The 72,089-nt window shown below is 41.3% G+C and overlaps 1 protein-coding gene and 1 long non-coding RNA gene across 2 annotated transcripts; one reads left to right on the forward strand and one right to left on the reverse strand.

Moving 5' to 3' along the window:
* Positions 1 to 435: 435 nt before the first annotated feature.
* tns3.2 (tensin 3, tandem duplicate 2) lies at positions 436 to 48,367 on the forward strand. Its single transcript, XM_067512469.1, has 27 exons — positions 436 to 579; positions 2,237 to 2,410; positions 3,829 to 3,879; positions 3,963 to 4,085; positions 4,183 to 4,247; positions 7,007 to 7,090; positions 7,255 to 7,367; positions 8,400 to 8,460; positions 8,551 to 8,626; positions 8,927 to 9,056; positions 9,262 to 9,327; positions 11,837 to 11,941; positions 16,039 to 16,929; positions 24,667 to 24,800; positions 26,663 to 26,771; positions 26,864 to 26,932; positions 41,038 to 41,167; positions 42,125 to 42,567; positions 42,994 to 43,077; positions 43,213 to 43,344; positions 43,677 to 43,769; positions 44,642 to 44,719; positions 44,952 to 45,029; positions 45,214 to 45,382; positions 45,461 to 45,529; positions 46,042 to 46,071; positions 47,408 to 48,367. Exons 2-27 carry the CDS (start codon positions 2,261 to 2,263, stop codon positions 47,547 to 47,549), a joined length of 3,675 nt encoding a protein of 1,224 aa, XP_067368570.1. The 5' UTR covers positions 436 to 579; positions 2,237 to 2,260; the 3' UTR covers positions 47,550 to 48,367.
* On the reverse strand, positions 12,840 to 14,142 carry LOC137131351 (uncharacterized). The gene is made up of 2 exons (XR_010914986.1): positions 13,634 to 14,142; positions 12,840 to 13,539 (listed from the first exon to the last, which is right to left on the reverse strand). It is a non-coding gene; the product is annotated as an uncharacterized lncRNA (long non-coding RNA).
* Positions 48,368 to 72,089: the final 23,722 nt, after the last annotated feature.

The raw sequence follows: 72,089 nt of genomic DNA on the forward strand, positions 1-72,089 counted from the left end.
TTGAGACGACTTTGTTGTGAATTGGCGCTATATAAATAAAGTTGAATTGGATTGTTTTCTGTGCACTGAGGCAGGAAAATAAAGCAACAGAAAATGCAGCTACTTTGAATTTTTGCCTAAGCTCAGTAAATGAGTACATGCTCTTTTATTTCATCACAGCTGCAACTTAATGCCAGCGTGACATAATGAGTCATTTACACGATGTAACATTTTATCTGGGATATAAAACTGTGTGTCCTTGACACTGAAAAACTTTGGGACACTGTAGAATCCACTACACTGCTCCAGTTTAAAGACCCTGCAGCACAAATGTCACACACTTAAACAGCTCTTTATGTGGTAATGAGGGTTTGGACAGCGAGGAATCAGTGTGTTTTAGTCCATTACACACACTCAGAGTCCAAAAGAGGGCAAAGTTCAGGCTGTAACAGTACAGTTTATCATCATGCTCCCTCGTCGGCTTCCTCCCTCCCCCTGTCAAGTCTCCACCTTGTTTTCCACAGCAGTCACACTCGAACGTCCACTCATCAGACTTCATTTTGTCATTTTGACTTCTTGTTCAGTGCAGCAGCAGCCAAGGTAAGAACCTCTCTACTGCACATTGAGTGTTTTCTCCAGTGACGCGTGACTCTCAGCACTGAGTTCATTCTCAAACTGCACATAAAGTGTGTGTGTGTGTTCCGCCTGCATGCTCAGTAGTTGCTGGTTTGGGCTCAGATTTAGCAGCTCTTTTAGTAAACAGAGGGGCATGTGATGGATGGCAAATATCTGGGGTTTTACCACTGCAAAACGTCAGTGTGTGTGTGGTGGGAGGGGGATTAGCCTACTGACACATCAAGGCTGTGAACCCCAGGAGACATGTTTCCACTGGGATTCAGTCCATCTGAAGAGCTCATTGAAGCTGGCTCTGAGTCTTTAAAGCCTGTTTTTATTAGGACAAGTGAAAAACCTCCCAGTGGGGGTGTGATAATGACACTTCTTACCAATGCCAATGAGCTTCTTGCAAAAATTCCTCGGAATCAAACTAGATACATTTTACTCTAATTGAATAGAAGAGAAATTGATCGAAATTTTCTTGACACATGACAGAGAAAACGAAAAGACTTTGTCCTGGTTGCAGATTTAACTCAATGTATTGATGAAAAAAGACAGTGTAACTCAATAAAGAGCCTGTGTGGAGATTAGTTCACTGCTCTGAGAAAAAGTAGTGCAGGAAAAGAGACGTGGATCTAAACGGGCATGGGGACAGACAGTCACAGGGACTTTTTGTTGCTGTTCATTTCAGTTCTGTTGCACTTTGGAAAACGATCTGTCAGATGAATTCCTCACCAAACGGTGTCTCTGTTCCTGCTGCACTGAAGCTGCCAGACGATGGTTTTCACTGCCAAACTAAAGCGGAGAGAAGAAAGGGATGATGGCCAATTCATTGTGGAAAGCTTTCCCTTAAAATGGGAAGTAGAGACTATAATTAGATGTGGAGCGTTTGAGCTCAAGGACTTCGCTAAGCACTAAGCAGCTCTCCCCATAGCAACGTGTGAGTGTGTGTGTGGTTAAGTCACTCACTTCGGTTTGTTTTGCTTCCTCAGGCCGAGCACTGACAAATTTAGATCGCAGCATTCTACAAGATCCTGAAAAATCAGCCCAGAAATAATAATTAAAAATCAGTTTCTTGTGAAGTTTGAACACAAAGTGAAGATTTTTTTAAATACTTTACTACATGTTGATGTACCACTGGAAACACTTTACTCAGCTGGATGTACTTTATTACAAAAGTAATTTTTGCTTTCAAATCAAATCTGTCTCTAAAATCATAGAACATAAAACATAAAGTCAGAGGGTCATGTGATAAACTCTCTCTTCTAAGTTTGTGGTTTTCTGTTGTCAGAATTAGTGGTTCTGTGCTGATGACTAATGAGGTCTGAGCAGCACCTTTCATCATCCTCATTCCTTCTCCGGTCACAAGATCACTGAGGGGTTTCAGTGACTCAGCTTTTGAATCAGTTCCTCATAGCTATTTTATAGCTGAGCTTTTAGCCTCACATCCAGTAAAACGATTTTTCCAATTAACGTGGCCGAACACATCTGAACTCAAAGAGCTTTGTTTCCAGCTGATGTGGCACGAGCTCAGTCAAACACTCCACAAACATCTGCTGACCCCGGGCTCAGATTCACACTTCTCTAAATGTTCCATGACTTGGTTTGTAACACCCAGATTTCACTTCCTGTTTTATCACAGTTGTCCATGTGAGCCAAATCAGTCATGGAGGAAACACGGCAAATCGACCTGACCTACATCACTCAACGCATCATCACCATTTTGTGCCCCCCTGAGTGCAGCGAGCAGACCTACCTGCAGAATCTGCAGGAGCTTCTGGTCATGCTGCAGTCTAAACATGGACACAACCACCTGGTGAGATGAAAATATTTACCTGAAATATAAAGTTTCCAAATATATTCTCCCACTTCAGACTAGTAAACCTTGAATTATTGGACATAACTATTCCTCATCTGTTACCACATCACTTTGCTAGTGGGAGTTATTTAGTTTCACCTGAACTGGAACTGCTCTTTTCTTCTGATGTGGTGCAAAACTAGTTCTAATACACAAAAGTACTGTACCATTATCATTTGTACACAAAAGTACTGTACCATTATCATTTGTTTATAACTGAGATATTAGCAAACTTACTAGTTTCTAAGACTTAAAAATAATTATACTGGATAGAAAATGCATTACAACACTAGCTACTACTACTACTATTACTACTACACTCACAGAATTATAAATTAGCATAAAACTAAGTAATTGGCGACAAGGAACTGATTACATGGACAGTTCTTGAGTACATGTACACTGAGGTTAATATATATTTTTAATGGATTGTTTTATTTTGATCCATATATAACTGAACAAAGCAAAACAACAATAGTATAAAACATTTGATGATGTTCTGCACCTTGTTTCTATATGTTCATGTAGGGATGACTTTTATTTTGAAGGCCAACCTGGAACTTAGCATCTTCCTGGTTCCTTTCACCAAAAAGCCAGTGGGATTTTTCCTGTGGGTCCTGCATTACTGCTGCCCTTCACTGCTCCTTGACAAACAGAAGTTTGTGATAATTAAGCATTTCGATGGCCAACATTACGTTACAAATGAACAAGCTCACATGACTTCAGCATCAACACCACTAAACCTTCGGTGTGGCCTCTTCTACAGAAGCCTCTCCTTCTGTAGCTGAACTCAGAGATGGGAAATGTTATAGGACGGATCAGGTAGTAGATGGGTCTCATTCAGCTACTTGTTAGAAACTGTCTTTTTAAAAACATGTAACAGTATTTTCTGATATCTTCACCCCATGTTAACCTCAGAACTGTTTCAGGTATCTAAGCAAAAACCCACTGACTTCAGGATAAGTGCAATTTCTGGGTTTTAGACAGACACGTATGGGACAGATACCTGTTTTTATGAGACTGCTCATTAGATTGGTGTCTCAGCTCAGATTAAACCGATAAAAACCACAAATATTAGAACAGAAAATAACATGGAATGAAATCTGGTATCAAAAATAAGCAGCTTGTAAAACAAGTGAGATTTGGGGAGACTGTGGTTCAAGAGGTAGATCCGTGGTCCAACGACTCGAGGGTTGTTGGTTCGATTCCTAGCTACTCCTGTCACATGTGTGAGTGTCTTTGAGCAACACACTGAATCCCAAATTAGTTGCTCCTGGTGGGTGCAGGCCAGCCCCCATCAGTGTGAATGAGAAGTAGTGTGAAGCACTGGTGGAAAAGTGCTGTTTTTATTTGTGCTTTTCCTGTTTCTTCTCCAGCTCATCAACCTGTCACAGAAGACTGACGCTCTCTCTCAAAGCAACAGTAAGGTAACGTTAACGCAGCTTCACGCAGCCTATTCACAGCCAAATGTTGCAGCGCACCGAGTCCATCAGTGTCCTTCATCTGTCAGGTGTTGGACACAGGCTGGGCAGAGCTGTTAGCTCCTAACCTGGATCAGATCTTCAGCGTGTGCACCACCATGGAAAACTGGCTGCAGGCGAACCAGAAGCACGTCCTGGTGCTACACTGCAGGGTAAGCTCTGATTTCTCTGCACAAACTCACTGGGACGTGTCCTTTACATCAGCCTGCTTCCCCTAACACACGTTTGTCCTCACTCTGCCCTCAACAGGGAGGCAAAGGCCGGCTTGGAGTTCTGGTGGCTTCCTACATCCACTTCACCAACATGTCAGCCAGGTAACACCGGACTCACAGAGACTTTGTTCAAACTTTAAATGAGAATATTAAGATTAAGTTTTAAAAGTTCTGTACGTGGCTTTAGTGGCCGAACCAGCAAACGCATTTCCTCCATTTTTATATTTGACATTTGCACATTAACATTCACAAAGAAAACATGCCCTCAGTCTGTCAGACTCACGATAAAAGTCTAATTTGACTAAGTTAACATGTTTTAACCACTTAAAGTCCTCCTCCACTCCAAAATATGTTTTGCTTATCTTTGTTTCCTGGACAAAAAAACAAATGATGTAGATGCTTGAGTTTGAAAGTAGAGGAGAAGTTTGACAATATTATGTTAAACCTGTGTAACATCACATATTTTGGATGCGGCTCCCATTCTAAGGAGCTGTTTAAAGCAGGATTATAACATCCAACACATGAGAATGACCATCTGTGAGACAGACACAAGGTTCATGTGCTTTAAAGATTTTAAGAGGTTTTCTGTAGTAAAACCATATCAGCTGACATCTTCAGATAACCTTCATATTCTATGTGAATATTATTAGAACATTAGTGGATTAAACATCTTAATCAGTTAGTGATGATTATTGCAAATTATTATTAAAAAGTTAAATCATTTGTGCACATATCCAGGCAACAGGAACATTTCTGCTCATACCATTAAGTACCTTGGTATTTACTGCAAAACGTGCTCTCAGTATTCTCAGTATCCAGCAGTGAACAGAACAGGCTGTTAATGTCCAGAATCTCACGACACGCCTGCTTTCGTATCTGTGCAAATACAGCCTCAATAACACGTTATCACTCTTATCACACACACACACTCCCTAACTTTCTCTCCCTCTGGATAGAAGTTCTGTTCCTCATATTTGTTCAGTAAAACTTACTGCCTGTGCACTTGTTTGGATTCGCCTTTAGCTCAGTGTCAGTGGTAAATGACTTCTTTTCCTCCTGAATTCTGTTATTTTCAGGGAGCATCTGAGGACAGTTTGTACCAAAACAGATTCAGATTAGAGGAACAAAGCTGGACGTCATGCCGTGAATTCTTGGTTTTGTACAAATTACACAGTTTAACTTTGTTTTAATCTGTAGAAAAAACAAGCAGCACATATTGGATCATGTGCTTCACTCAGCCAAGAAACAGTCCAGACATAAACGAGTTAATTAATGAGACAAATAACAAGATTTCTCAAGTGTGGAACCTGGAATAATGTCCTTCAGGTTGGTTTTCAGAGGTCATGTTGTTGTCTTCATTGTTGCTGAAGTGTCCAGTGTCTTCTCTTCTTGGAAACTATAACTACCTGCTTATTGCAGCTCAGTTCGCTCAGGATGGTTAACGACTAATAGGCACTGGGTTATTTTTAAATTCTACTCAGATTAATAGTAGTAGGTAGTAGTAAAAGTATCAATAAATCACTTGCTGGGGAAAACAATCAGCTCCAGTCTTCATTGGCTATTTAACTGTCCTTATGGTGATTTGCTGAGTGATACTAATACTGATTTCAACTTATTACCCAGGAAAAAAATAAGTGAGCTGCCAGTGCTCACGAACCGTCCTGATGGAGTCAAACATGGATGTTTTCTGAGAACTGGGCACCAGATGGAAACGCGGCACCAAATCTCACCTGTATGACATATGCTCAAAAAAATTCCTTGTTCTTCCAGATTCCAGCCTTTAAAATTGATCAGAAGATCTTCAGGCCCAAACCACACACACGTACACACACACACAAACACACACACGGGGATAAAAAAAATATACTAAAGCTTTTCCACACTTTCCAAACACTATGGGACCAAATGGATCAAACTATGATAATAGAAAGAATCAATCACAAGAAAAGCTTTAGTTAGGTTTAAAGAATGAATGGCATTTTTGACCTGAGCTCAAATTTAATTACTACTGCTTCTTCTTATGTTTGCTTCTCTTTTCTTTACTTACTGTCCTCAGAGATGTGTAACCAGTCTGTTTTACTAATTATGTGCAATACCGAATCCTCAGGGAGGAGTTTTTCTTCTCTTCACACAGTAATAATAATATGTCAGACGTTCAGGTAAAACTGCAAGTGTAGACTAACACCACAGTTGTGACGGTGACAGAAAGTGATCCACTACAACTCTACAGGCGAAGGGCAGGAAGTCCCACCGAAGAGACTTTGAACCAGAGTTTTATTTGATTTTCAGGCTGGGTTTCTATAGAGGAATTTACCTGCATGCCAGAGTGTGGACCTGGCATGCAGGTAAGACACTAGAACACCATAAGACACAAAACACCGTTCATGCCTTTTAGAGGCACTGATAAAGTAAACCACATGTTTGTTCTGTGGTCTTGTTCCTGTTGTGTGGGAGCTTCAAGAAGCACGTTGTTGGCATTTGTCTAATGATTGGATGAAGTGAAAGGTCGGTCAGAGAAAGTCAATGACCACAGGAAGATTTCCACACTTCTGCAGTGCACGTGTGTGTGTGTGTGTGTGTGTGTGTGTGTGTGTGTGTGTGTGTTGTACGTGACTGAACAGCTGACTCACTGTGGACAAATCCTCATCGCTCTGACAATGATTTACTGTTTGTGTCTGTTGGACTGAGTGCACGTATGTGAGGAAACAAAGCAGCATTTACTCTACAGATACTGTACTTTTTTTAGTTGGAGATGTGTCTGTGTCTCTGTTACTCTGCATAATCCACACACATCCATGATGAATGTTTGTATTTTACAGTCAGATAATAATGGTTTCTCTGAACGCACGCCTCTCTCTCAGTGCAGACCTTTCTCTCGACCACTTTGCCATGAGGAGGTTCTACAACGACAAACTTTCAGCTCGCATGACCCCCTCACAGAAACGGTAAGACAGAGCAGGACTGCTGCAGGTCAAAGGTCAACCCTGACCTCAGGTTGTAAAATCACGAACCACCTGATTTATGCTCGTGTGAACTAGTTACTATGAGGCTGTAAAACAACTGCACCCTCATCCAATGCAAAACGAATGCATTTCTTTCTGCTCTGCAGGTGTGTGTGGATGCTGGGGAGTATGTTAAAAGGAGGTGTGAGGATGTGTCCGTCTCCATCTTTCCTCCTCTGTGTTGTTCTTCACGGTCTTCCCAAAATGAGACCAGATGGAGGTAAGCAAAGGAACTAAGTCAATAACACCAGTGGCCATTGTTGGAGCTGGAGTCAGCACCTCCTTCCACAGGTGTCAAAAACTGAGCCTTACTGACACTACAGGAATGAGAATTTCTCTGAATAGGATGGACATGGATGTCAGTCAAGTTCAAAGACACAGGACTTTCCCACAGCAGACAGAGGTTTGACTCAGTGTGAGGCCACTGTGTGTTTTAATCATGGACGTACATGCAAACCATCAATTTTCTATAACTGGAACAGAGCACTTCATGCTAAGGGGACGAACACACAGACGTCAAACGGGGGCACTCCTGGAGCGTCCAACAGTGACGCCAAACGCCCCCTGTAGTGTGTATATGAGATGCTGAAGGATATAGTCATTGTCTGATGACACCTCCAACAACGTCCAGTGCGGAACAACATCCACGCTCATATTAATAAATACACACTGACACACACACGCACACACACACAATCTCTGCTTATCTTACAGTAAATAGAGCAGTAATGCAGCACATAAGACTGACTTTAGATTCATTAGGTCCAAATTCATTGCCTGTACATCTGAGTCTTTTTGAAAGAGATGATTTCAGAGCTGCTCAGATGGGGAATCTGATACGGGACATTCAGTGATGCTGTCTTCCCACACACACTTAGACCAGGCTTGTCGAAATCTGGGCCTCAAGGGTTGTGCAGGGATAGTAGGAAAACAACAGGTCTGCAGCCCTTGAGACTGTGCTGTGCATGTCCTTTGGTGACAGTCTGACTAAATTAAACAGCAGCTTAATCACAGTAGTCTTTAATGACATGTGCATCATTATTTTCCCCTCAATCCACTTTCCAACATGTGTCTGATTTTCAGATCTTTGGTCTGTAAAGGTCTGAAGTGGCTGCAGGTGGACGTCTCTCACAGAGTAATATAGGACACAGTTGTGGACAGACCTGCTGTCTGACTTACTTCTTCAGCAGTTTTGAATGTTTCTCTTCCATTGAAGTGCTTTTCTAATCATTTGCGCTCTCTCTCTTCTTAGGGGCCAGTCTGTTCCTCAGGGTCTATCAGAGTCTCCAAGCTGTTTGTACATCAGCAGTCTAGTAAGAAAGACGTCACACGTGATCATAAATTGTAAAGATATGATAAATGAGAGAAAACAGCAGGTGATGTGGTGTTTGTCTCTCTTTCAGCCATGTTGCTGCAGGACACACAGAGCGGCTGCACTTTGTGCTGCAGCCAGCTCAGCTGCTGAAGGGGGACATCATGGTGAGCAACACTCAGCTGAATATGAAGTGTTCATTATTGGACCCCAGAACAATTGAATTAGAAACCAATGCTGCATTACTTTGGATGAACGGTTTCCCTTTCATTTTAGTAGGACTTTCAGTTTTGGGAGACACTTTTTCTCTTGTCAGTCTGATATTTCCGATGAGATTTGTTAAAAAGATGGGATTTGTAGCACTAAGGGTTTACTAATGATCTGATGATGTGCACTAACTCAACTACATCTCAGGGACTAACTACAATGAATTAACTGGAAGTGTATCAATGTGCATTTGATTTCAGATGGTTTGTTATGATAAAAACAGCATCTCAGCCACCCGTCAGGTTGTCTTCCGCCTCCAGTTTCACACGGGCCTGGTGCACGGACACAGCCTCACTTTCTCAAAGGTGGACCTGGACTGTGCCAGTGAAGGTGGGATTCATGTCTGCGCACTGGCAAACTGCTCTTTTAATTCCTAAGAGATAAATTCCTGAGCCTCTCTGCTCTCGTCCCTCGTCCAATGTAAATACCTGAACTAACCTTGGACGTGGTATCAGCACAGCAGGTGTGAGGCAAATGTCAGAACAGTAAACTCAGCTGTCCAGCTGTCTGATCTCTCTCTTATATAATATTCCAGATCCTCGGTTCCCGGAAGATGGAAAAGTGGAGCTGTTACTATCTGAACACCCTGAAAAAATGACAGGTACCTTTCCATAAGAAGATTTGTTTTTTTGTCCTAAACAGATGAGTTTAAAAAATATTACAATTGTGACAATTTAATTTTAGAATAAATTAGAGAATAAAACTCCTGAAACTAAACTAAACTAAAACTAAACTCCTGAACTAAACTGAAAACACAATTATTTTGTAAGAAATCTGGATAACACTGACTCTGTTCTCCGTTGGTGTAGTGAGGATTTTGATAATTAGCTTTAATGACCAATGAGTTGATAGTGAACAAATTAAAACAACTTTCCTATATATCTTTGTTTTCCACCTCTGTACCACATCCACTTTGTTGGTCGGGGTCAGACAAACACTGTGGTCCGGTTCAATAGAGAGAAACGTAACAACAAACCCCATCTTTCTCTCTCTGGAAACAAAGGGATTGTGTTGCCTAAACTTGACCAAGTGACTGTGGTGTGTCAGAGGTGGTACAAGTACACAAACTCAATACTCAAATAGCAAGTTTTGACATTAGAAAATCTCCACTAAAGTAAAAGTACTAAGCAGATGGCCTACATTTTACTTAAAGCATAAAAAGTAAAAGTACAACAACATATTTTAAACAATATACAACAAGTATATTAAGTCCAAAGTTAATTAAGTAATTAAATAAAACCAGCAGTTATTGTACTAGTTTTATGTGTAATGTTTAAAACCAGTAGGTGGTGTTAATGTAGCTTCTCAGCTACATAAAAGCAGCCACACACAAACAATTAATAGATACATGAAAAACATACTTTAGTGCAGTAATGTGTGCAGTTTAGTTTATTGTGGATGTCATTTAAAGGAGACTGCTTTAAACTGAAGAGGTGCAGTTCAAAGTATTTTCTCCATTCCCTGTAAATATTGTACATGTACACACAACTACACTTAGTTTACCAAAGTACAGCTGAAGTGGTGACTTTGGGTATAAAGGGGGGGGGGGTCATCCATGGATCTGAAGGGGTGTCCCCTTTCATAGGCAGACTACCCTGTCATAACTGAAACACCCCCAGGACTCTGTTTAGAGGGGAAGTCGACAATGAGGAATAAAAAATATAAAATGAGATTAGGCCAAAATAAAGGTGAGTTTCTGACTAAGTGAAATTCTGACCTGATCACGAGAGAGAGAGAGAGACATCCAGTAGCTGAGTCCTGGTGCCATGAGTCCACTACACTTAGAAGGATTCAGTGTAGGAATGAATGTGTGATTCATACATATTTAGCATGGTGAGCAACAGAGGTTTAAATATTCAGCGGGTGTCATGTGTTGGGTCAGTATCCATTGGTCATCAGTTCACCTCCCACGAGTCCAAACCACAGGTAAATGGATTCAGAGCAACATTTGGCCCCCACACATTACTTTATTGTTCTTATTCCAACAGAAATGTTGACAGAAATGTCTTCCTGCATTAACTGAATAACCAAAAAAGGTTTTCACTTAAAGGGCGACTTCACTAATTTTCAACTTGCTTTCTACAGCTTTAGTTTAGGGTGTAAATGAACAATGTTTTTAAACTTTCCCATATAAAAATATTTCTTTGATTCTAGGTAAAAAACTTTAGCTGACTTTAGCCAGATGACATCATCCGCAGGACTTTTTCATCATTAGGAGTTCAGACAATGTCATCTGGAGGAGCTCTGAAAAGACAGGTTGACCATGATTACAATTGATAGTATGAGCAATAATATGACATAATCTGAACTAAAGGTTCCTCCACGTGATGTCATCTGGAGGCATTTTTCAGCTAGAAGTAGAGATATTTTAATATAGGGAAGTCAGAGGGAAGTTTATTGCTATTTACCCAAACTAGAACCACAAGAAGCTAATTCAAAAGCTGGTCCTTTAAATTACTTTTGGTCCTAAAGAGGTTCAATAATAAAACATTACTAGAAGAACATTTCTGGCAGAATCCCGGATTTGTCTGTCATTTCAGCGGTGAACCCTCTGTAGGCCTGCAAAGGCCTGAACTCCCACAGTTGCTCATGCACACACACACACATTATAAGTCCATACAAAGATTGCACCAAGCTACATTGTGTCTCTCAACCCAAGCAGAAGAGACAGACGTGACTCAGTTAGTGGCACAACACCTACACAGACAGACACAATCCTCAGGAATGAACAGGCTCTTCATCATTGAGTTCATCAAGGAGTCACTCAGGTGGGGGCAGTGTTGGACACCAGAAGGTGGGCGCAGCAGCCAGACCAGCCTTCAGCACGTACGATCTCAGTCCTCGCCTCCCAACAGGAAGCAATATTAGTGGCTATCACATACACACATCTGACAGGAATTCAGATTACAGACACACGGCAGGCAGCGAAAACTGGGGCAGAAACACGCGCTCGGACACACACACACGACAAACAGGCAGAAGCCAAACCGAATTGAAGACATTTAAATCAAACCGTGGAATCAGTTATTGTGCGTTCACGTGTGGTTTTTGCAAGTGTGTTTTGTTGTTTAACGGAGCAGAACTGGACTTTCTGTCACTTTCACGTGCAGGCAAAGAGCTGTGGTACAATGGACCCTCGGTGACCGTGGACTATGACACCTTTGACCCGTTAGTTAGACGAGACTCCTATCAAGACATGTCCTCTCTTGAAACAGGTAAGCGGTTCCTGAAGTTTCCCTTTCTGTTTGCTGTCCCTGAACTAACCTTTAGATCATTTTAGACAGGATTTGAAGACACAGTGAACTCTAAGACCTCACATGGACTTTTGCAGTTTGCAGCTGAGTATTTTTGCAGAGCCGTTTGCTCAAAATCCAAATGATCTGTCAGAGTGATAAACTGGGCACAGATATTTAATCGAGAACATGAACTTTATTCTGTGCTCTGTTTTTCTTCCTGTTTTGTTAAAGCAGTGGTTCCAGAAGTGTTTTTTTATACTTAGATATTATTCTTACTGATTGATTGTTGCCACAGCAGCAAAGCAAAAGCCACATGAAATAAACAGAATAAATGAAGTGAAATTATCTTACATTTCCCAAATTTAAAGAAGGCAGACAAGTGTTGTAATGTCTCAGCTTTTTCTCAATGTTCCCTCCAGCTCTGTACCTGGTGCATTTCAGGATTCTCTCCTGACAGACAGGTGTAAACGGTGAATTTGTGGTTACACACTCCGTTCAGAGAAAGAATGAAAAGCGGATGAAGGTGAACATGACACTACTTTGTGTGAGCCACATTTCTCCAGTCATTTCTATCCATGTTCAATACTTTATTCACCTTTGTCATTGAATCGTGCCTCATCATCATCTTATGTGAGAGTAGACGGGAAAGCTGCACTTGTGCTCTGTCTTAGTGATCTGAGCAAATCAAGTCATGAGTTCAATAACAGAGAAACTTATTTTGTATTCAGCACCTGGACTTCAGGTCCCTCACCATGACACCATAGCTCACCTGTCTGTGTTGGTCAGGCTGCTGCTGCTGACGACAGGATTTTTATAACAAAATTATGCCCAAAAATAATGACACATATGTGGGTTATTAACTGCTTTTCTTCTGATATGGGAGAGTTATCTCATTCATTTTGAGTGTTTATTTTCAGTCAAGGTGTTTCCGATACTTTGAGTCTTCTGTAAAACAACCTGAGGTCTTCACACTAGGAAAGTAACAGCATCAAACTAAATTTATACAAATTCACATCACGTTGGACATTGGTTTGAAACTGTCTCACCATTAACTGTACTAAACGGGACATCACAAACTGCACTAAGGTTACAGCCCTGCAGTCAGTCCAGATTAGTTGCCAGATTAGAGTCAAGCATCCCCCCATCTCTCAGTCATGTTGTGTGATTTCTTCTGTCCCCAGTGGTTAAAAACATCAGTTCATGTGTCTCTGGCTACAACTACTGTCCCTGTGTGGGTGCAGATCCTGTCCTTTTGGACTCTGGCCTGCACTGCGGTTAGCCTGGGTAATCTTCTGCTCATCAGTGTGACAACTGTTGTGGTTACAAAGGCCACTTTGACGTTCCTGGAAATGGTCATGTAGACAGCAGTCAGGCCAGATCCGTGTGTTTGGAGGTTTTCATCTCTTCAGAAGAACAGTTCACACACACACAGACACACACACACACACAAACACCAACACAAAAACATACAGCAGACAACTGAGCAGTCGCTCTTAACCTGTGCTTGAGGCTTCAGTTCCAGCTGTTTTATGCCATTGTTAATCTGCTCCAGCCATGTAATTTACCCACACTGATCACTGGGGAAGAAATGCAAACAACAGGTTAACACACACACACATACACACACACACACACACACTCGTTCACATGCTCAAATGAAGGCAAACACACATGGCCATTACGTTGAACCAGCAGCACTCACGCCTGCACATGAGCATAATGCGGGTGGAGAACAGTCACAACAATGTTGTTTTCATCCACGGGTGGTTCTACTTTGTCCTCTCTGCACACTCACAGCACCTTCCCTGCTTTCTATTGCTCCATCTCCATGTCCTCCTGTCCCTGTCTCTTCTCCGTTATCTTGTCCCTCTCCTTCCAGCTCCCAGCGTTGATTTCAGGTTCTACTTGCAGGTTGCAGTTTGTCCAGTATGTCCCCATCCCCCTTCTGCACAAAAGTCCCTCCACAGCCCGCCCCCATGTTTACATTGCCCTCTCCATATTTGGTAAGCTCAAGGTCCTTGTGCTTTGTGTTTTTCTTTTCCTTGAAAGTTCATTATGTTTGCTGCACAACCTCCGCCACCTGAGCATAGTGAATGATCCACCCTTCAGTTTCCTTCTAACACTTCCCTCTGTACATAAAAGTGCATGAGTGCACACTCTCTCCACAGCCTTACCTGCCTGTGTCAGCTGGGACAGGACGCAGGGGGAGGAGAGAAAAGGGAGAAGGGAGGAGAGGAGGGAGGGAGGCAAAGCGAGGGCTACTCTCGTGGTGGTAATGAAGGCGGGGATTCACAGTGCAGGGACGGAGCAGGCGAGAGAGGAGTGACATGACAGAGGGGAAAGAGAGAGTAGGAGGCGGTGGGGAGGATGTGGGGGGGCTGTTTGCACCTTAGGAGAAAGAATGTTCTTTGCTTGTCTTCCTGTGGCAGCCTGAGACACAGAGAGGACGGCAGCACAGGAGGAAACACAGAAAGACTTCTACGGAGCTGGTCTGGACCTTTTTAGTCTCCCCTCTACTTTCTCCTCATCTTTTTCATTCTGTCCTCGTCGTTGCCCCCCGCTTCCCTTCCTGCTTGTCATCCGTTTCTGTTTTCTTCGTCCTCTCACTGAAAACTAAAGCTTCAGCTCACGTTTACATCCTGTTTCTAGTCTGCAGTGGCAACAGTGACAGACAGTACGGGGAAAGTTACACAGTGTGTTTACCAGTTTGTGCATCTTTCATTGTCTGAGACCAATTAGACCAGCTGTGAGCTTTTACCATGCGTGTCTGGTATTTGAGATTTATTGCCTCTCTGGACTTCAGAGCTTGTGCTCATGTTGCGCTGGTATGTGCTGTATTTATTGTTGCACTCACTGTACAAGATAGTCTTATGTGAAGAGACGTCATCTGACAAAAACTTGTTCTTTTCGTTACAACCTTTGTGTTTTTTTAAGAGAATATTTTCATGATGAATACTTAGTAGTTTTAATTTCCTAAAGCCTGAGGTGACAGATTCAAGTTCAGTTTTTGTCCAAGTGTCAAATTAAACTCGCAGAAAGTAAATACTCATTTTTAAGGGAACAGAAAAACAGGAATGTTTGAAATATTTGGTGTAACAAATGTGTGGTTGTATTTTACGTGCAGTCACTCTACCTGACCTCAGGTGGACATCTGTGACTGATGCTTTCTTTGCATGAGACATTTATGCATCTACCAGTGCTACACAAAGAGCCTCTGTCTAGTTGTGTGTGTGTGTGTGTGTGTCACAGTGAATCAGGTCGTGCTGCAGATATGGTTTCATGTGCACCAACAATATGTTCAGTTCAGGATGACATATCCTGTTTTAGTACAACTTACACCTTCTTTCTGATTCATTCACTGAAGTCTGTCTCTACGCTGTGACCCTGTGCAGCTGCACAGATGATGAATTGAGATACACTGACCTGATAAAGAAACATGTAAGATTTTGAAGATTAATATTACTGTGGGGTTTTCCCCTCAGGACACACACAGGCTGCCCCACAGCTGCTGGCTGCTGACAATTCTCTATGTTTTTTTGGGGGAATGGTTGAGTTTTTATTCAAGCTGAAATGAGTCAAATAACAATGATCACTGGTCATTGATAGTGATTAATCCTTTAGTTTACAGTTTTCTTCCATTTTGTAGAGCAAATAAAATCAAACCTTAAATATTAGTTGAATATTAGATGAAACAGAGCTTCAGTGTTTGCCCTGGGCTTTGCCTCTCAGCACACAGACATAAGCTGCTGAATGTTGCAGCTGGAGAAAAACTGTTTAAATAGTTAGAGGTTTTTCTTTTTTCTTTTTGTATTTTGTAAATGAAATGACTCCTCTTTGATGACGAAATCATGCTGCGTTTTGAATTTTATTCATTTACAATGTTTAATTACAAAATGATGTTAGAATTGAATGAAAAACCTCTTTTATTGCTACAATGTATTTTGTTCTTTGCAATTATTCCACCACCCTGGGGGGGTGAGAGCGACCATAGAGGGTCCAGATAATTTGTGCACCTACTTTCACTCTTCTGTCAACATGCAAACCTTTTACTGACCACAGTGACTCTGTCCTCACAGCTCCAGCTCATGTTCTGGACCCTGGGAACGAAAGTTTCTGCACCAGAGTGAGGAAGAAGAGCAGCGAGGAAGGATCTTATTGTGACCGAGCTCCGTCTGCCAGCAGTGATTCAGGCCTGTCTGTCGCCTCGCAGGGCCTCTCTGCAGCCAGGCAGAGGACAAGGGCTGCACAGGACAACTGTAGTGAGGCAGGGAGGCTGCTCTCTGGGGTGGATTTTGAGATTATTCAGCCTCTTCTGGACGTCATGACAGAGCTTGCTACGTGCAGTGGAGGGGTTGGGGTGAGACCTGGAGATGAGTCTGGATTGGGACACACTCTAAATGGAGAGGCATCGTTCAGCGAGAGGGAGACCGACATACTGGATGATGAGGATGATGTGGCTCCTCTGGCTTTAGAAATGCAGAGCTCAAATAGCATCGGCTCTCTATCCTCTGAGAATTTGCCGGACACTCAGAGATCCGCCCAAACTGAGTACTCCACACACTCCTGGGTACAGCAGCAGCGGATGGTGGATGACACCACTTATACCTACGCTGCAGTGGATGGGGAGCAGGGGCCCAAAAGGTTGAGAAAAGAGCGGCCGCCACCTCTGGTTGCTCCTGATACCCCACTACGAGGACTGAGCAGCAGGGAAGCAGTGCAGAGAGGGCTGATTGGCGAGGACGGAACAAACAGTGCCACAAAAAACCCTACACACACTTCATCCTGCCAACAAGACGAACTGACATCACTAACCACGGACATTGATGAATCCATAGAGCAGCTGAACCAGTTGATCTTGGATTTGGACCCCACCTTTGTTCCTGTTCCTACGCGCTGTGCCCCCCTGTCCAGGTCTGCCTCCCTCCACACCAATGGCCTCAGCCACAAGGGCAACCCACATCTGTCAGGTAAGACTAATAGGACTCATAAGAAAATAAATAGTGTGAAAAGGTCCAATACCACAGACTAATTTGTCGGGTTTAAAGTAGAAAACATAAACAGGACGTCTGTAAAGGCAGAATTTAACTTGATTAAATGCAAAACAAATGAAATTCCCATTTGCCTCAGCTGTATTTTAGGTTCAGCACTAATTATCAGATGAAACTAAGACAGTGAACGTGACAAACGTGTTAACATTTAAAGTTTAAATCACTGCAGGGCCTGGGACACTCCCACAGATCTTCTAGCATAGCTGTAGCACACAAACCTGCACAGTACCTTTACATAACAGTCCTCTTACTGAGACACACAAAAGTCCACTGCCAGTAGTTAATGGCGCACTAAGAAAAATACACCTGTGCCAACAAGCTGGCAGCGCATGAAGCTTGTAGTCTGGCTCCCAGAGAACCATTTAAAGGCCAGACTGAAGGACTGAAGCAGTAGCCACTGGTGGAAATATCCACCTGAGAGCCGGGAATACGTCTCCCTTTGTCCCAGATGGTGTGTTTGCAAGTGTGCATGGTATTTGCTGAGAGGGTGGAAACGTTGTATTAAACAGGTAGTGGACATTCGTGCTGTGTTAAATCAAGACCTCTGCTCTCCACACATGCATGAGTTTAAATCATTGGTCTTATTTTGAAAGGAAATACTCTGACCACATGACAGCAAAGTCATGTTAAAACATTAAAATAAAATGCACTGACATATTACAGAAGACTCATTACTGAGAAGGATCCGGGTAAAGATTAAGTGATCAATGATGGGAAAGCGGGGACAGAACACAGAGTTATAGTAGACATACTGTAGATTCTGATTAAACAATAACACATTAGTTACTCTTTTACTTAATGCTTTGCTTCCTGTGAGCCAATTCCTGGCTTTCAAGGTGAAACACTCATTCATTTAATGGCGAGACATTTTTATAATCCGTATTCTATTTACATTTCAGTAATGAATTAGAAATCTTGTCTCTCTTTTGCTGCTCTCTCAGGGTTTGTGGCCATTTTAATCTCAGGTAAAACACCTGGCAGTCTATGGTCACTTACTGTAGGCTGCCTCACATAAGAACAATGTGCTTTATGTTGTTTAGCTTCTAACATCATGCAGACTGAAGCAGGGAAAGAGAAGATTATCCCTACAGTGGTACCTATTAGGTGGTGGATCTGTTCTTAAAGGTGATGTGTTGGAAGCAGAAACAGGCCAAATTGTGACAGCCAGGTGAGAGGGAGTCAGAATTTGGTTCTGGTTGGGTCAATGTCAGACACCTTATGTGAAGACCAGCGTGCAGTTTGAACTGCTGTGAGTGGATTATTTATTATGTAAACACCAAATTGTGGTAGAGAAAAGGAATAAAAAGGCATTTTCATTTCTAACACACTGTCCACTGTATGATTGACCAATTACTGTTAAGTAATTTACGGCCTTTATTCAAATAAACTTTATGCAAAATAACACATATACACCTACACCTGCTTTGTAAATCAATAAAGTTTTAGAAAGCACTGGCACATCTTGGTAACTAACCACACACAGATAAGTACAAAATCTGACCCAACCTTAATTCGATTTCCACAGCCAGTACTACTTGAGACAAGGGGGTCGGAGCATGTCCAACATGCCTGCTGCAGTGTTCCCAGTATTAGATGGTCAGTACCAAAATTGGTCTAAAGATGGGTGAACTAGTGACAGGGTGATGGGCTCCCAAGCATCACTGATGTGGTGGGGAGAATCCTCAGGACAGCTACTGAAGCATAAACTGCTTAAAAATGTGATGTCCATGATGGACAGTAGACTGCAGCCTGCATATGGAACTAATAGCCTCCAACTGGTCAGAGAGCCAATGCATATAAACCACACGCATCAGACACGAGCTCCTGTGTGTGTGTTTGTGTGTCTTCACTTCTTCACTTCTTCGAGCATGAATCCAGCTTAAGGATTTTATTGTTGTGGCTGATCACTGTACCTGGGCATTTGTTGGCCTCACGGCTTAATTAGGTGGGCTGGTTCAGAACAGAGGCTGATGTATTATCTGTCATAAAAGATTGTAAACTCTATAACAAGTGGTAGGTTTACGACAATCTGATAGTACACAAGCTATACAAAGAGGAAACACTTTTGACATCTCAGTGAAACCAGTATGAAGGCAGAAAGGACACAGCTCTCAGGTTCATCATGTGGTGGGTTTACTGCCTCCACTATCAGGCTGAAACACACAAATTTATATTCAGCCTTAAGGCAGCAGCATCAGATCCAGACTGTGGGTCCCGCACAACACTTCGGAGAACCATAGGAAATCTTCTTCTTTTCATTTGGGCTGTTCCCTTTCAGGGGCCTCCACAGCGAATCATGTGTCTCCATCTAACTCTATCCTCTGCATCCTCTTCACTCACACCAACTAACTTCATGTCCTCCCTCACTACATCCATAAATCTCCTCTTTGGTCTTCCTCTAGACCTCCTGCCTGGCAGCTCCAACCTCAGCATCCTTCTACTGATATATTCACAGTTTCTCCTCTGAACATGTCCAAACCACCTCAATCTGGCCTCTCTGACTTTATCTCAGAAACATCTAACATGAGCTGTCCCTCTGATGTCCTCATTCCTGATCCTGTCCATCCTCGTCACTCCCAAAGAGAACCTCAACATCTTAAGCTCTGCTACCCCCAGCTCTGCGTCCTGTCTTTTCTTCAGTGCCACTGTCTCTAAGCCGAACAACATCTCTGGTCTCACCACCATCTTGAACACCTTTCCTTTGATTCTCGCTGATACTCTTTTATCAAACAACACACCTGACACTTTTCTCCACCCGTTCCAACCTGCCTGCACTCGCGTCTACACCTCTTTTCCACACTCACCGTTGCTCTGAACCATTTACCCTAAGTACTTAAAGTCCTGCACCTTCTTCACCTCTGCTCCCTGTAACCTCACCGTTCCCCCTGGGTCCCTCTCATTGACACACATGTATTCTGTCTTGCTGCGGCTAAGCTTCATTCCTCTGTTTTCAAGAGCAGACCTCCACCTCTCTAGATTTTCCTCCACCTGCTCCCTGCTCTCACTACAAATCACAATGTCATCTGCAAACATTATAGTCCAGGGAGATTCTTGTCTAACCTCATCTGTCAGTCTGTCCATCACCAGATCTAACAAGAAGGGGCTCAGAGCCGATCCTTGATGCAGACCCACCTCCACCTTGAACTCCTCTGTCACACCTACAGCACCTCACCACTGTCTTACAGCTCTCATACATGTCTTGCACCACTCTAACATACTTCTCTGCCACTCCAGATGTCCTCATACCACAGTTCCTCTCTCTGCACCCTGTCATATGCTTTTTCTAAATCTACAAAGACACAATGCAACTCCCTCTGACTTTCTCTGTACTTCTCCATCAGCATCCTTAAAGCAAATACTGCATCTGTTGTTCTCTTTCTAGGCATGAAACCATATTGGTGCTCACAAATGTTCACCTCTGCCCTTAGCCGAGCTTCCACTACTCTTTCCCACAACTTCATTGTTTGGCTCATCAGCTTTATTCCTCTGTAGTTGCCACAGCTCTTCACATCTCCCTTGTTCTTAAAAATTGGCACCAGTACACTTCTCCTCCAGTCCTCTGGCATCCTCTCACTCTCCAAGATCTTGTTAAACAAACTAGTCAGAAACTCTAAGGCCACCTCTCCTAGACACTTCCATACCTCCACAGGTGTGTCATCAGGACCAACTGCCTTTCCACTCTTCATCCTCTTCAACGCCCTGCTCACTTCACTCTTACTAATCTTCGTTACTCCACACCAGTCACCTCTTCTGCTCTTTGTTCTCTTTTCTTTTCCTCATTCAAAGTTCTCCTTCCATCTTCCCATCACACTCCTGGCACCTGTCCATACATTTCCATCCTTATCTTTAATCACACTAACCTGCTGCACATCCTTCCCATCTCTATCTCTGCCTCACCAACTTGTACAAATCCACCTCTCCCTCTTTAGTGTCCAACCTATCATACAATTCTTCATATGCTCTTTGTTTGGCCTTTGCCACCTCTAACTTCACCTTATGCTGTATCTCCCTGTACTCCAGTCTACTCTCTTCAGTCATCTCAGTGTCTCACTTCTTCTTAGCTAACCTCTTTCTCTGTATACACTCCTGAACTTCCTTGTTCCACCACCAAGTCTCTTTGTCCACTTTCCTCTTTCCCGATGATACACAGACATACCCTCCTACCTGTCTCCCTGATCACATTAGCTGTAGTTGTCAGGTCATCTGTCAATCATTCCTGCCTCTTATGGAAGGAAATGTTCACTACAGCCATTTCCATCCTCTTTGCAAAGTCTATCACCAACTGTCCTTCTGCGTTCCTGTCCTGAAGACCAAATCTACCCATCACATTCTCATCATCTCTGTCTGCACCAATCACCTCTCTCTCACCTCTGGGGATGCTCTGCATCACTTCATCTAACTCACTCCAGAATTTCTCCTTCTCTTCTAACTCACATCCTACCTGTGGGGCAAAACCACTAACAACATTGAACATCACGCCTTCAATTTCCAACTTCAGACTCATCAACCTGTCTGATACTCTTTTCACCTCTAGAACATTCCTCACAAACTCCTCTTTCAGGATGACTCCTACTCCATTTCTCTCCCTATCTGACCCATGGTAGAACAACTTGAACCCTGCTCCTAAACTGGAATGGACAGGGCCTTTCTGTGTCGAATTTGAATGTTCTCCTTGTGTTTGCCTAGGTTTTCTCTGGGTGCTCCGGTTTCTGCTAAAAACATGTGTGTTAGGGACCAGGTCAGGTTGCCCCTAACACACCACTTAGTCGCACAAGCTCAGGACTAACCCTCCATCTGATGCAGTTTTGTTGTACACCTTGTATGTATGGCAAATAAATCATTTTACTTTACTTTACTCCTTCACTTCTGCTGTCAAACTAGATTAATTCTTATCTCATTTCCAACCTGGATGGAGCATGAAGGAGGAGGCACGTATCTGCTCTGACCTTAATCTCTGATTCATTTTGATTTTGAAGACTGCAGGTCTGCCTTCCCAGCTCCAGCTGTTCCACCAAAGCTAACCTGCTTCGTGTGGGACCTTTAGACAAGTCTAGAGCTACAGTAACAGGGACAGCCTTGACAGCTCCTGGATCATGTCTGTTAAGCTCTGTTGTGCCATGGCCACGTCATGTGCCACACAGGATGACATTTAACCTCTGACCCTGAGTTTTTGTACACAGGTCAATGAGAGGTCTCAAATTCTCCTTGAAATGTGGAACTTGAGCACAGGAAATGGAGCATGTGGGTTTGCTTTAAATCAGGCCATTGAGCGTCTCGGGAGCAGGAAGTTTCCCCAGGGCATTTCAGAAGCAGTAATATCATCGTCTTTCACTCCTCAGTTAGTGTGAAATATGTGTGTTTTTCAAGAAGGATGTTTTGAGGTAGGAGTTGTATGGATGTATTGGAGGATGTATTTTTTTGTTTCTATGGTCTTCAGAGGCTTTGACAGAGTGAAATAAGGTTTGTTATTGTTATAGCTGAAATAAAGCCTGTGGTGCAAAACTGTTAAAAGGTTTTGCTGCCTGTACAACACAAAACAAACAAAGAAGAATCTCAGTAAACCTGTATTAATGTTAATAAAACCCCAAATATAACCTAATTATTAATTTGTTTAGTTTGGTCAAAAAGATCATTCTGAATGGGTAAATATCACCCAGTGTGTCTCATTCTATCATTTAAAAAAAAAAAACATCAAACATGGGCCATCAGTTCATCCTAATCAGTTCGTCCATTACTTCAAGTGGACGTTTGTGCCAGATGTGGTGAAATTCCCTCCAGCAGTTCTTGAGATATTGCAGTGATCTTGACATCTGCCAAGAGTCTCTCAGGGTGTTTCTAAAAATGGGACAGATAGACATAAGGACAAACGTACATTCAGATGACACCTAAGCATAACACCTCCGGTTACGCCTGTCACCTTCACAGAAAATATGGCAAACTTTGTGTAAACTTTGTGTATTTTCCTTGTTAGGGTCACAAGTTTTATCTTTGAACTCATGGTACAGGTAGACAAACTAGAAAGACTACTATATACTATATCCCCTCTGTCTCAATGGGCCCACGAGTCTACCATTTAAACAAATCGAAAAATGCAAGAAAAGCCAGTCTAACTAATGGCCGGATTTCATGGTGCAGAATTATATATACACAAGTTGCTAATGGCCGTGGACAGTGACAGGACAGTGGGATGTTTCTGAGAGGTTTGCAGGATGTAGTTTTTACTCTGCTACTCCTGTTTTTACTGCCTTCTTGCACGTTGCAGCTCCAAACTATTCACTTTTGTTCACTCTGTGTTATTAATAGGGAGACGTTTACACAGCTGGAGTGAACATGACATCGCCTTGTTCTGGGTCATGTGGACAAGGTCATTGCACACATTGTGAGCAAACACTAAAGGCTGCAGACAGTGAATGGATGTAGTACTAAAGACAGCACATGTAATTCGGTTACTCACAAATTTGCTTTAGCGCAAGATACAGAGAGATGACAACATTTTACAAACTATTGTGTGAATATTGTTCAATCTATCAATCACTTACAATAAGACTTGCAATTCCTGGTCAAACTTCTCCATTACAGTTGGATTTAATTAATAGAAATTAATTAATTAATTAATTAATCATAACAAGTGCCCTGCATCTCGTGTTAAAAAATTCCAGTAAGTATCTAAACGAGATGGTTTAACTTTGTACAGTGCCCTTTAGTATGTAATCTTAACATGTTTAATCAGTTTGTACATTTTTGCTCTTTCCTCCTTTTTCCTCTTTTTTTCCAGGACCAATAATGATCCACTTTAATGAGTATCCTGAAAAAAATCCCAACAAGGGTTTTATACAACTCTCCTTCTCATTTTCTTTTGTTTGTATATATTCATTAGTATTTTTATGTGTAAACAAACAAAAACTTAAAAAAGCTGTTGTTTACTACTGATGGACTATGAATTATTAAGACTAATAACAATATCTCTATTTGAGAATAAAGAAAACTGATAATACATTTTGTTTTCTAATGCAATCAGTAACAGAACTAACCATTAATTACAAGCACTTGTACATTTTTGTTAATATAAATTGAATGAGATATGCAGAGAGGTCACTGTACTCATTTATTGATCCTCTAGACTGATGCGTTAAGTTAAACTAAACCACTAAACCAACTCTGTATAATTCAGATTTTTAAAAAATAGGGAAACATCATCATTATACTCAAATTGCAGGGGAACAACTATTGGGATTGAGTGCAGCATCTGTGTAATGTGACTTAAATTAAAGCCCAGGGGATGATGATCTGTTCACAACTGATTGTTCCAACAGATGCTTTTCTGTTTTCCAGCACGACATTGCTCAGTTGCACAGGCTCTACCCCGATAATTGCGGCTACTGATAGAAGTTTTTGTCAGACACAAACATGCCAAACTAAAACAATGGCTGTCATCAACTGTTGGTGCCAAGTTGGCATCTGGACGTCCTGAAGCATCAATATTGTTTAATGTTATGGTTTTTAATAAGAGAACAGACACAGCAGTGTGTGGAGCTTTACCTTTATGGCCATCACATGACTGAGTTTGACATTTCTGATTTGAATCTGTCTGACTGGCTGTCTCTCCTTTTCTCCCCCCACCCTCACCTCTGTCTGTATCTCCCTGCTCATGATCAGGATGGAAGCAGCAGAAAAAGGACAACGATGTAACAGACTGCTCTGGTCTGCATAGTCCAGGATGGAAAGTGGGTGGGCCTCAGACTGTGTTCAGGGGCTCCCCTGTTCATAGTCCCTCCTTCTCGTCCTCTCAGGTAAACACCAGCGGGGAAAGAAGTAGATCCTTTAGATACTTATTAAAACTTATTATATTACATAATTCAATAATAAACTGATGAATTGAGTTGCTGTTTGAGGTGGAGCTACAGTTTTTAGGTTCCCAATTGTGGTTTCAGGCCCTTCCAAAGGGTACAAAGACATACCTAAGGGGGCAGCAAACAAGACAAGACAAGTAGTAATTCGAGGGAATTTATAAATACTCTAACATCCTTGGGCCTCAAACTGCTTTTACAATTAAACAATATCATAACTTGGAAGGGAAATGTCCCTTTGTCCCAGTTCATCCACACCTGAAATTTGAGGTGGTGGAAAAGGAAAGGCCACTCATGGGAACTACTGGTTTAATCTTTAACTTTTTACACTTTAGTCTTATCATGTGTGTTTTGTATGAACAATTAATCTGCAAAGTAAATAGTGGGCGCATAAGAAATAGAAAAGTTGGAGAATTGACAGAGAGAAACATACCGGTAATGTGCATGTGTCACAAACTTTAACTTAAGTGCAGTACATGTAACTTTTACAGTACTTTTACTATATTCCACAGCTCGTTAACACGGTTTCAACTTGCAGCCATTTAATACTAGTAGCTAGAGTTACCTATATCAAACTATAACTAAAAAAACTGAAACACTGGATTATGGTTGAATGCGTCCAAAAACCAGTCAAGTATGAGTTTACATGCATGTCTGACCAGCCTCATATTCTTATCAGTTCATCCATGAGTCGAAGTGGACTTGTGCCCGATGTAATGAAAAACTTCCAGATATCACGATCACAAGAATGGAACAAACACGAGGTTGCTTTGACGTTAACCTTTAACCAGCAAAATCTAATCAGTTCTTCCTTGAGACGAAACATGTAGTTTATAGGTTCATATTTTTATCATCTTGGGTTTAAGCTTTAGATTACAAGTCACAGTGTATAGCACATTTAAAAAAATACTACGCAGTATAACCTAAAGTAGTATTGCTGTACAGCGCATACTAATACATACTTCCATGTACAAGGGAACAAAATGTAAAGTGGTAAAAAAAAAGCTGGTAAATTATTTATATTGCATTTATAATTGTTTTTGCAACAAATGTATCTACTTTGTGCTAAGTAACTATCTTGCATGTGGAAGCAGATACAGGATGACCATAACCGAGCAACAAAACTGGAAATATGGAGAGGATGGCCTGTAATTGCAGTACAGCATTATTCACTCTTCTAGTTGTTTGAAAAAAATTCAGCAGACTCAAATACCTTCTTGAAAACAGAGGTGTTGCCTTATCAGCAATGTGCATTTCAGATCAGGTATTTACAGTCATAAATGCACAAAATAAATGATCCAGCCATATTTCATAACTCACCAACAGGACAACTACAGAACAAAACACTGTATCTGCCAGCTGATGTAAACACTAGAGACCGAACTGGTGGACTGCATCACAGAGAGGGAGAACATGTCTAGCATTTCTAAATTCTTGTACTAAGAGAAAACAGGAAGCCTATGAAAAGTATGACCAGTATTCATGTTGTATCTTTTTACTTTTTCAATTTAAAAACCGTGTTTAGTCTTGGGCTTGTCACTTTGGGTGGTCTTGATGAGTTTGAGCAAGATTATTCGAGGTTTGGTGACCAGGACTCCATACACGTTATTCCTTTTGCACATGCTCCTGCACAGTTTTAAAAAAACTGCTCTTGGACTCGGTTTTATGGCTGGGTGGCACTGACGGCCTGAAGGTTTACACCAAAACACAGGCTGTAGTCACACACAGATCACAAGACTGATGGGGCTGAAATGTTGACATTCCTTCCTTAATCATTTCTTCTTTTCTTCGGTTGTTTTTAAAAGCATATGCACATCTACAAAGCCAACAGTCTGGACTATTGGGGACAAGCAGAGAGCTCCAACATCGTACCACAAACTCCGTCCTTCCCAATTTCTCCACCAACTCCCTATGGTGAGAGAAAATGTCCAAATGGACACTTCTGGCTGTGTGTGTGCGTGTGTTTGCATTTTGAAATCTTATCAGTATCCTCTTTCTCTTTCTAGTGAAAAATTTCACAGAGTTTTCCCAGCTCCGGACCGGCGGGCGGGGGGACCAACACAGCTGGACTCGAGGTACACTTTCCCAAGTCTGTGTGTGATCATTACAACTAAAGTTTAAGCCTAAACATTCGAATCCCTGTTTGCTGCTGTACAAGGGTTCACGGGTTGGCTGGAATTTCCTCCTGGTGTCACATACTGTACCAGAAACACACACACACACTTTTGCATAGCTCAGTTGTTGGTGAGACGGCCTGGTTAGAGGCAGACGGATGGCCAGTTTCAGGACTTTTGCACCTGGTATATTTAGGTTTAAATGACTATTGGTGGATATAAAAAAAGAACCAAGCTCTGTGCAGGACAGCTGATACTGGATGTTTGCTAATAATAGCTGACGCTAACAGAGGAAGAGACCACTGCAGGCAGGATGTCCACTCATGTCCTGTTGTAGGAGGGGAAAGGAGAAGAGGGGAGGGTCTTTTATTGGTGGGACATCCTGACTGAGGAGATATGTACCACACAGCTGCAGAAGGAATTTACTCAAGTGTCACAAAACACAAGTGTCTTTCACTGGTCGAGTTCCATATCTGATCTGAACTGCTGTCATGTTTTTGATTTTTCACAGTGAGACAACATCTATGACAGGTTAAACATGAAAACAAAAATAAAACAATTATTATTTTTTTGTCCTCTTGGCTTATGCTTCGAGTTCAGGGTCACAGAAGTGGATCATTTGTCCGCATGTTCATTCTACACCGGATGCCCTTCTACCGGGCTTGGGACCGGTGCTGCATGGTTGGGGATGGGAATGGGCTGTCGGGGGTTCAGTGTCTTGCCCAGGACACTTCGACATGTGGTCGGTAAGAGCGAGGAGCAAACCTCCAACTCTATGGTCGGTAGGCGGCCACTCTACCGACTGAGCCACTGCCGCCCCGAAAAACAGAGATACAAGTACCTGTGGTTTAAATCTAGGTATAAGTGAGTTCAGTCATTCAAACCACCAGATATAAGTATCAGACATATCAGAGTGGCTTTTTTTGTTCACCACTCACTATATGTTTGTGTCACTATTACACACTGCAGTCAGAAGTTCACTAAAAACACAGTAGCAGCCACATACAGCCAAGGGTGAAGAAACCATGTGAGACAGGAAAAAAGTAAAAAAAGTCATCTCTTGTGGTTTTGTAACAGCTGTGAGCAGTTTTGGCGCACAGACCAGAATGAGACCAGATTACAAATATTCTTTGACAAAGCCCAGTATTTGCTGAACAAGATAGATAGACATTTTATTCAACCCAACAGCAAATTCACAATGTTCTGAAAAGTTACTGTTATACCACAGTATTTATATTGAATGCACTTGTACAGTGCATTCAGAAAGTCAGGAAGCTTCACTTTTATAAATTGTGTTGTAGGCTACCCAGTACCCCATAATAACGGGGACGAAAACTGAATTTTAGAAATGTCTTATTCAGACCGTTTGCAACAACACTTGAAATTTAGCTCAGGTGCCTCCCATTTCTCTTGATCACTGTTGAGTCCACTTGTAAATTTAATAGATTGGACATGATTTGGAGAGGCACACACCTCTCTACAGAAGACCCCACTGTGGACATTATACTATATCAGATATATAGTATGGTCAGAGGCGACCAAGAACCATAACCTCAAAGTAACTCTGATTTTGAGATACCTTTGAGGAGATGGGACAAAGATTCAAGTAGCACAACCATCACTGCAGCCCTCCAGCAATCCGGGCCTTATGGCAGAGTGGGAGGATGGAAACCTCTCCTCAGTCTAAACAAGTGAAAGCAAGTGAAGGACTCTCAGATTGTGAAGAACAAGAACCTCTGGTCTGATGAAACCAAGATTGAACTGTTTGGCCTCAATTGTAAACGTTACATCTGAAGGTAACCAGGCAGCGCTCATAAGCTGTTTGATACCATCCTTACAGTGAATCATGGCAGCATCATGCTGTGGGGATGTTTTCCAGCACCAGGGACTGGGAGACTAGTCACACTTCTAACATTCTGTTTTCACTCATTATGGGTACTGACTGTAGAGTATTGAGAAAAACTGAGTATCAGGCTGCATCATAACAAATTGAGAAAAGTGATGGAGTCTGAATCTAGTAAAGATAGAAACTATTTTTGTGATATTAAAACCACAGTGATATTTACTATGGAAAACTGCACAGGCCGGTCGTTCTTATAAAGGGAAACTGCGAGTTTATTGTAAACATGTTTGAGGAGAAAGGAGGCTGGATGGAGAACGAGCTTTGTGTTGATTCTTTCTGCCGGACAGAAGACTTAACAAAGGACACAGAATTTGCTTCACTCGCTCTCATTTCCTGTTTCCGGCGTCAAAGGCAGATGTTAATCTGGGAAACAATTTACCACCTCAGGGCAGAGCGTTTAGGTTGAAATCTTTTTTACCTAATGTTTATGCTCATTAGTGTTTAATTTGACTGGAAGGCTACTGTAATGTCTGGGAGTGATGACTGTGGGCACCAGCAGACAGCAGCACAGCCGAGCTCCCATTTTGCTTTCACCAGGCTGGTCAGACTGGGAACGCTGGGATTGAAGCAGTGTGAGCTGATGTTTGTGAGCTTCTGCAGCTGTTTACAAGAGTCAAGAAATTCTGTGTTGTTTTCTTAACAATCTGAGATTTGTAACTATTCTACATATGGCATAAAACGATAAATGTTCTAATTGAAGTAACAAATATGGAAACACAAGTTTTAAAGAACGGTTCAACACTTTGTGGAGTTGTGATGCAGTCGCTCCGACCCTCCACCACCGTGCTTCTCCAGTGTTATGTCCAGAGTTATTATTACAATTCTACTGTATAACTACTCTAAAACTACATATGCAGCTTAGGTTTTAGGACCTGAGAGCACAGATTTTGTGGGCTGTAAAATCAATAGATTAGCGGAAAGATGCTAAAATGTTTGAGAGGAGAGCAGCAGATTCCAGTACCAGTGTCCCAAAATGTTTTGTGTTGCAGCGTTTGGTTGAGAAACAGTTTGTTTTTAACTGCATTTCCTGTAGCTGTGACATAATCAGTTTGGCTTTGAGCCGCTTCAACTTCACTCATAACTGTATGTTGAACTTTGCCGCCGTCTCTAAACACGGACCTGCATTTCCTCGCGATGGCCAAGTGCAGCTTTGAAGTGTCAGGTAACAAGGTTTCCTTCATGTTCTGCAGCCAAAGCTAAATAAACAGTGATCTGTACAGAAGCTCTCACCCAGGCAGCTTTCATTCAGAAGATGTTGTTATGTCTGCACTCGTAGTCAGATGTTAGATGTTATATGTGGATTTTTAAACTTTTCTGCACATTTCACCCGTAATCATCCAACCATGTCCCTTTAATTTATGCTCCTTCGTAACTAGATTTCAAATATGTTGTGCAGTAAATAAAACCACAGGCTGAAATATGTTCTATGACTGAAGCAGTACAGTTATCGTACGTGAGTAATACTGGTTACTTTTCACCAGTACAAAAGCAGTTTAACGTTGATTAAAATGGATTTTTATACCAGGACTAACTTATTAGTTAAGCTATTAACATTTTCTGATAACAATGAAGTTACACTTACAAATACTGTGTGTATTGTTAGACAATCCTACACAAACCTTCCAGATGCCTATATACTCAATACTGATACAACAGGAAGACACATGGATTAATCCACCTCTGAAAATAGTCCCCCAGCAGCTGCACTCCCTCCTGTTTGACTAACCTTTTTTAAAGAGTCAAGCTGTTTTGTGAAACAACTGAGCCTCTTTCAAAGTAAATCTGTATGTTTGTGAGGTGTTAATAAGTTTTACCTCTTTGTAATCCCTGGGCTTGGAGCTCAGATGAACCCCTGGGCTTGAATTGATGATTAGGAGGTAGCAACATAAGGTATTTGCTATTTGTCCAAGTGCAAGGTAGATGATACTCTTAGATAGATAGATATGAAATTAAGAGAAATCTTAGCATAATACCATAAGAAGACAAAACAAAAAGAGCAGCTATCACAGTGTCAGGCAGTGTGTGATTATTTTCCCTGTGTACATTACTGCACAAGAGAAACTTATTTCTCGTGGTTGTACATTTTAAATAAGAAGCAGCATTTCAGGTATTTCGAGTAACAACTCCATCCTGCACCAGGCACTGTACCTACTGTAGTAAATAACTGTAGAAACTGCAGAAACAGGGACACAGCCAACATGAGGGTACTGCATTGCTGCACTCAGCTTCCAAACTAATTAAAGACGACTGTGAAGACACAGAGTCTGTGGTCTACTATAAATCTTCAGAAAGCTCATTTAATTACAGGGTTAAAGGGTAGCTTGTTAAATAAACTTTTTTTAGGTAGAAAAATCATGATTTGAGGAAATAAATAATTTTGCCGAAAACAAGCAGCACATGAATTACAAATATCTTTCTTTCATCATAACAAATCTTAAATCATTTGCACATGTGGACAGAGTTGATGGATACAGTGAATGCTTAGATGCACAATCTGTGATTTCATATAAATGTTTTGGCCGTTCTTGATCCAGAACATGACTTCATTGCATTTTCTACCTTGCTATTTTTTCCCTACTCACAGTCACTGTATGTCACTCTGTGCTGTAGACATCCAATCACTGTTCAAAAACTATTAAAGACACATTCTGAAGGAGAAAAATCTTTCCTGAAGTCAGCTGAACATTTTACTGTGTGATCATTTACTTCCAACCACTGTAAAATACACCCAGATTCCTGAAAGTACAGATAACCTCCATAATTTATTGTCTGATTTTGTGATGATGATCACAGATCTAACTTTTCCCATCAAGCAAGGTTTTTGCGTAACAGCTGATTTTGTGATAAAAATGACAAAATGTTCAAATTGGTCATTGCTGCTCAAGTTTAGCTGCCTGACAATAACTTATGATCTTCTTAGTTCAACATTATTATATTTTACAGCCATAACCAATGCAGTTTATACAACAGACTACTTTAGCTAAGATACTGTGTTCTCGGGTGAGCTCACACTTGACGAAGACATTACAGCAATAAATGCATAATTGCAGTGTTCTTAAAGATTTTATGAGATGGAGAAATTACAAATACAAATTTGAGTTCACTGTGTACAAATCTATTATTCTCACCAACAATCACTGAGAAAACAAACATTTCCGGACAGTTTTCGGCCAGTTTAATTAATTGCTGATAGATTTAATCTAGAAAATGACTGAGGTTGTTCTTTAAGGACTTTTGGATATTGCTTGATGCACCTTCCATATTTGTCCACTAAATATGAAACTAGAGTCAGTGTTAGATGTGAAGTTATTGACTATGTTGACAGACTGTTTCAACCTGCTTCCTGTCTATGCTAAGCTAAGCTAAGCTAAGCTAACCAGAGCCTGATTTCATATTTACTGCACAGACATGACATTGGTAGGTCTTGTCATCTAAATCTTGGTAAGATAGCAAATAAGCACATTTCCCAAAATGCTTTTTACTGATGTGGTAGGTTTATTTACATTAGCATTGCTGGAAACAGCATTGCTGTAATATTTCAAATTACCTTTGGGCCGATAAACGAGTGTCACAGATGGACATCGCTAATGTTCTTTTCAGCTCATTTCCTGTGACTGAGGTAAAAAAAAAGGCATGCAGCACATGCTTCCACAGAAAAAAAAGTACATCCAACACAATTCAATCGAGAGCTTTATGATGTAATTTATGATGTGGTGAGATTGGACACATGGCAGAAGACACAGCAAGTTTGTGTCTGCATGCCTTTGTGTCTGTGTTCATGGGGAGCAGATGGTGGGAGTGGACACACATGCCCTGACAGAGAGGCCATAGAAACCACCAGACCCCCCCCCAAACACCTTGCCGCCAACCACCACTTCTTCCTCCTCCATTCTGTGGTCCATAAAAGGCCACATGTGACCTCTGACCCCAGAGGAATCCACCCTGATTGGGGGAAAGGGACTGCAGTGTGCCAGTAGGAACAATGCTCAGTGGTCAGTGAGAGGAAGAAGAGGGAGGGAAGGAGGGAGGGTAAGCAGACAAGGATGGGGGGATTCTCTACCTCTTCTTTCCCCTCCCTCTCTTACTCTTTCATTCTTTCCCTCTGTTCATATGAATCTAGACGTTGAGCAGTGCAACAACAAGCCAGGAACAAACAGGGAGCATATTTTTCCATCTGGGGGACGAAGGGAACTGGGCATGGTAGTGAAATGATCCAGCCCCCAAAGAAAAACTCCAGCGAGCAGACTTCTTATGGCTTTCAAACAGTGAAAGAAAGAGAGGAGGAGGTTCTGGTATTAGGCAGAGTTTCATTCACGGTGCGAGGCAGAGCGAACCAGAAAGAGACAGAAACTGTGGAGCAGGGAAGTGGAGGCGTGATCCTAAAGCCTTAGGTGAACAGGAAACCGGCTGTTTTTAGGATACTTCTGAGGGTGGCACCATCATGACCGCATCTCTCGGTATGTACGTGCACGCTCACATGTCACAAATATGAAAGGATATGTGTGACTGAAGTGTTTTCCTCACAATTCTGTGAGTGTGTAAATACAAACCAGCCAAACTCACATTTTAATATCTGCAAATCTAAGCAGTTTAGGAAAACTTTTCCTTCTCTTCTTGCTTCTTTTCCTCTTTTGCCTTGTGTTTTCTGCTCGTTCTCTCTCATTTACAGTGTCTCTGCCGCTTTCTCTCCGGGGAATTACTGGGGGGGGCAGACGTGCACACAAACACTTCCCTTTTCTCCTCCAGTCCTCTGGCAATTTGCAGCTTCTGGAATCTTTGTATCAGATGCCTTTAACCCTCCTCCAAACCCTCCTCTCCTTTTTATGTATAAGATACATTTTTGTGTTGTTGAGCTAATGCTCTGGACAGCACCTCCAACGTCTCACACTTGGTGAGATTGTGAGGTGGTTTGTTCCACTGCTATGGTTATGATCTCATCCTGTTAAAGGCTATTTTGGCATCGATCGTGCAGACACAGACGGCTGATGTATTCGCGGTTTCTCCCATTTTTTCTGCCCCACTGACCTGAGTTGAACTAAAAGTCTCTTTGAAGATTCTAGTTTTTGTTGGGCTGCTTATTACTGTGGAGGTTTCCCACATGTGCCACAGCTGTCATACATGACAGAACAACATCTGACTGAGCCACAAGTTAAAGTGGCTAATCACAATTGTACTGATGATCTATGCCTAAAAACACATGAAACGAATTAGGCCTTTATACTTCGATGTTATATGTGCCCTGCAGAAGATAAGAGCAGATGCAACAAGAGCTGAAGTAATTCGTTTTTTAAGGTGAAACATTATTTACAGCTTGTGCTAATCAGTTTGGTCTTTAATCAAACCTTAATTTCACATTCTTATTTGTAGAGATTTGTTTCTTTATAGTTAAAGGTTTTGGAATGAGGGTGGGACAAAACAAGCAAGAATTCATCATGTGTGACTTAGTAAAGTTTGTTCTTATTTCTAGAACAGTTCTCTGGAGATGATTTTGTGAATTAATCACAATCATAAGTAAATTCAGTTTAATTATTTCCAATTAATTGCCAGTGTAAACTAGAGTTTCTCTGTGCAAAAAATAGTTCAGACATACAGTGTGTGAAGAATCACCAAATGCAGTGACATTACCTCGTTTGAATTTGATGTTCTTTCAGGAAAATAATGCATATAATCACACAGGCATTAATAGCAGAACTAGATGTTAGTTCACTCAATAATGGAGCCCATAAGAAAACAAGAGTTTCTGGACAGTGTTTTGAGAAAAAAGATTTCTCAATGGGACAAAGTTATTGATAAGTGACTGCTCTGCCACTGGGTGTGTGAGAAACGACTGACTTTTGCAGGACTGCAGCAAATGTAGAAAGTGTAAGTCACAGCGGTGGACGATGGTGACAGCACAGTAGACAAAAGGCCATCTGAGGCTGCAGAGACCAAAAAAAGGGAAACAATAGCATTTATCAAGTGTTCTGTGTAGTGTCACAAGCCTAGAATGTTTGAAATGAACAAGGACATTGAGTGTTCAGTTCCTGGTCAGTTTTAGGAATTAATTAATTGGTGATAGAATTAATATGACCCTGCTAACCATGTCCTGTAGGCTCAGAAAGACTTTATACGATTTGGTGCAAACATTTGCATCCTTTTATTTTGAAAAGCCAAAAAGGGCACAGCGATTTTTTTTCCTCTTACACCGTATGTTATCTCAAAGTAACAGGATGCAAAGTCACATTCAGCTGTAATACAGGCGGCTGAAAACAACTATGAGGGTCATAATAAAAACTAAACCAATCTTTGAGGTCAGACTATTGTCACATATGAAGGCACCAGAGGAGAAGAAAGAATTCACAATCACTTTTCCAGATGAGTAAAGTCTGAGGAAATTCACTTCAGCTTGAAAACATCATCATATATCTGGGACATTTATGCAACTCAGACTCATTCAGTACCATTATTAAAGTCCAGTGCCATCAAATCATGGCAGCAAAACCACCAGTGGCTCCTACTGCTGTTTATAAAGCCAGCAACTCATTATCAGAATACTTCAGACACCCATAAACACCCCAGTGATGATAGTTTACCATTGCTTCATTCTCTTTCTCCACTTGTTTGCACTCTGGATGTTGATATAAAGCTCTGCTGAAGCCAGCTCACAGTTTGGCTTCTCAACCCTGCCACTTCACTGAGTCAATAACACTGTCAGTCCGAGCACCAGCGGAGATCTGAGGAGTCTGATTTATAGACGTCTGCCTTTTAGTTTGTCCTCTCAGCAGACAAATGCTCAGACACTCGAGGAGGGGGAATGCACAGCAGGGACAGGGAGTGATTGATTCTTACTGAAGAACAGAGGGTAAAGTCAGACACGTGATCACATTCTCATACAGTGCTAAGTGACACCAAGGAGAAAGCAGCATGTCCTCCCTCAGAAATCCACTGATTAACACTTTTTCAACAATACATCGAATGAACACTTGTCATGTGAAAAAGGTCAAACCCACAGTGAATTATCACCAACTCTGCAGTTCATCAGCTAACAAGCAAACACCCAGTGTACTTTTACTCAGGAACTGGTGTAGAACAAACCTGAGCAAAAAAGAGACTGAAAAATAGAGCTGACTTTGTCAGGTGAGCACAGACCATTAATTGTTTGTCTCCTGCCTCCTCCCTAATTCACTCCCTGAGATGCTGTAGCCTGTGATCGCTGAGAACAGCTGTAACATGCTGTAGACCTTCAGGCCTGTCAACGTCGGTCTGTTGTGTGTGCAGACAAATTGCTTGCCCTAACATTCCTGTGGTCAGCAGGGAGTCTGCAGATCCACTGCTGTCCTGCATGGCTCCATGTGCATCATAGTGTTTGTTTGTGTGTGGAGTCACTCTCCAACTCACTGGGATGCTGCTCAGCTTGTAAATGTTTGGTTGCGTGAGTGGGTAAAAAAGGACACAGAAGCGTTTCTTTGTCAGATGAAAAACAGTAGCTCTGTAGCTGCTCTGAACATGTGACAGCTGTTGTTCTTTTCTGCCTTTCATACCATCTGTCTTATGCAACAGCCAGCGTGAGGTATGAAATATGGAGAAAGATATGAGCTCCAGAAACTTCACCCTGGTTTTATTGATTAATGAGATTTATGTCCACACTGAGCATGAAGGTATGCACACATTCTCACTCTGAACCATATCATCATTATTCTCTGTGATCAAGAAAGTATGTGTGTATCTGTTAGTGTGTGTAGCTGTGTGTTATGAGTTTGGAGTTGGCTGGTGGTGGATGGCAGTCATGCCCACGTGGGTCTTTGCCATCTGGAATTGGTTTTAGACAATCCAACTACTGTAAAGTGAAGAGGCTTTGTGTTTTCTCAGTGCTGCCTGGTTGTGGAGAAAACAACAGACAGAAAAACACAAAGAGAAAAACACGAGCTGGGAACTTCCAGAGCTTTACGTAGAACGAGTCAATTGTGACAGCATGAATGGTAAAGTCAGTGTGTTTCTCTCAGTTTGCTTACACTACATTGTACATTGTTGTGTATGTTTCTGTTTCTCACCAATGCTGAAAAGGAAAGAAGGAAAACTCAGTTCATGACGTGTAAAACTATTTGAGACAGTAAAGTATGAAGTTGTCTGAGTGAGACAACAGAGGCTGCTTCTTCAGCCTGTGACATAACTGTGCATAGGTGTCATAAGCCACAGTGAAAAACAAATACCAAGAACAAACTGATCACACAACTCAGAGCAGATAAAGTGAAAGTCAGGTGCAGCCTCCAGTTTACTGTCAGTCACATTGTCTCCGTTTCTCTTTTTTTTTAAAAAATACAAATATATTTTACAGTTACTGCGGTTTAATAATCATTCCCACTTTTACCCCATTAGCCGTTTCACTAAGGGGCTTTGGAAGAGTATCCTGAATGTTTTAAGATCATTTGGAGCCAATTGATGGCTGATTTCTTTATGTTTTGGGTGTGAAGACAATTAATTTGTCTTTATAACAGTTTCAGTCCAGCTAAAGATGAGAAGCTGTGGGGAGTCTGCAGCATGGAAACAGGAGGTGAAAGTTGTGTTTTTATGACCAGGGAATCCTCACAGAGCAGAATCTGAGGACAGAGGTCAGTTTTGGCTGCGGTGTGAGCTGAGGAGCAGTGCATGTGGCAAACCATTGAGAAAAGAATCAGCCATGGGAACTGAGAAAGATGCAGCTCGGCTGCTTTCTTGGAACTGTCCCGAGAGACACAAATGGACAGGGACTGTGGGAATGTTTCAGGAATCTTGCAGCCCACAGTTTGTGTTTGTTTCCAAAAAAAGTAACAACAGCAGCAATGAGATGCTTCAGTTATCTTTGATTTCTCAGCTGTGTATGAATACGTGTAAGCGTCTGTGTGTCACTGATGAGAGGTTTGGATGTAACGAGAGGCCACAATACGACCTGCTATGGAGTTTTGACCTTTAACCCCTAAGAGTTCACATTGAGGGTCAACTGCCTACTTTGAAGGATAAGCTACAGCACTCAGAATATCAGATGGCACCAAACTGTATGAAATGTCAGTTTGTGCATCTAAAAAAACTGCAGCAATGATTTTGGACACAAGAGTTGTGGTTCTTTTTTATTCAACATGCAGATTTTTGGCACAGCATTTATTGGCTTTTTTCTGCCGTGAGGTGATTGTCAACAGTTTCCTTTACAAGATGCTGATAGTCATCAGTCGCATTGTTTTAAAAAAAGCCATTTTTTTTTTCCTTCCTCAAAAGGAGGAAATCAGTGATCTGCATGATTTAGTGGTTGTAATGTTGCCAAAGTAAAGTAACTAAAGTACATTAGAGTAACTACTAAGTACTACTGAAACCTTTGGCAGGATGGGAAGTTTATTGTAAACTGTAAGTAAATAGACATTTTTATCACAGTTTATTTAAATCAAGAAAGAACCTTTATTCTTATAAAGAAAGTGTATCTAAATGTAAATGCCCTCTTTATGATTATTACAAAATACATAAGCAGACGTTTGGTGGTGTGTACAGTTTTTAAAGTAAAGCAAAAGCTGTAATGATGGATGTATCATAGGTTAAAATGCCCAATTCCGGCCTTTAAAATTACACAATGATGCTCACACTTATACATTGTTCCCACAGACGAGCTCTGAGGGAACAATGTAATAAAACTTTACAAAAAATATTTTTTTACGCATTTTTGCATTTAGTCTGTCTGAATGCATTTCTTTCTACAGTATTTCCTTACTGGTATGTGCACCAGCAGCGGCTCTGCTCTGACTGCAGCTGGAGGGGCTGCTGCGAGCACTGGGCCACCTGTGAGTGCTTTAGAACGTGGGAGGGGCCTACGGCAGCACGTGCTGCTCGTTAAGAAGAGTGAGAATGGTGTCACAGTCTCCAATAACACCAGAAAAAGTCGCTAGATTTGTTTTTTAAAAACAGTCACTAGAAAGGTCTGAATACTCGGTAAATGTAGTGACAAAGTCACTAAGTCACTAAGTGGGCAACGCTGATCACCACTGGCTCATTAAGCTTAACAACAGCAAACTGTTTGATTGACTCAAATTTGACTAATCAAGTTTTGAAATGTATGTAAGATTCATTAACCGTTTAGTGATGTGTTGGAGACTCCTGTCACAGAGGATGCAAAGAAGAGATCTCCTCCACTAACACCTTTCTGCTCCACACACACATGAATGGGGGTCAAATAAAGATCCCACAGCTTTTCAAGCCTTTGAACAATGATTTTGGACTAAATGGTTCAAATTCTGATATTGAGAAGGGTAAGTTCAGGGGTTAATAATGCTCAGAAAAATGTTTTTACAATTATAATGAATACATGTAAGAAAAATGCTTTTTGGTTCAGTATGCATCAACACAGAAGTTGCGAAACCACTACTGACCACTGAGTAGTACAATCACAGATGTACATTAGGTAACATTAGGTAGTGGTAGAAGTAGTTTGCCTACATTGGAATCTTTAGGTATAAGTATATTAATATTAGCCTAAAATACTTACTTCAGGTATTAACAATAAATGTAATCATTATGCAAGGTGACATATTATATTACTTTACATTTACATTTACATTTAGTCATTTAGCAGACGCTTTTATCCAAAGCGACTTACAAGTGAAGTACAAGGCAGCAAAAATCTAAGTCAAGGAGAAATACTTTATCATACTTAAGAGAAAAGTAGAGTATTTTTCCGGCAGAGTCAAGAAACAGCCAAATATTATACAAGCAATAGCAGGTACTTGTACTCAAGTAAAGTATAGAAGTACCAAAAACGTCCACTTAAACACAATACTTGTGTAAACATACTTAGCAAAAACGTACACAAATATAACTTTTCCTGCATTGCACAGTGGTTACTGATGCTGCACAGAGTGTATATAATATTCTATTAGATTTCTGTGTTTTTTTTATGTGCTGCAGCTGCTTCAGTTTCATTAACGGCACACGAGTTATTATATAAACCACTGTAGATGATGTGATCACAAACAAAGCTGAAGTTAGACTTCAAATTCCTCTATCCGAGCAGCTTGAATGGAGGGACGGAGCGGAAGTGGGAGGCGGGGTGGTGGTGGTGGTGGAGGCGGTGTGTGTGTGTGTGTGTGTGTCTGCGGGGGGGGGGGGGGGGGGGGGGGGTGTTGACTGAACAAGGAGCTCTTTATAATGACTGACTCTTTTCCCTGTGAGTCACCATACTTCACAGGCCTGAGGAGGCCCACTCTCTTGTTTGCTGAATGACACACTGTGTTGTCTGAATGTCAGGATGCAGTATTGGAGTGTTTGAAATGCCCTGCAACATCACACACACCTCTGTTGGCACGATTTTAATGTGAGTGTAGTAAAAACACTTTTTTGTGTTCTACAAAGTAAGTATTCGATGAGAAACTTCACAAGCCTCTTGTGTCCGTAATTCAGCTCCTGAGCTGTAGCAGGGAGGAGACTTAGCTCAGCATCAACTGGACTAAACTGTCAAGATGAAGTACTAAACTGGAGAAAGGAGAAGTTTGGCTTAACTAAAAACTAATAACGTATTAGGATGAACAGGAATAAAATAGCTGGTTAACTGTGTCTCTAACTAATGTAAACTGTGATTTTTCTGGCTCCATACTTTAAGTCAAACTGGTGATTTTATTTCTTCTTAGCTCTCTGCAAGAAAGAAGGTGTATTTCTCACAATGTGAAACTCTTTTCTCCTTTTATTTCAGATTTTTATATTAAAGGATAACACTGCTGAGGACAAGTTATTGTAGAAATTTGCTGATCTGAAGTGACACCTGACACAGTATGTAAACCGTTGAAGTCACAGGCGGAAACATTGTAGAACAGGCTGATGATAGAAGGTCAGAGAAAATACCCTGCAATTTAATTTGGGGAAAATAAAAACAAGGAGACTGACCTGGACTACAATATTATATATTGGACTAGGACGTGCAGAGACTCTGTTCATATGTTTCTAATTGGGGAAAAAGCCCTTGCTGCCGATATGACTCCAGAAATGATTCCCTGAAAAGAACGATCCTAATCAAATGACCTACTTTCAGATAAAAACACAAACAATCCAAACAAAAGCAGGGTCCCACTGAAAGCAAACAGGCAGTTATTGTAGTACAGAGACTTTTGATATTTGTTTGTGATGACATGTTCTCAAGTAAAAGACAACTGACTTTGCTTTTTCTTCTTTTCAGATTCCCGGAGCTTCCTGGACAGTATGAACCATCCCAGTGGCTCCACAGAGGAAGAGCTGTTCAGATCAGATGCATCAGTTACTCCTGCTTCCTGTCAGAGGATCTTTGGCTCCCTCCCACCCACAGATAGGTACAGACACACACCTCAGGTGTTAAGCGGGAAAGTTACAGAACCACATAAAGTGCTCAGTGAGTGTAGATGCACATGTACAAGCTGCATATCCACTTCCTCACTTATGTGTTAATTTACACATTGATGTGAGTTCACTTCACTAATCCAGCATCAATATGCTAGTCAGTAATAAAGGACAACAGCCTTGTAAGTGATCATACCAAGCTGTGATGAACATTTGTGACTATCGATCACATTTTCCATTTATGTATCAAACGTGGCTGCAAACTGTGATCACTGTGATATGTGAGTCAAAACAATGACAAACTTTCCAAAGCCGACGACTTCACAGTTTATTCGAACATCCCTGAAATAAAATAAATAATAATGGAGCAGCTCTTTAAAATTAAATCTGTAGGTTAGATTGCAACTATAAACTGAACCTCATTGCTTTTGTTTTTGTTCATGTAATAAAGTCTGTGTGTTAGACAACATTTACCATGAGCAGATATTAAGGTTAAAGGATTATACAGGGGGGTTGTTTACTGCATAGTTTCACCCTGGAGCCAGCCTGCCTCTGCAGGATGCCTGTTTGTTGTTATCTGGACTGCTCTGTAAGTGGCTCTTTGGTAGTGACGCTGTCAGCCCAGCAGCCGGTGGACGTATTCCTGTGGGTTGTGCTGCCAAATGAGAGCTGATCTACAGGCAGTGAAACATGTTTGTGCTGAAGCAGCCAATCAAAGTCAGGTGTGCTGTGATGCTAATGTTCTCACCAGGTCTCCTCTGGGAAACTGGAATAAACCTGGATCAATAAAGCAGATTTTCTCACTAAACAATTGAAAAGACTCATGAGAGACAAAACTGATCTAATAAAGACGCACATGGTTTCACAAAGTTGATGATTTTTGAAAAACAAACGAAATCAAACAGAATTTTGATGAAATATTTATAGTCTGTTTCTACCCGTCTCTGCAGCTCCACTTCTCCGGTGTGGAACAAACATTCTCCGAACTCCCTGAACTCGCCCTATCCTCCCCAGCCCTCACCTCCTCTGTCCCTCAGCAGTCCCAGTGCACACAGTTCTCCCCGGGGGGCTCTGAAAGGCCTCGGAGGTGGCCCGGGGATCCGCAGAGAGGCTGACAGCACCGACTTCACCTCGTTGTTGTTGGGGAATGGGAGCCTGGATCACAGCCTGCTGGAGGCCATGGAGGGCCTCGGAACTTTGAACCTCGGGGGAAACGGGGGCCTCGCTCCAGTGCTGCCAGAGAAAAGAAGAGGGGGGGAGTTTGACTCCCGCTCCCCCTCGCTAAGCGGGTTTTCCAGCCCTCGCAGTGGTAGCAGCCTCAGTATCCCTTTCTCATCCCCCATGACCCCCGACCCCCTCAGAGGATCCAGTGGGGCCCCATCACCAGCAGCAGGTAAACTGTCCCAGATAGGTTCGGATGAAGAGCATCAGCTTGTACATGTGACATTAATATTTTAATTTGATTCTCAATTTGAAACTTCTGCAGCCACTCTAATGCAGGGGAAATTAATAAAAACTAGTTCCAGCTGCTTTGGAAAATTCACAGTGTCCGCATTATTTGTTCAGCAGAAAGTAGCTCAGATGTGTGAACATAGGGAAAAGTCACTTTAAGTCATCACTGTTGTGTCAACAAAAATACCAGTATGTAGAAATGTATCTAATAACTAATGTGGCTACATGCTGTGGCACCATGCTTGATCAGGAAAGTGTACTTTTGTTTTTTGGGTGTACGGCTCTTGTTTTTGTTGCTGCTTCCTTGTCACGTTTGGCCTGAGGCCGGTATGGAACCTAATGCAGAGCTTTACTGTGTGTCTCGCAGACTTTGGCAGTAAGCAGGACACTGTGAAGTTTGTTCAGGACACTTCCAAGTTCTGGTACAAGCCCGACATTTCCAGAGACCAAGGTAAATATTGGTTTAGGCCACTTCTGCACAGATAAAATGCCCTTGTACTAAGGTTTCTCTCCATATACAGTCTGAGCACGATGATTCTAAGTTTAGCTTATCTTTGTTTCCTCGCTGTGTTGACCTACTGAACAGCCATTGCAGTGCTGAAGGACAAAGAGCCGGGCTCCTTCGTTGTCAGAGACAGTCATTCTTTTCGCGGGGCTTATGGATTGGCCATGAAGGTGGCGACACCCCCTCCGTCGGTGTTACAACAGAGTAAGAAAGGTAAAGAAGTGCTGAGTTTTAGCTCTGCTGCCATGTTAGTCTTTACATTCATCTACATACATCAGCTTCAGTGGTGTTTACATTTCTGCATATTTTTTGTGACCCGTTATCTAGTGTTAGTTTATGTAGGATATTTTGTGACATTATGAGATGCACTTAAATTTCAGAGAAAATAATGAATTCACAAACTACTAATATACAGTGACACATTTTTTTTTTTTTTTTTTTTGTCCCGTGAGTTCAGGGTCTCCACAGCAGATCATTGTCCACATGTTGATTTGACACATTAAAATGTATTTTATACTGAAATGTGTTTTCTGTGTCTGCAACAGGAGACATGTCCAATGAGCTGGTGAGACATTTCCTGATTGAATGCACTCAGAAAGGAGTACGTCTCAAAGGCTGTCCCAATGAGCCTTACTTCGGTGAGGATATGTATATTCAGTCTGTACTCTAGTATTTCTCATATTTTTATATGTTTATATGGAGAGGTTTTCATTTTTGAGCAAGGCACCAGTTATAAAATGTTCCGTATAGGTTTATGGGTAAAATAAGTAGTTAACAATGTGACTAATGTTATTAGTTGTGTATCATGGGCGAGAGGCGGGACAAACCCCAGGTCATCAGCCAATCACAGGGCTGCACATAAAGACAGACAACAATCACAATCAACATAAGGACAAATAGAGGAGGAAACCCACATTAGCACAGGGAGAACAGATGAACTCCATACAGAAAGGCCAGCAAGTGGATTTAAACTAGGGACCTTCTGACTGTGAGGCAGCAACACGAAACTCTCCACCACTAATGACAAAAGTAGTACATTTCTGTTCTCACAGTATATATGGTTTTACCACAAAGCATCTTTGCATGTCAGTTACCCCAACATAATGGTTTCAACATGCCACAGTAAAAAAAATATGATTCAGACTGAATGTGTAGAAAATCATAATATACAAGGAGAAAACAGCATAAAGCCCATAAGTCATGAGAGTAAAGTTGTTCTCTCCGCGAAATTCCTCTAATTGTAGTACATTAAAACACATTTAAGTTCCATCCCCAAGTCTGTACGTCAGTGCAGTAAGCAGTTTGCCTCCTCAAATTCATCTGTTAATAGTCCATGAGGGTGGATCTAAAGTGAGGGACGGCTTGAGACAGTAGAACAGCGTTTCAGTGTTTCCTGTGCCGCCCTCTAGTGGTGAATACAACAAGGTGCAGGTGGCTCCAATATTTTTCTGATCATTCACTCATGAATAACCTTGTTGGTAAAGTTCACATTAACTTTTTGTTTTGACAGGAAGTCTCACAGCTCTGGTGTGTCAGCATTCAATCACCCCCCTGGCTCTGCCCTGTAAACTCCTCCTGCCTGACAGAGGTAAGATTGGCACCATGTGGAACGTTCATCATATCACATCAGATTATTTTACTCTTAATCAAACAGCTGAGTATTAAACATCAATTAACACATAATTTTAAGTTTTGATTACAATTCTGCATTTTTGGTGTATTTGTGCACAGTGAACTCATCTGTGTGTGTGTGTGTGTGTGTGTGTGTGTGTGTGTGTGTGTGTGTGTGTGTGTGTGTGTGTGTGTGTGTGTGTTTGCAGACCCAGTGGAGGAGCTGAGTGACTCATCATCACCAACAGCAACAAACTCAGCAGCTGAACTCCTCAAACAGGGCGCAGGTACATGATCACTAAATCAATCTGTGCATTTGTTTGACTTATGGGCGATTTTCAACACATCCAGCATCAGCTGAAAATGAAGTTTGCATCCACTTCAAAACACAGAAAAGTGAATAAAACTTATAGCCACTGAAACAGTTCATTAGAACGTGCTCTCCAATGATTTGTGTGTGTCACTGTGTAGCGTGTAACGTGTGGTACCTGGGCTCTGTGGAGCTGGAGTCATTGACGGGACACCAGGCGGTTCAGAAGGCCACCACACTAACGCTCTCCATGGACCCTCCACAGCCCTCAACCGTAGTTCACTTCAAAGTGTCGGCACAGGGAATCACGCTCACGGACAACCAGAGAAAGTGAGTGTTTCTGCACAACACACGCACAGAGATGATCACACAGGAATCCACATGCTAACACTCTGTTTGATCCTGCAGGTTGTTCTTCAGGAGACACTACGCTGTCAACACTGTTATATTCTGTTCTCTGGACCCACAGGGCAGGAAGTGAGTATTTGAAAATCTTCATATATGTTGTAATAGAAAGCACTAGAGACTTCATACATGTCCTCACTGTGGCTATTTTAAAGTTATATTGGTTAATGGAAACTTGAAGATCCACATATTAAACATTAGACATTCTCACTAATTGAGTGTGGATCCAAGCAATTCATTGGAAATCAAGTATCCAGACTTTGTTTCTATTAGTCTATTAGTCTGTGGTGATGAACTCACTTCCCCTCCTGCAAAATTTGAGAAAAATCTATTTATTACAAACTGCAAGAAAACAAGAAGTCAATAATACAAACTGTATCATACGCGTCCTATAAGATGAGGGCAGAGAATAAATTTGGAACACTGTAAATTATTTTAGACATTTTAGTCTTAATATGACTATATTTATATACTATATACCAATTTCTAGACAAAATTCCTTTTTTAAGAAAATATTTTTATATTTCAGACAAAACCTTTGTTTAAATACATACTGTAATATTCATGTTATTCTGACAAAACAGATGGGCAAGAGGCAGTGGCTCCACAGCAAAGTAAGTTTTTACTTTTTATTTCTACTCTTTCATTACTCGCCACCTTTGTTACTAAGAACTGTGAACAGAAAACTCTCGTTCATTTACTAAGCAAACACTGTATGTAGTCTGAGCTCTGAAGTCTGTTCTGGAGTCTGTGAAACATCAAGCTAACAGTCGGTTGTCTATGAGCATCTGTTGCACCGAATTCTGGTGCGTACTCCGCACTGTCGGCACTAGCTGGACCCCTTTCCGCAACTTTGAGGGACCACTCTAATTGGCAGTTTAGCTTAGCGAATCAGTGCTGGAGAAGGGACCAAAGGCTGACAACCCCAGTGGTGCCATTTACAGCTTCCTATCCAACATATCTTCTTTTGGAAGTAACTTAACCAGCTGCGGTGAGCTAGAGTGGTGTGATAATGGTAAGCAAAGGAGTCTCTACAGTCTGTGAATGCACAGTCAAAGGCCTCCTGCTTTCCTTTGCATTTAATACAGACGCAGAAGGTTGGCCGTGTAATCTTTGTGATGCGTTCGAATGTGACTTGTCGGCCCAGACAAAAGGTCCCTTGAGCTGATGTAGCAGTCGGCATTCGGTGCCAGTACTTTGACGTTGGTTTGCTATGTAGTGGCGCTGAGGTTTTAAGCACAAGTGAATAATGCGAGAACTATAGAGGAAAAACACACGACTATGACATAAACTGTGCATCACTTTTTCCCATGAGTTGGACTTTAAAAACAAATACTTTATCTAATCGGTATCTTTATACCATCTCTAAATGTACCGTATAACACTGGCAGCCATTGTAATACTATATTTACACCTGACTAAACCTAGACAGTAGCAAATATTCTGCACATCTATAGTATAATTTTGAAAAACTTCTTGCAAAAAATGTTTTAAGCACCAGTGAATAATGCAAGAACTATAGAGGAAAAACACACGACTATGACAGGAGTCCAAACTGATGAGGTCCAAAAAAGAACCAACATTTCTTCCACAAGAAAACAAAGAGCATAAGCAGTCTGTGGCAGCCAGGCTCCCTACAAACCTCTCATGTAGCAGTGGCTGCTGAGGCAAGGCCACAAATAAACACACTGCATGTGTAGCACTGGGAAAAACCTACACATGGGACCTAACAACGAGCAAGGATCCATTGTGCTTGATGAAGGCAAACTAAAAACCCTATTGTCTGATGTGAACAGCTGGACTTGATGGAACTACAGAAACACTTGTTTTTAAAAGTTTATAACGCTCCTCTTTGAAGCACATGTGTCACACAGATCAAGTGTGCATCTTCTAAATGAGTTGGGAACTGTTCTTGACCCCCTCTGTAATCTATCCCTTTTCTTCTTGCAGGATCTTTGGTTTTGTTGCCAGAAAATCTCAGAGCGAGACGGAAAATGTGTGCCATTTGTTCGCTGAGCATGACCCCGAGCAGCCGGCGAGCGCCATCGTCAACTTTGTCTCAAAGGTCATGATTGGCACAAATAAGAAGTAAAGACAAAGAGTCTTGGACTATCGAGTGGAGAACTTAATCTAAAAAAAAATTAAGAACAAATCTATTACACCTTTCCTCCAGAGGCAGAGCCAAAAACTCACACTCTCCAGCACCTGTGCCTGTTGGTTCGTCCTGCAGAATAAGCAGCATTTGTGCACAGACTGTCCTGCATACATTTAACTGATTGGCAGAAGGCTGCAAATACTATAAACATGTCTCGGGAGCTTTTCATAAACTGTGCATCACTTTTTCCCATGAGTTGGACTTTAAAAACAAATAAAACTGTGACGTTTTGAATACTTTATCTAACCGGTATCTTTATACCATCTCTAAATGTACCGTATAACACTGGCAGCCATTGTAATACTGTATTTACACCTGACTAAACCTAGACAGTAGCAAATATTCAGCACATCTATAGTATAATTTTGAAAAACTTCTTGCAAAAAATGTATAAATGAGTTTTGTACAAAGCACAGGCCCAATTTTATATATTCAAACAATTCCATACTGTCGCCTGACAAACTTGGGTTGGATTTATTGTGTTTATATGTTGCTCCAAATATTTATCCCTTTTTACACATGTAAAAGCTTTTTCCTAAATATACTTGTCATATATTTTTGTATATTAACATAAACTGTACATTAGAATTAAAGACAGTGTACCACAGCATTTATGCAATTATTTCACATATTGTAACATATGTCTTTGCAAATACTGTGTGATGTGGTTTTTTCCACAGCAGTAAACTACTGTAACTGCATAACCGCCCATGTGTACTTGTTGTCTTACTAATAAATTTAATAATGTGTTCGTTTACTGGTTACTTTAATACAAATCTAAGTAGAGTAATGTCATTCAAATGTCGGCAGTTTTGTACAGCTGTTTCCCCCGTTTTTAATTTCCTGTTTTGTATTAACTTTGATCAGTTACCACAGCAACTCTAAATCTGGAGCTTTTTTAAAGTGTCCAGCAACAAAAATTTCGTTTAATGTATTAAAAATATAATGTCTCTTGTCTCTTTAAGATTTCTGCCTCTCTTGTGCCTTTGTGCAGAAGAGATACATGGTGTTTTGTTGATGCTCACATTTATTTAGAAAGAAGCTCTTATACTAAATGTTCTGCTTTCAAAAGAACATGATGCTGCAGGTTTCGTTAAAAGACGTATTAATACATTTTTACCAGGCGCAGTTGAACGGAACACAAAATATGACAATACCATGCAGGGGCGGGGCCAGAGGGGTGGGGCTGGCCTCCCTCAAAGTCTGATTGGCCACCGCAGGTGCCACCTCCTGCCAGAGTGACAAGGTGTTAGGTACCTTTTGTAGAACAGTAGCAAAAGCAGAACGGACCAAAAGCTGCTTAAACAATCACTAGAAATAAAAACAGATCAATGTAATTATTATGTATGTTTAAGGTGGTTTCATGCATTTTGACAGATTTGTATATTTGGGACATTCAACCAGGCAGATTATCCGCGCTAAAGATGGAAAACGGTGAATTATTATTTGTTATTATTTGTTTATGACTATTTGGAGTTGAAAATGGTAGATGAGTTTCATATTTGACACTGAACAAACCATTTCGAAACACACTGTTAACCCTATAATAAATAGTTTATTTTTCAAAAAAGGTTTTTAATTTGAGTTTAGAACCTTTTAAATCCTTTTCTAATTGTCCAGGGGACAGAGAGCAGTTTGTATTCACCTGGTAAACGTCATCCTAACACTTAATCTTCATTTTGTTCTAATAACACCAACCTGGTAAGATGCTAATGCTCCACCCTCTACGAGATCAACACGAATAGGGTCCACCAATCTCACAGTTGTTGGTTCCCCCGTCACATGTCCAAGTGTCCTTGAGCAAGACACTGAACCCCAACTTAGTTGCTCCCGGTGAGTGTTGGCCAGCTGCATGTGTGTGTGTGAATGGGTAAATAAGAAGCAGTGTAAAGCGCTTTGAGTGGGACCATTTACCATTTACACAACTACTGCCAATTTAGATCGTCATAACCATGCATGTGCAGTTTCTACATCAGAAACATCAGTACAAGAGGACGATCAGGCTCAGCATGAAGAATTATATACATGCTTCTAAAGTGTTAGATTGGATTTTAAAATGCTGAAAACAGGTTGCAGGCAGACTTGCATGTCACTAAACCGACATTAGTATTGAAAGTCCCGTAGAGCTGAGAGGACGAGCTCATTTCACATTACACATCATCATTTAATATTTTGTTTACTGTATATAACTAACTACCAATTAGTGCAGCTTTATTGATCACCTCACATGAAATTAAAGAACCCCCAGACATCGCACTGCCCCTGCAAATAAATTCCAAATCTGCACAAGGAAAGCACCACTAAAGATGACAAAATATTACAATCAATTTATAGTTTAACCAATAGATGGCAGTAATCAGCCATCAATATTAGTTGTGCACTTGCAGAACAATTTGCAGAATTTCTATTTGACAAACATGGTGTCTGAAATGGGGAAAAAAGTTGATTTGCAGCTTTTCTTCCCCACTTTGCTTTTTATAATCACAAAAGCTTTAAAGCAAAAAACGGTTGCAGATGAATGGGAGCAGACACACACATGCAAGCAGAACCATGCTCTTGAATAAACTTGGCAATTTAAAGTGTGTGAAAGCTTTTGTGAGTGTGTTTACAAGGGAAAATCCATGAAAGAGAAAGGTGTTTAAAAAGCGTGATAGGTCTCCAGGTGCCACATAGATCTTCTGGTTTGTCTGTCCTGTGTCCTGGTTTTAGAGGACAGATCATGAGATACCAGTTTTGAATGAGGCTCTATTCAGGTTCCTGGTCTATGGAGAGTGCTGTAGAACTGGAAGTGGGACAAGGGACCGGGGGCCACATCACTGTCACCCTGCATCCTGTCCTGCCTGGCCCGGAGACAGCATGGAGGGTGGGGAGGGGGAGTCGGGGGTGTAGTGATGGTGTGTCTGTGGGGGTGGGGGGGTGATGGAGGTGGTGGATGATCTCACCATTATGGGAAACTTTCCCACAGCCTGCACACAAAGAAGGTAAAAAGGGATGAGAAAGAATAGAAATTTAACAGTTTGTAAAAGAGGAGGCAAAGTGTGGAAGTGGGAGTCAAGTTCCTTTTTCACATTCACAGAAGCTCCACTGTGGCTCAGAAGAGAGACTGTGCTCACAGTAGCAAGCCTCAGTTTGGCATCTGCCTTCGCTCTGCTGAGTCACCTGCTGCCATTGTGTCCCCTTGCTGGACCTCTGCTTGCACTTCCTGCTGCACTTCCTGTCAGGCAGCACACAGGCACCTGGTGGCCCAGCGGTTTTCGCAGCTGCCGCCGCTGCTAGGCGGCATCACATTCCTGGCATTGCTCCCTCCGAATGGTGTTTGGACATCCAAAGGCCGGCTTCCGTTTGGGAATGCCTCGCTCACAGATTCCCTCTCAGCCTCTGATCCCTGGCCTCCTCTCACTTTATTTGAGTTAGCTATTTAAAGCCCACACTAAGTGTGCTGCTGCTGCTCTGGCTGCACAGGGGAGCAAACACACACTCCATCTCACACAGTAAAACCCACAAATAATCCCTCGCCTATTTTTAATTTGGTGGGCTGAAGGGATACAGCCTGCAGGGCTGACTGCAACCTGCCGGACAAAGCCACTGATTTTCTCTTTAATTTGTCATTTGATTCCTTGCGATTGCAACAAATTCGGTTTGTTTGTCACATATACAGTATGAGATTTTGAGAGAATAACTCGGGCTGTGTACTAATTTTGTAATTGTTCTTGTAACAATTCGCAACTTGACATTATCGAGAAAGTTATTGACTTTGTAGCAAACATTTAAAGAAACATGGTGGCTGCCTCCTACAGCCTAGCAGGATACACTGCTGTGTGTGTGTGTGTGTGTGGTGTGTTACTACAGGCGTTCACGGTCCCTACGCCACAAGTGAAGCAGCCTAAAAATGCATGACTGAAGTTAAAATGAGTGGACAAACAGCCCCTGGAGACTAAATACAGACACCACTAGCCTCACAATTTACATCGTCAAATTTCTGGATTCACCTCGTTCACATAAAAACAACTAACTAGCGCCGCCCCTCTGGCCCTGCCCCTGCATGACATAGTCATATTATGTGCTGCCCGCTTCGCTCAACTGCCCAAGGTAAAAATGTATCAGCAACATCATGTTGTGATAAGAAATGCTTTCAAAATAACCATGTGCAAACCACCATACAGTTACATAGAGTATGTAAAGCTTCAGGAGTCACCTGTAATCAAAGGGTCTAAACCAGGACCTGGGGTAACAGCACTAAAACACACTCTGCAGAAACCGAATCATTCTACAAACAAGTGCCTACTGACAGGACAAGCAACAGATATTAAGACAGCAAATGCTGAGGACAGAGTTTTCATGCAATTTGAACACTTTAGATCCAAGATACACACTGCCAGGCTGACGACGTGTCATACAAACACCTCGGCCTAAATTATATGCTTCAAGTTATCAAACCCCATCAAGTAAACTGCAGGTTTCCCAATTCTTCAAATATGTTGGCTTATAGTTACACACAAAATCCCAGGAAATATCCAGATGTCCTTTTCACCAGTGTTGTACACTTTTAAACCAAACTTGACGTTATAAATTGAACAAACTAAACCCTAAGTTAATTAAGAGTATAAATGACAGCATCACAAAGGATTGAATAACCTGGGAAAGGCCAAACATTGAATTATTAAAACTTAGACACCATATTTCTGTTTTAAATCTACTGTTGGCTAATGTTATCCAATAAAAAAAAACAATAAGTATCAGTGATTTTCCTCTGGGCATCGTGATTGGGTCAAGTAGACAACTATGGGTAACATTGCAAAAAAACAGGAGTGTTTTATGGCAATATGAATGCCTTAGTTAGGGGGGCGACTGTAGCTCAGTTGGTAAGGGCAGTCGATCCCCGGCCCTGGCTATATGTCGAAGTGTCTCTGAGCAAGACACTGAACCCCTAACAGCCCATTCCCCTCCCCAGCTGAGCATTGCCGGTCCAAGCATGGTAGAAATTGGGGAGGGTTGTGTCAGGAAGGGCATCCGACGTAAAAACTGTGCCAAATCAACATGCGGACAATGATCCGCTGTGGCGACACTGAACTAACGGGATAAGCCGAAAGGACAAAAAAAAAAAAAAATGAATGCCTTAATTGATGTGATAGAAAAAGTCATATTCCCATGTGGTCAGATAGTTAGTGATACTTCCACTAAAGCCTACTGGCAACTAATCACGTACTGTCTTACATTTTTCAGCTGTGTGACACTTCCAAAAAGAGCAAAACCTGAAATACAGTTCTAACACCCTGAGGCGTCACAGACTAACACACACACACCCACACACGCACATAGGCCTCAGGATTACTTTATGAACTACATGCACAGTTTGCATGCCAATCATGATTTTTGGCCTACGTGCTCTTTGGCACATGCTGAGAAAGCGGTGCCTTTCTGGACAACTTTTTCATTGCATTGTCTGCAGTATAACTGACACACACCCACAAAAGGCCCGAGTACTTGGGTATCAGCGTCAGTCTTAATGAATCTGTCTCCAGGGGGCGGGGCCAGAGTAATGTCGCACACAAAGAGCTCCTGCTGGGCCACGGAGCCAACCAGAGGCCAACAGATTAACTTGCATTACATCAGCTTTCCCACAATACACCTAATGAGGGACAGATTACGTGTGTGTGTGTGTGTGTGTGCATGTGTTGGCTCTCATCGTATTGCATCACTAATTAAATACCATGACTCAGGTTTGCCAGTTCAGTTTGCATTTAGCTGTGTGAACCAGGACGTGTGTGTGGGCTGACACAGTTCTTACACGCCAAGTGTTGATAAAGTAATCCACATCTTAATGATTACGTCTTGTTTTTATTTTGATGAGCCCACTGACAATTATCACAGGTTCTCTCAGCATCTCAGCATTTTTAGCTTAGTTTTGGTTTTACTGGCTACAAACTGACTTTTGAGGTTTAGTCCGAGCATGAGTACCGTTCCCAGCAGCAGCTGTTTTCAGTAAAAAAAAAAAAAAGTCTGAGAGACCTGCTGTAGAACAAGCTGGTGAAGAAAGTGAGAAACAAGCGACTTAGTATTTAGTGCACAGACGTGATGTCACTATGTGAGAAACTGATTAATGCCAATACAACATAAATTATATGGTTCATATGGGAGAAAACTGTCAAGCTGAAGTTTTTAATGGGAGCAAGGAGAAGTGTGGCTTAACTGGAAGCTGGGGAAAACAGCAATGGATTTATCTGTACACACACCTCTAATAATTATATGTATTACCATGAACCTTGCTTCTTTTAATTGGGAATAAAATAGTTTCTCTAAAGTTAAACTGTTAAAGTTTGTTTTTCTGGCCCCATAGTTTAAGTCATGCTGATGATTTTCCTGCAAGAAGGAATGTAGATTTCTCACAATGTGAAACTGTTTTCTCTTTACTAAATAAAAATGTATAATATAAAGGAAAAAAACTACATATGCTAAAGTACTGAGGACAAGTTATTGTAGGAATTTGCTAAACTGAAGTGACACCTGTCTATGTTACAGTACCACGAAATACCTGACACAGTACTACACAGTACCTGTTGAAATTAGAGGCTGAAAAGGGGGGGGGGGGGGGGGGGATAGAGGAAAGCTCAGGAAGAACAACAGAGATGTAATAGATTTTTTGGATAAAGATTCAATAGATGTTGTGAGTACAGAGCAACGTTTTAGATTTACATCGTGGACGATTCCAAAAACAACATTATCGATTACTGACTTAAGCTAGGGACACAACTAAAGACTAGCAAAAACTGTCAAATATGGGACAATTCACATATCAAGCCTTTATATTATTGCAGAAAATGCATTACACTACTTACATGTTTCGTTTAGCAAAATAATCTTCACAAATGAAAAGCAAACTATTATCACAAGTGATAAACTAGGGAGTGGATGAAAGTGCAAAAATGCTAAATGATTTCCAGGTTTTACAACTCACTTCTGCAGCCCTTTAATAACCTGCCAAAATGTACTTATTTAATAACTGACCAGTTGTTTGGCCTGTAGAATTTCAGAAAACAGCAAGTGAGCCTAGTTGCAAACAGAGATGACAGACAATCCGACCTTGGCAGCCAGTAGTCTGTCTTAAACCTGACGTTCTTAATGTCAGCAGAAGATGGACCTAAACACAAGCACGTTTGACAACTTGTGGCTGAAGACGTGTTGGCAGTCTGTGATCTTTGTCTGCAGACGTCTCCCAGAGTTTCCCAGGTGATGGTTTGCTGGGCTCACGGCCCAAAAAGTAATTGTTAATCGACCTCTATCACAGACCAACTGTCTGCTTTTAACTTAACTTTAAATAAACTGGCTTAGACCATTTGGATTATTGGGATTCCTGTATTAGCAACGTTGCTGAGTTCCCAAACATTCGCGGTCTAACTTAATAAAGTCAAAGTCAAGTTTACACAATTCAAATGTTATCGTGATGTCTCTGCATTGTCTGTCTAGTGGTGTTTCTGTGTCTCGCTTTGTGCTGCTTCCTCCATAGTGTTTTATAAGACCCGACTTATCTCTACTTCACATTTCAGCAACAATTTTTCCATCTTCTGTTTCAGTCACATTCCTTTTCCTTTTTGCTTTTATTTCCTGTCTTTTCTCTTAACCATTCACTTTAAAATGTTACACAAGGTGGGAACAAAGATGTGAGTGTACATGTGTCTCCTGTGGAGAAAGATCTGGTCCTCTGCATCTGTCCTCTCTTTTCTCATTCAGCATTTCTCCTTTTTTGGATGCCATGACCCACATTTCTTTGTGATTGCATAGAGAGGCTCCTGGACAGATGGGAGAGTCCATTCATCAGGTTCAATCAATTATCTAATTATTAAAAACAAGAAAAATAAACAACAAACCAGTGAAAGGAGGAAAAGAGGCTGACGGTGTGAAATGAAATGAGAAGGGCAGACAGAAATAGAACAGAGTCTTTGGGATGGCTGCACAATGGGCTGGTGTGGGCAGTGTCCAGTATCAGCACTTGCTGCCCCACATCTCTTCTGTCACAATCCACAAGTTTAACCAGTGTTTGCCTGGGGCCCCCCCTGATACTTATGCTGTCTCCCCAGAGCATCTACATTTTTGAATGAATTTAGTGGGTAAATTATTTTACCGTTTTCTGCTGCTGTCATTTCTGTTCTGAAGATTATACAAAGACAATCAGCCAAACAATCATCCTACATTTATAGTTGTTACATTGTTCCTTTGTAGTTTATTTTTCTTCATGTTTTAATATAATTAATAACCGTTATTGTGACATTTTTGTGATGTGGGAGAGCTAGAGCAGAACAACTGGAAATTTTAAGATAAAAGAACCGGATATAAACTGTAAACTTAAAGTATTTTGTTCCTTCTTGACAAATGACATGTTGCTGTAGATGACAAAAAGTTTATTTCAGATGAGTTACTTTTTGCCTTTATTTGAGAAGTTTTTTTTACATAAATAACTACATTTATTTTTACTGTAACAGTGCTTTTATGTGAACAATATATAGCTGTATAATTTTTACCTCTCTGTCCATTACACTGACCAATAGGAAAACAGATGATTCTAAACATTTGATTTATTTGTTCACTTCATTTCAAAGGTTTGCACTGACTGTGCAGTTTGCTCAGTTTCTGTCATGATCTGGACTTTAGTTTCACTTCCTGCCCAGGACTTTTATTTTGTGGCCCCGTTTACCTGCTTCCTGCCTCATGATCCGCCGTCTAACTCCTGGACAGTGCACCTTGCTCCCTGGTTTACCTGACATGTGTTTGTGGAGTCCTGATTCTTGTTTTTTAACTCTGTTCTCGGTTCCCGGCCTGAGGTTTGGTTTTGTTATGTTTTTTCAGTCTGTTTTGGTATCTCAGCCTTATATCCTTGAGATTAATGTTTAGCTACCTGTTGTGCTTTTTTGTGTTCTCCTCTCAGGAGTGAATTTATGTTAGTCCTTAGTTTTTTGGATTAATAAACCTGGTTATCCATTTACTCCCTCTCACCATTTCTTCACTTGGGTCTGTCCTTATACAAAATTGTTTCTTTTCTAAACCAAGTGTTTAATGACACCGTTATCTGTGAATGTGTCCAGCCATTACACCCATTTCAGTACAAAATCAGCCAATAGAATCACGTGACACACAATGACTTATCAGGTTATGATTGTCGTTGAGGCTCTTGTAGTCTTCAATAAAGCTCGAATGAGAAAGGAAAAATTATTTGAATCAAGGTGAAATCTGCTAGTTATGAACTCATGCACTGAACACCTTTATACTGCCATGGATAGACTGTGGGACTGGCCTACCGGGCACAAAGGCTTTAAAGTTACTGCTCATATGTCCAGTTTGAACAAGCTCAGATGGAAGACACAGGATGAGCAAAAAAGATGGTAATTGACATGAAATTAATGAACATTAACCTGAAACTATACAAAAGAGGTGCAAACAGCTGAAAAACAACTAACAGCACAAAATGAAACCAAACTGTCTCTGCACGAACCCGCTTTCCTTTAATCCTTCCATGTATGTCATATCTATCTATGGAACCAGATGAAAATAATCAATTAATTAAGCTTCAAGCCTACAAGACATAAAGGCCTGGATGTCCCACAATTTCTTACTTCTAAACTCAGACAAAACTTACGTTTTAGAGTTATTTTTGACCAGGATTTGTCCTTTACCTCACATATAAAACAAATCTCTAGAAGTGGACTTCTTCCACCTACAGAACATTGCCAAAATTAGGAGCATTATGTCTCAAAGTGATGCTGGAAAACTGGTCCATGCATTTGTTACCTCTTTGTTACCTCTAGGTTGGACTACTTTAATTCCCTAAAGTCAGGATGCCCAAGTAACTAAAGAGCCTGCAATTAATCCAAAATGCTGCAGCAAGAGAAGAGAGCTGACTGGAACTAGCAAGAGAGATCATATTTCACCTTCACTAGCTTCTCTCCTTTGGCTTCCCATTAAATTTAGAATAGAATTATCATCCCAGTAGACAACTTTGATCTCAGAATGCAGGCCTACTTGTGGTTCCTAAAATTTCCAAAGGAAGAATGGGAGGCAGAGCCTTTAGCTATCAAGCTCCTCTCCTTTGGAACCAGCTTCCAGTTCAGATTTGAGAAGCATACACCCCCCCAATTTTAAGTCTAGGCTCAAAACCTTCCTCTTTGATAAAGCTTTTAGTTAGTTATAGTTATGCTGCCATAGGCTTAGACTGCTGCGGGACCCTCCCCCCGATGCACTGAGCTCCTTTCCTCCTCTTGTCCCTCTCTCCTCGGGTCTCACCCCACAATTGTCACCACTGTGTGACATTAACTCTGATTCTTCATTCTCCCGTAGTTATCTTTGTCCTTCTCTGTCTCCCTCTCTCTGTCCCTTTCTGCAGGTGTCCCCGGCTTTAGAGCTGTGTGTTTTCCAGCGTGCAGCTACTGGTCCTAACAACCTGCCCAATCTTTTGTTGCTTTTGTTGCTCTTTTCTTTCTCTCTTTACTTTCCACTCACCCCAACCGGTCAAGGCAGATGGCCGTCCACCCTGAGTCTGGTTCTGCTGAAGGTTTCTTCTGTTAAAGGGAGTTTTTCCTCTCCACTGTTGCCTATGGCTTGGGTGAATTGTTGGGTTCCGTCTATACATTTTTATAGTCTTGACTTTATTCTGTAAAGTGCATTGAGATGACTTTGTTGTGAATGGGCGCTATATAAATAAAGTTGAATTGAATTGAATTGAATTAATCAGTTCATCCACGAGTCCAAGTAGATGTTTGCACCATATGTAGCTAATAAAATCCACACCACGTTTTTCCTCAGATATAGCATCAACAAGAATTGGAAATCTAGTTCATCCTTGTGGAATAGGACATTTGTGCCAACTTGAAGTAAGTTACTGAAGACAAATAACCAAAATTAAGACAAATTAAGATAAATAATTTCCAAATAACACATTGACTTACAGACAACCTGTAAAGGGCTGTCACAGAGGCTTGCTTTTGGTATCTTTTTGGGGATATTTGGGGGAAGGATTTAAAATACCATGACAAAGCAGGGCCGCTTTACATTACTACTTTTTGGTATTTTCTTTTTGCGTCTGGTAAAAAAATATAATACACAGTATAATGTTTATTATAGCATTTAATTCCTTCATTCGTTATTTCAGTGAATTATGTTGCATCCTTTTGAATTGCCTTGCTGTAACTGATGAATTTACCTTGAAATTGATCATGTCCATTGTAATGTTATACAAGATCATCCTTGTAATCATCAGCTGAGACTACCACTCCTGCACTTGTACAGTAATATTTATTCAATATGTCCTGACGTTACCATGACCTAATGGTAACAGATTATGCACAGTTGGATTTGTTCATCCTCCAGAGTTACCAGTCAGATTAGCTTTATTAAAATGTTCCTAAAATGTCTTGTTTGTCTTTTGGATTACAACTCATCTTTTTCTGGCCTCTACTGAGAAGCTAACTTCTACTTTTTACCTGGAACAGGTGAGATGAAATCTTGCGGTTGTCTTACTTTTCTTATTAGTGAGCAGAGGCGGGTATTTAGGCCGAGCCCAGCCAGTGTCAGCTGTCAGCAACTCTGTCTCCACGGTGCCAGCACTGCCCTCCTCCTTCAGACTCCCTGACTGTGTAGTATGATGTCATGCTGCAGTGGGGGGGGGGGGGGGGGGGGGGGGGTGTTCGGAGGTGTATTGGGGGTGGAAGTTGCAGGGGCAGAATAACAATGATGACTGAACCCTTGACCTTCTGGTCGTGACCTTCTAGCACTATGTCAGCAGCCAAGCGAAGCCTCTTTGCAGCGGTGGGGGCAGGACCCTCACGTGGCGACCAGCCTGCAGTTAGTTTTAGCATGGGCTAATGATCCAGGGTCGTAACCTTAAGGCCACAAGGTCGGGAGAAGACCCTGAGCTAACACCTCCTTTTTTGAGCGCTCCAATAACTGTGTACAACACCTACGGCATTTCTGCACAAAACAACACCAAACCGAAACAGAATAGCACAGGTAACTTGATGCACATTCACACACACTTCAATTCATACACTCATTGAGACACAAATACAGGAATGAATGCATGCACACACAATCCCATCCAGGTAGGGTTTCCATCTAACATAAACATCTACACCCAAAGAAAGCAACACACCCTTTTAGGGACACATTCCTGTATCCTGAGTCCTGCTACTGATAAGAGTCTTGTGTGACTGGGACACATGGGCTGAGATTGGGCTAAATCAGCACCTGGGAACCCCTCCGTTCTCCTTCACCACCCCTGTCTAACTCCCTCTTTGGGAACAAACCCAGCCTTGTGCAACTCCCAACAATGTCAGTGACACTCTACACTGCCCTATTGCCACTAATTGTTAGCTCACAATGCTTCCTGATATTGTGTTCAACAATGCCCACTCTGAATAGAGAGTCTAACCTACTTGTATTGTCGCTAATTGGTTTCTTGAAAGGAATTGAAAATGGGGAGACAAAGGAAGAGAGGAGATGTTGGTAATGGACTGCAGTTTCATTGAAGTCTTCAGTAAATAGAGTTCACAAAGGGCTTTGTGGGGTCGAGGGCCGAGGGTCGGAGGTGAAAAAGAAGAGGTGCACCTGCACTCTCCATGCCCTGACAATGAGCTTATTCAGCTGCTCTGCTCAGCAGGACAATGGAGGACAGAGGCAGTGGCTGTCTCACAGCCTCAGAGAGACAACCAGACATAAACACAGAGTCTGTCCTGTGTCTTTACATCTTTAAGAGATGTACGTATAAATGCATTGTTCTGTGCATTAAGTGTTAGCATGCCTTTACAAAGCCAACAATCAAACTTCAGTAATGGCCAGAGAAAAGAAGAGAAGAGAAAGAATGGGATGAAGAAAATATGGGGCTGATGATGAAAAACAAAATGAAAAGATATGCAAAAAAGGTGAAGTTGGAGGAAAAGGACAAATCCAGAAGATGAGAAGTTACAGAGAATAAAACAAAACCAATGGCTGAAAAAGGAGAGAATAAAAGCTGGTGTAATAAATGAGAGACCTGTCTAATGTGTCCACCACCTCTCACCTATAGTGTCAGGTGGGATAGGCTCCACCTCCAGATTAGCCATCTAAGGCAAAATAGGACTAGTTAGTAAATGGAAGTTAACGGAAGTAAAAGGTGGTAGAGGAGTAGTGACTAAAAATGCTTAGAGGACGAGGAAGAGTGGAAAAGAAAGCGTCAATAATAACAGGAGATAAAGAAAATAAAGATAAGAGATAAATTTGAGACAGCAATGGGGAAGATAAGAAAATAGATTAAATGAAAATGCAATAAAAGTGGAAAAAAGATACTAGGAAGAAAGAAAGGAAGACAACAAGGGAAGAGTAGGAAGTTGTGAAATGGAGAAATGGGAAGTAGAAAGGAAAATAAAGGAAGATAAGTGAAAAGTGGGGAAAATGAAAGGAAAAGACAGAAAGAATAAAATGGGAAGAGAAAATTCAAGATTTGAAATTTAAAATAGTGCATCTCCACTTCACATCGCAAACAAAGCAAAGATGTTCAAGAAAACTCTAGTTTAGGGGAAGAAAACCACCATTTCCAAACCTGCTTCAGGAGTGTGTAAATCTGAGACCACTGACTTGCGTTGTGGGGTGTCCTGGTAGTTACTGTATATTGGTGTCTGAACAGGTGGTGACCGTTTGATTTGTTTGTTGCCTGAAACTGTTCTCCTCATGTTCTGTGACAAAGCCAGACCTCCTACATCCTTCTAGTCTGCTCCCTATAAACATTGTGCAGAGAAGAACAGGAAATATTACACCACTTCTGCTCCACTTGTTTTCTGAGAATGCAAACATGCTCAGAAGAAGGAAAATCACTCAATCCTGAAACACCTGTAGTAGCATTTTAATGTAGGTGGAGGTAAAGGCAGAAACAACCTTAACTGCCTGGAGTGTTTTAGGTTGTTCAATGTAGTTTTACCTTGAATGAAGGGAAAATGGAGAGAGAAGGGTTTGGTCTGACTTAATGTAGACATAGACGAGGAGGTTGATGAGGAAGGACACACACACACACACACACACACACACACACACACACACAAACACACGTGACCCACTTGTTCACAGGTGTGTTTTATAGTTTGAGAAAACAAAAACTGAGTTAAAGGTGAACTTTTGTGTTTCATGTGTTATAACCTAATCCTTTATGGGTGTATATGTACATGCATGAGTACAGTTTTGTGTCAAATCATACATGTTCAGCTACTTGCTCATGAAATATGTGCCCAAGTTCTGTGACCATGGCCGTTAATCTGAGATTTAAAGCCACATTGCTTCACTTGAATCATGATGATATACAAACCTGGGCCATACACATTGATAAACTGCCAAAGAGTTGCTTTCATTGCTTTCATGCCTAATATATCAAACAACACAAACATACATTAAGTACTACATACACATCAATAACACATACTGGAGTCACATAAATGGTAATAAAAAATATTCAGCACAGCTACAATAGCAAAAAAATAAACACAAATGAAATAATAAAACTATATTGGACAAAATGGATCAAATTTTAATAGTGCAATAAAAAATAGCTTGCAAAAATCTTTCAACTTATCGCAAAGCACAAAACAGAACTCTAGTGTCCTGTGGGGAAGCCTTCTGTTTTGTTGACCCGACCATGGCTCCTCCTGGTGACTGTTTATGTGTGACACCTGCTTGTAAAAATGACCTACCTAGTCAAATTGTACAGGAAGACAGAAAAATTGATTCGCTGTTCAGTACTGCAGTTTGGCTACAAGGGGAGTTTGGGGCTGAAAGTACAAGTTTTAAATTTTCTCACCATATTTCTTTCAAGGATAATTAAACATGTCATGTATCTACAGACATTTTTGTGAACATGTGTACAACCACAGTGTGATCATACTTTAATTACAAGTGGCGTAAGTCTACTTTTCCCCCAATGCGCTAGGAACCGTCGTGAGTAGCAGCCTTTCCAGAAGCTCTGTGTGTGCCTTGCTTTTTTGTGAATTTCCCATTGCCAGTAATAAAGTATATTTCTATCCATCTACTAGGTTTAGAGTACACCATGAGCGACTTGAAATTTTCACCTGTTGATAAACCTCAGAAAATGTGAGGTGAAAATATATATTTCTGTTATCGAGATGTCTGAAAGGATCATGTAGGCTAAAACCACTTTAACACACAAAAATAGGCTCTAAAGACACAATGGTGTGGAAATTTAACCAACAAATGGGTGTAAAATATCTTATGTTTCAATTCATAAACATGCACTCACAAAAATTAAACCAGAAAAAAGTATTCAGTTTCTTAGTTGTCACATTTAAAATCCAGATATATCCACAAGTTCACTCTGATTTTTATACTAACTTATAGAATTTAATAAAATCTTTCTATGCCTGACATTATCTAATTTAGTTTCACTTAGTGACAGTAACATTTTGTTTAGTTTAAAATAAGTTTACCTTATCATCTCATATCATCTCATATATGAAATTCATTATGAAAATCTTCAAAAATAACTATTTTAAATCCCTTTTGCCTGATATTTCTTTTATTATTTTTTTTACATCCAAAACCAGCTCAGAAGTCTGACTTTTGACTGTTTGATCAGATCACGAGAAAAAAATAATGCGACCATGAGTAATTAAGGTATGAGGAGGAATTCATTCATGTTCTGATTAGGACAGGATGCGTGTGGTTTCACTACAGGAAAGTGAGTTAGAAGCTGGATTTCAGTCTTCTCACACACACAACACTGAGGTGTATTAACAAGTGTTTGGTGAGGCTGCTGTCATAGCGACTACACTTTCGGTGAAATGGGCCATAGTCCACTCTGCACATTGACAACACACCCTGCCACTTAAATAGAATTGCTGATCTAAGTTCAAATTTATCAATAACAAACACACGAAAGCAGCCCAATGATTAAAAAACAGATAAATGGCTTATATCCAATCATCTATCCATTATCGGTAGAATATAGCCTATCTAACTTCAACCTTACCGCAGCAAAACCACAAGCATCCCATCTTAATTACAACATGAATTATCTTATCTTTACGCCTTAAGTCACAGCCACAGGATATTTTCTAATCCCAGATGTCACTGTGGGGAATCCATAATATGGAGATATTTCCACAGTAATAAAACTGTTTCTCCATTGGTTTACCAGCTCAATCAGAAGCACTGAGGAAAATATGACACAAAATTGAAGTTTTTTTAGACTGATCCGGAGCTTTTGAGAGAACATTCAGGTCTTAAGACCCAGACGCTCTCCTCAATTGCCCCTAAACCACACATCTGAACTAACCAAAGGATACTTAGCTTTTAAAAGGCTATGATGGTGGACTCTACAGTGCTGTGCAGGTATTTATGGGCCTCACTGTTGCCATCTCTGGTTAAAGTGTGTTAGTGCAAATGTTTTAGTGTAGACAAAAACTAGAGACCTTAAACAAATAATAGACACTTTTTTACACCTGATGGCACAACACACAGGAAAGCATGATTTGATTTTGTGGGAAAGGTTTTATTATAGCTAGCTGCAAAACCAATATGATAGGGCTTAGGCAAAGATCATAGCTGGGTCTGAAATCATCCCCTACTCGCTATATAGCGTGTGCACCATTTTGTGGCAGTGTCCAAAGGTGGAGTATAGAAATCTATCCTCTATATAGTGCACAGACAATTTCAAAAATAGAATGAAAAATGTAGCAGTGGCCAGGATAATCCACTGAAACAAGTCAGCATCAGAATGAGGAAGAAAGGTGATTGAAATAACTTTGATCATCAGCCATATGGGCTGATCGGAATATTTCAGAAACTCCTGATCTACTGGGATTTGTACAACTATCTCTAAGGATCATAGAGAATGGTCTGAAAAAAACAAAAGCAGCAGAACTCTGGCAGAACTTTGCAGAAGAGCATGGAAAAATGTTGCCTGGTCTGATCAGTCTTGATTTCTGCTGCAACATTCAGATGTTGGGACCAGAATTGGGCATAAACAACATGAAAGCATGGATTTATCTTGCCTTGCATCCACTGCTCAGGCTGACAGTGGTTAAATGGTGTGGGGGAGCATCATTTATATGCCACAGCCTACCTGAGCTTTGTTGCTGACCATGTCCATCCCTTTAAGAGCTCAGTGGACCCATCTCAAACTGGTTTGTCAATAGGTTCAGTGTCAGAGTCAAACAGCCTCCACAGTCAGCAGATTACTATCCAATAGATATAAAGAGAATAAAGAGATTTGCATCATGTATGTACAGGCGACAAATCTGCATCAACTGTGTGATGCTATCAAGTCAATATGGATTAAAATCTCTACAGAATGATTCCTGCACCATGCTGAATCCATGCCATAAAGAATTAAGGCAGTTCCACAGACAAAATGGGGTCCAACCTGGTACTAGCCAGGTGTACTTAAAAAAAATGGCCCGTGAGTGCAAACATTTAGTTTAAAGTGCTCTTGCTGAAATGGCTGATGCCATTGTCCTGGGAAAAAGTCATTCTTCTCTATTTTATCGGTCCCTACATCAACTGACAAACGAGAATCAAATATTTCAACTCCTACCATTAAGTTATAAGTATTTTTTACATAAATAAATATTAAAACTACTGCTGAGCTTGAAGTGCATCTGCAGTCAGCCTGAACAGCCATTCAGTTGCTGAGCACCAGCCAAGATTCTTCCTCTTTAGGCTCCAGTATATCATCTCTTTTATATCATGAGACTCACTTCTAAGTAAAGTCATGAGTCATGAGACAAGTCTTTTTTTGAGTCTGTCAAGCCCGAAGGCATCAAAGTTGTTACTTGAGGCAGATGCAGAATGTTATTGCCAGTACCTAAAAACTCAGCCTAATAAACTTTGCCACGCCCCGGCATGATTCAACACAGTCCAGTTTGCACCTTATAAGGGCACAGAGTTTTTTAACCAGTGCTTTTAGTGCATTTTAGTGCTCATTGTTGAAAGAATTTTCCTCTATTAGTGAGCTTGTTGGTATTTCTTACTTAATGTTTTAAACTAATGGAGCTAATAACACAGCAGATTTTATTATGTACTTATTGCCTGCTGGTTTGTGTTGTTAAGATCTTTTTTCACCACATCTCTATGCCACACATTTTCATTTTTGTTTTCTTAGTCCATTTTTGGTAGTTTCTTTTTTAGAACCAGAGAACTCATCTTCTGTCTGTCGCCTTAACTTTTATGGGGACAAACACCTATAAACATGCATCCAGAGAAGTCACACACACACAAACACCCACATACACTTAGACACACTCCCGTGTGCTTTATATATTGCCATTAAGTCCCAAGGCCATGTTTTTGTTTCCGTTGTAAATGTAACAGCGTAAATGCAGCTGCTGCTGACAGAAGAGTGCAGGCACCGGAGAAAATCGCAGAACGTACAGCCTGCAGTATTGCATGGTTACACTCGGTGCTGGAAAGGATTTGTGTGACTGTGTGTGTGTTTGATTCATCTATATCTAGAGGTGTGTTTGACAGCATGTCTGTCTGCATATGTGCGCTGTATAGATTTCTGTGTTCTCCCACTGCTTGCATGGATTTCCTCCAGGTATTCCCGTTTCCTCCCACAGTCCAAAGACATGCATGTTAGGTTAATTGGTGACTCTAAATTTCCTCTAGTTGTGAATGTGAGAGTCAGTGGATGTCTGTCTCTGTGTGTCTCTCTGTGTTGTCCAGACCTGTCCAGGGTGGACCCCATCTCTCGCACTGTGACAGCTGGGATAGGATCCAGCCCCCTGCAACCCTATAAAGGATAAGCAGTTAGAGACGATGGAGGGATGTGTACCTAGATTTAAACTTAAGTATCAAGATATTGCAGATTCTCCTCAAATGTACTGCTACAGCTTGAGAGATGGAAAATACTACACAGACCCTACAAAAAAACCAAGCCTCTTATTTTCTGTGACATGTTTCTAATTCTGAAACTGTTCAGGGAGAATGATCAAGCAGCCAGTTGAAGTTCTTTTATTCAAGCTAGAAGACATACATCTTGTGATCTTGCACACAAATTAAATTGAAGATGATATTCTAATGTAACAACCCCGTGCAGGACACATCCTGTTGCAATTTTACTAGACCACACTGACACTGCGCTCATCAAAGCAATGATCGCACATGCCATTTCTCCAAAAGCAGACAGTGACTGAACAAACAAGGAAATATGATGTTGTTAATAGATGATCAGACAAAATAGCACTCGAGCTGCATAGGTGTGAGTGCTACAAGTCAAGATGAGGAGATTACTGTAAATATGATCCAGGTTTTATGGAGGATTATTGTAACAGAACCATGAGTTTTATCATTTTTCATCTACCTGAAATTTGCATTTATAGGCTTTTAATTGGCATTTGAGTTGTGTGGTGCAAAAGTTGATCCAGTTTGAATTTTCTTGAAGGGCAACTAAGTGTTGTTTCACAGATCCGTTTGTATTAAGTCTTTCATTGTTTGCATCAGTGAAAATAATAAAGAGGCTGAGCTTTTTGATGGTCTTAAAAACACCCTGCTGAGAAAAGGGGTAATTTCTACATAAGCCCAAAAACTAGTATCATGAAATGCACCATTACACATTAGCAGAAATAATAACTTATTAGGATTAACATAAATGTGTGTCAACAGTGCAGAAATGCCGGGATTTTATTGTGTTGTTACAACTGTTAGAAGAACCCTTTTTAAGGTCCCCAGCTATTGTCAAAGTGTCATGAGCAAGACACTGAACCCCAACTTAGTTGCTCCCAGCGAGTGTTGGTCAGAACCAGTGCTGTTTCTGTACTATGATGAACTATAAATCCTGACTGAAAGTCTTTACTCAAGACAAAGACTTTTCAGACTGTACAGGTGGTCAAATAATTATTTTGTCACTACTTTTTCAAAGATTTTAGAAATAAAGGGGAGATTAGATATTGGTCTGTATTTTGCTAAAACACCTGGGTCAAGACAGGGTTTTTTAAGTAATGGTTTAATTACACCTACCTTATAGTCCTGTGGTACATAACCTGTTTCTAAAGATAGATTTATGATATCTAATACGAATGTATCTATCAAGGGTAAAGCTTCCTTGAGCAGTCTAGCTGGAATAGGGTCTAGCAGACAGGTTGTTGGTTTAGATGAGGTAATAATTGACGTTAGTTCAGCGAGGTCTATGGGTAAAAAGCAGTCTAACAGGGATTGGGGCCTTATTTATGATTCTAGCACTGTTGTACACTAAGATCTATCTGTAATATTTGGGGGGAGGATCTGGTGAATTCTTTCTCTTCTTCTTCTTCTTTTCCTTTCGGCTGCTCCCTTTCAGGGGTCGCCACAGCGAATCATGTGTCTCCATCTAACTCTATCCTCTGCATCCTCTTCACTCACACCAACTAACTTCATGTCCTCCCTCACTACATCCATAAATCTCCTCTTTGGTCTTCCTCTAGACCTCCTGCCTGGCAGCTCCAACCTCAGCATCCTTCTACCGATATATTCACAGTTTCTCCTCTGAACATGTCCAAACCACCTCAATCTGGCCTCTCTGACTTTATCTCCAAAACATCTAACATGAGCTGTCCCTCTGATGTACTCATTCCTGATCCTGTCCATCCTCGTCACTCCCAAAGAGAACCTCAACATCTTAAGCTCTGCTACCTCCAGCTCTGCCTCCTGTCTTTTCTTCAGTGCCACTGTCTCTAAGCCGAACAACATCTCTGGTCTCACCACCGTCTTGAACACCTTTCCTTTCATTCTCGCTGATACTCTTTTATCACACAACACACCTGACACTTTTCTCCACCCGTTCCAACCTGCCTGCACTCGCCTCTTCACCTCTTTTCCACACTCACCGTTGATCTGAACCGTTCACCCTAAGTACTTAAAGTCCTGCACCTTCTTCACCTCTGCTCCCTGTAACCTCACCGTTCCCCCTGGGTCCCTCTCATTGACACACATGTATTCTGTCTTGCTGCGGCTAAGCTTCATTCCTCTGTTTTCCAGAGCAGACCTCCACCTCTCTAGATTTTCCTCCACCTTCTCCCTGCTCTCACTACAAATAACAATGTCATCTGCAAACATTATAGTCCAGGGAGATTCTTGTCTAACCTCATCTGTCAGTCTGTCCATCACCAGAGCAAACAAGAAGGGGCTCAAAGCCGATCCTTGATGCAGACCCACCTCCACCTTGAACTCCTCTGTCACACCTACAGCACCTCACCACTGTCTTACAGCTCTCATACATGTCCTGCACCACTCTAACATACTTCTCTGCCACTCCAGACGTCCTCATACAATACCACAGCTCCTCTCTCGGCACCCTGTCATACGCTTTTTCTAAATCTACGAAGACACAATACAACTCCCTATGACCCTCTCTGTACTTCTCCATCAGCGTCCTCAAAGCAAATACTGCATCTGTTGTACTCTTTCTAGGCATGAAACCATATTGCTGCTCACAAATGTTCACCTCTGCCCTTAGCCAAGCTTCCACTACTCTTTCCCACAACTTCATTGTGTGACTCATCAGCTTTATTCCTCTGTAGTTGCCACAGCTCTGCACATCTCCCTTGTTCTTAAAAATTGGCACCAGTACAGTCCTCAGGGATCCTCTCACTCTCTAAGATCTTGTTAAACAAACTAGTCAGAAACTCTACTGCCACCTCTCCTAGACACTTCCATACCTCCACAGGTATGTCATCAGGACCAACTGCCTTTCCACTCTTCATCCTCTTCAACGCCCTCCTTACTTCACTCTTACTAATCTTTGCTACTTCCTGCTCCACAACAGTTACCTCTTCTACTCTTCGTCCCCTTTCATTTTCCTCGTTCATTAACTCTTCAAAGTACTCCTTCCATCTTCCCATCACACTCCTGGCACCTGTCAATACATTTCCATCCTTATCTTTAATCACCCTAACCTGCTGCACATTCGTCCCATCTCTATCTCTTTGTCTGGCCAACCTGTACAAATCCACCTCTCCCTCTTTAGTGTCCAACCTAGCATACAAGTCCTCATATGCTCTTTGTTTGGCCTTTGCCACCTCTACCTTCACCTTACGCTGTATCTCCCTGTACTCCTGTCTACTCTGTTCAATCCTGTCAGTGTCCCACTTCTTCTTAGCTAACCTCTTTCCCTGTATGCACTCCTGAACTTCCTGGTTCCACCACCAAGTCTCCTTGTCCGCTTTCTTCTTTCCTATGACACACCGAGTACCCTCCTACCTGTCTCCCTGATCAAATTAGCTGTAGTAGTCCAGTCATCTGGAAGCACCTCCAAACCACCCAGATTCTGTCTCAGCTCCTCCCTGAAAACTACACAACATTCTTCCTTTTTCAACTTCCACCACTTCGTCCTCTGCTCTGCCTTAGTCCTCTTCATCTTCCTCACCACCAGCATCATTTTACACACCACCATCCTGTGTTGTCTGGCTACACTCTCCCCTACCAATACTTTACAGTCACTGATCTCTTTCAGATTACACCGTCTACACAAGATGTAGTCTACCTGAGTGCTTCTACCTCCGCTCTTGTACGTCACCCTATGTTCCTGCCTCTACTGAAAGAAAGTGTTTACAACAGCCATTTCCATCCTCTTTGCAAAGTAAACCACCATCTGACCTTCTGCATTCCTGTCCTGAACACCAAACCTGCCCATAACAGTCTCATCACCTCTGTTCCCTTCACCTACATGCCCATTGAAATCTGCACCAATGACCACTCGCTCACCTCTGGGGATGCTCTGCATCACTTCAACTAACTCACTCCAGAATTTCTCCTTCTTTTCTAACTCACATCCTACTTGTGGGGCATAACCACTCACAACATTGAACATCAGCCCTTCAACTTCCAGCTTCAGAATCATCAACCTGTCTGATACTCTTTTCACCTCTAGAACATTCCTCACAAACTCCTCTTTCAGTATAACTCCTACTCCATTTCTCTTCCTATCTGACCCATGGTAGAACAACTTGAACCCTGCTCCTAAGCTTCTAGCCTTGCTACCTTTCCACCTGGTCCCCTGGACACACAGTATGTCCACCTTCCTTCTCTGTATCATGTCGATCAACTCCCTAGCCTTCCCTGTCATAGTACCAACATTCAAAGTCCCTACTGTCAGTCCTATATTCTTAGCTTTCCTCTTCTCTCTCTGCCTACGAACACACCTTCCTCCTCTTCTTCTTCGTCTTCGACCAACAGTAGTCCAATTTCCACCGGTACCCTGTAGGTCAACAGCACCGGTGGCGGTTGTTGTTAACCCGGGCCCCGACCGATCCGGTATGGAAGTCTTTGTCACGATTCGCATGTTTGATTTGGCATGTGTTTTACGTCGGATGCCCTTCCTGCCACAACCCTCTGCATTTATCTTGACTTGGGACTGGCACAAGAAGACACTGGCTTGTGCCCCCTTGCGGTTGCATTGGGTGAATTCTTTCTCTAATAGCTACAATTTTATTCATAAAGAAAGTCATAAAGTCATTGCTGCTCAGAGTAAAGGGAAAACTAGGCTCAACAGAACTATGGCTCTTAGTCTGCCTGGCTACAGTGCTGAACAGAAACAGGGGGTTGTTCTTGTTTTCTTCTATTAATGATGAATAATATGCTGTTCTGGCATAACCGAGAGCTTTTTTGTACATTTTTAAACTGTTTTTTCAGGCTAAATGAGATTCTTCTAACTTTCTGGAACGCCACTTCCTTTCTAACTTTTGTGTTGCCTGTTTTAAGTTGCGTGTTTGTGAACTAAGGAGATCACCTCTTCTGGTTTACTGCCTTCTTTTTTAGAGGGGCAACACTATCGAGTATTATACGTAGTGAGGCTACAGAATTGTCAACAAGATAATCAACTTGTGCAGGAATAACATTAAGGTGGCTACTTTACATTGTATTGACATATCGTGAAGCAAATGATTAAAGATTAATTTCTTTAAATTTGTTTACAGCTTTTTCACTTAAGTATCTGCTATAGTGGAATTTTTCCCTACCTGCTGTATAGTCCGTTATTGTAAATTCAAATGTTATTCAAAAATGGTCATACACAAGAGAGTTGTTAGGAAATATTGTTAAATTATCAGTTTCAGTGACGTATGCAAGGATAAGGTCTAGGGGGGGACTAAAACAGTGATTGGGTTTAGTTACATTTAGGGAAAAACCAATTAAATCTAATAATTAATTAAATGAAGTGCTGAGGCAGTTACTGTCAGCATCTACATGACTGTTAAAGTCATCCATTATAAGACTTTGTCTGTACTAAGCCCTAAATCAGATAGAAAATCAGAAAATTCAATCAAAAGCTCTGACTAAAGGACTGGAGGACGGTACACGATAACAAATAATAGTGGTTTTTGAGTTTTCCAGTTTGGGTGTGAAAGGCTAAGAGTAAGGCTCTCAAATGAGTTATAACTATGTTTAGGTCTACGAATTTTTTATAAGCTAGAATGGAAGATTGCTGCAACTCCTCCACCTCAGCCTGTGCTTCTAGGAACATGATCATTAATATGACTCATT

This window comes from Channa argus, chromosome 8, assembly GCF_033026475.1.
Source record: "Channa argus isolate prfri chromosome 8, Channa argus male v1.0, whole genome shotgun sequence".
Classification (NCBI taxonomy): Eukaryota; Metazoa; Chordata; class Actinopteri; order Anabantiformes; family Channidae; genus Channa; species Channa argus.

Bases quoted from the DNA above. Each gene is read 5' to 3' on its own strand.
- tns3.2 (XM_067512469.1), top strand. From the start codon at position 2,261: ATGGAGGAAACACGGCAAATCGACCTGACCTACATCACTCAACGCATC. The intron at 26,772-26,863 runs GTGAGAGAAAAT...TTCTCTTTCTAG, and splicing joins TTCTCCACCAACTCCCTATG to TGAAAAATTTCACAGAGTTT. The intron at 44,720-44,951 runs GTAAGATTGGCA...GTGTGTTTGCAG, and splicing joins ACTCCTCCTGCCTGACAGAG to ACCCAGTGGAGGAGCTGAGT.